The sequence below is a fragment of the Elephas maximus genome, chromosome 13 (genome assembly GCF_024166365.1).
Source record: "Elephas maximus indicus isolate mEleMax1 chromosome 13, mEleMax1 primary haplotype, whole genome shotgun sequence".
In the NCBI taxonomy this organism is placed as follows: domain Eukaryota; kingdom Metazoa; phylum Chordata; class Mammalia; order Proboscidea; family Elephantidae; genus Elephas; species Elephas maximus.
This window is the reverse complement of record NC_064831.1, coordinates 35861733-35933821: the sequence shown is the minus strand read 5'-3', so window position 1 is coordinate 35933821 and position 72089 is coordinate 35861733. Positions and strand designations below refer to the sequence as shown.

The window sequence follows — 72089 nt, the reverse complement described above, 5'->3', positions numbered from 1 at the left end:
ATACCCTTTAAGAGATCCCCAAGTGGCACAAAAGGTTTTGTGTTGCCGTTAGGTGCCCTCGAGTTGTCCGACTCACAGCGACCCTATGCACAACAGAATGAAACACTGCCCGGTCCTGAGCCATCTTTACAATTGTTGTTATGCTTGAGCTCATTGTTGCAGCCACTGTGTTAATCCACCTCATTGAGGGTCTTCCTCTTTTCCACTGACCCTGTACTCTGCCAAGCATGATGTCCTTCTCCAGGGACTGATCCCTCCCCAAAACATGTCCAAAGTATGGAAGATGCAGTCTCTCTATCCTTGCCTCCTAGGAGCATTCTGGTTGTACTTCTTCTAAGACAGATTTGTTCTTTCTTTTGGCAGTCCATGATATATTCAATATTCTTCCCCAACACCACAATTCAAAGGTGTCAACTCTTCTTCGGTCTTCCTTATTCATTGTCCAGCTTTCACATGCATATGATGCGATTGAAAATACCACAGCTTGGGTCAGGCGTACCTTAGTCTTCAAGGTGACATCTTAGCTCTTCAACACTTTAAAGAGATCTTTTGCAGCAGATTCACCCAATGCAATGCTTCTTTTGATTTCTTGACTGCTGCTTCCATGGCTGTTGATTGCGGATCCAAGTAAAATGAAATCCTTGACAACTTCAATCTTTTCTGTTTGTCATGATGTTGCTCATTGGTCTAGTTGTGAGGATTTTTGTTTTCTTTATGTTGAGGTGTAATCAATACTGAAGGCTGTGGTCTTTGATCTTCATTAGTAAGTGCTTCAAGTCCTCTTCACTTTCAGCAAGCAAGGTTGTGTCATCTGCATAATGCAGGTTGTTAATGAGTCTTCCTCCAATCCTGATGCCCCATTCTTCTTCACATAGTCCAGCTTCTCGGATTATTTGCTCAGCATACAGATTAAATAGGTATGGTGAAAGAATACAACCCTGACACACACCTTTCCTGACTTTAAACCAATCAGCATCCCCTTGTTCTGTCCGAATAACTGCCTCTTGATTGATGCAAAGGTTCCTCATGAGCACAATTAAGTGTTCTGGGATTTCTATTCTTTGCAATGTTATCCATAATTTCTTCTGACCCACACAGTCGAATGCCATTGCATAGTCAATAAAACACAGGTAAACATCCTTCTGGTATTCTCTGCTTTCAGCCAGGATCCATCAGACATCAGCAATGATATCCCTGTTTCCACGTGCTCTTCTGAAACTGGCCTGAATTTCTGGCAATTCCCTGTTGATATACTGCTGCAGCCGTTTTTGAATGATCGTCAGCAAAATTTTGATTGCGTGTGATATTAATGATATTGTTCTATAATTTCCAGATTCGGTTTGATCACCTTTCTTAGGAATAGGCATAAATATGGACCTCTTCCAGTCAGTTGGCCAGGAAGCTGTCTTCCATATTTCTTTGCATAGATGAGTGAGCACCTCCAGCGATGCATCTGTTTGTTGAAACATCTCAATTGATATTCCATCAATTCCTGGAGCCTTGGTTTTCGCCAATGCGGTCAGAGCAGCTTGTACTTCTTCCTTCAGTACTATCAGTTCCTGATCATATGCCACCTCTTGAAATGGTTGAAAATCGACTCTATGTGTAATGACTCTGTATTTCTTCCATCTTCTTTTAATGCTTCCTGCATTGTTTATAATATTTTCCCCATAGAATCCTTCACTATCACAACTCGAGGCTTGAATTTTTTCTTCAGTTCTTTCAGCTTGAGAAACACCGAGCGTGTTTTTTTTCTATCTCCTTTTGATTTTCTATCTCCGGCTCTTTGCACATGTCATTATAATACTTTGCCTTTTTGAGCTGCCCTTTGAAATCTTCTGTTCAGTTCTTTAATTCATCAATTCTTCCTTTTGCTTTAGCTGCTTGACGTTCGAGAGCAAGTTTCAGAGTCTCCTCTGACATCCTTCTTGGTCTTTTCTTTCTTTCCTATCTTTTCAGTGAACTCTTGCTTTCTTCATGGATGATGTCCTTCCACAACTCGCCTGGTCTTCAGTCACTAGTGTTGAATGCACCAAGTCTATTCTTCAGATGGTTTCTAAATTCAGGTGGGATATGCTCAAGGTCATGTTTTGGCTCTCATGGAGTTGCTCTGATTTTCTTAAGTTTCAGCTTGAACTTGCATTTGAGCAGTTGATGGTCTGTTCCACAGTCGGCCCCTGGCCTTGTTCTGACTGATGATATTGAGCTTTTCCATCGTCTCTTTCCACAGATCTACTCAATTCGATTTCTGTGTGTTCCATCTGGTGAGGTCCATGTGTATAGTCACTGTTTATGTTGGTGAAAGAAGGTATTTGCAGTGAAGAAGTTGTTGGTCTTGCAAAATTCTATCCTTCAGTCTCCAGCATTGTTTCTATCACCAAGGCCATATTTTCTAACTACTGATCCTTCTTCTTTGTTTCCAACTTTCACATTCCAATCATCAGTAATTATTTATGTGTCTTGATTGCATGTTCATTCAATTTCAGACTGCATTAGCTGATAAAAATCTCCTGTTCATCTTTGGCCGTAGTGGTTGGTGCGTAAAGTTGAATAACAGTCATATTAACTGGTCTTCCTTGTAGGCATATGGATATTATCCTATCACTGATAACGTTGTACTTCAGGATAGATCTTGAAATTTTCTTTTTTGACGATGAATTCAACACCATTCCTCTTCAAGTTGTTATTCCCAACATGGTAGGCTATATGATTGTCAGACTCAAAATGGCCAATACCAGTCCATTTCAGCTCACTAATGCCTAGGATATCGATGTTTATAAGTTCCATTTCATTTCTGACGATTTCCAATTTTTCTAGATTCATACTTCGTACATTCCAGGTTCTGATCATTAATGGATGTTTGCAGCTGTTTCTTCTCATTTTGAGTTGTGCCACATCAGCAAGTGAAGGTCCCGAAAGCTTAACTCCATCCATGTCATTAAGGTCCACTCTCCTTTAAGGAGGCATCTCTCTCCCAGTTATCTTTTGAGTGCCTTCCAACCTGGGGGGCTCATCTTCCAGCAGTATATCAGACAATGTTCCGCTGGTATTCATAAGGTTTTCACTGGCTAATGTTTTTCAGAAGTAGACTGCCGGGTCCTTCTTCCTAGTCTATCTTAGTCTGGAAGCTCAGCTGAAACCTGTCCTCCATACATGACCCTGCTGGTATCTTTATACTTGTGGCATAGCTTCTAGCATCACAGGAACACGCAAGCCCGCACAGTGGGACAAACTGACAGACATGGGGGGAGAAAAGGTTTGAGCTCTATTATTAATCTAAAGGCTGACAGAGCTCACCCAGAGGTGCAAAACAGAAGAAAGGCCTGGCAATCTGCTTCTGTAAAGATTATGGCCAAGAAAATTCTCTAGGGGCAGTTCTACTCTATACCACGTGGGTTGGGGTCTCTATGAGTCGAAAGTGACTTGATGACAACAGGTTTGGTTTTTTGATTTTGGTCCCTTTAAGGAGTGTTAGAGTCAGTCAATTGCAAGGGTGAGATTTTGCCCACAGGATGCTGTGTTTTTGAATTCTTCTCTTTTCACCCTCAGTATCTTTCTCACCCTGGGAAGACTGCCTGGAAAGGAGAGTATTATACAAACCGTAACAGCCTGTATCTCCACAGTTCTGTTTCATAAAGCCAGTTCAAGGTCAGTTTCTAGCTATAACATGCAAGGTCTGACCTCCAAACCAAGATGAAGTACCGAGAAATTCTAATCTTAGTATCTTAAAAGACGCGCTTGTGTGATAACATTTTAAACCTCAGCTAGGTCAATGTGTGTATTCTGTGCCGACTACTTTGCATATTTCTACAATGTAATGGACTTTAGAAACCACTGAATAAATGGAAAGAGATGATAAGGGTCATTTATGTAGAATCTCATATTACATCTCAGAATTCGAAATTAATTTTGGTCAGCAATAGTAGGTGAACCTGGCATATTTGCCCTGTTTTGCCTTATAAAGTTTTAAACATGTAACGAGACTATTAGTTTAAGTAAACTTTCACGCAAATACGGTCATCTAGGACTGCTCAAAGGATTGATGTTTAATTTTTTGGGTTCAGTCTGACTGCCTCCACCATATATTTGCTGCTCCAACTGCACGGGCTGAAGAATGTATAAAATATGCTATGGTTTTGTGTGTGTGTGTGTGTTTTTTTTTTTTTTTGATGGGGAAACCAAGTCATTTCCAAGTCACAGCATGGTTCGAATGATACAGATTCTATAGTTATGAGCTACAAAGCACTTTCTCTGCTGTACCTAGCAATGTGTTCATTTACTACAGAGCTTCCAGGACACTTCTGGCCACGGTACCCAGAAAATTGTCCTATTTACATAGCACTCTGGGATATATGAAAGAAGTTGCTCCAAGTGGTAGGACAAGGGGCTCCATTTTCTGCAGGCCCTTCCCCACAACCCTGAGGGCAAAGAGAATCAGCACCTTGGCACCTCTATAATGTATTCATAGGTATATAGGTTGATTTATTTACAGCCACTTTAATTGCTGTAATGCAACCAGGATGCTCCTTAAAACTGAAGATGGAGAGACTCCGGCTTGCTTACTCTGAACCTTTTAACAGAATGACCAATAGCTAGAAAAGGAAATCATAGTTTGTAAAATAGAGGGTCAGCGAAAATGAAGGAAACTTTCAATGAGATGGATGGAACACAATACCCACAGCGGTGGACTGAAGCATACTGATGGTCATTAAGATGGCGCAGGACATGGCAACGTTTAGTTCTGTCATATACAACATCGCTGTGAGTTGGATATACAACGTTGCTATGAGTCAGAGGTTATCAAGGGCTCTAATACCTTATCTGAGTAGTCCATTAACTGGCCCAAATTCTCATGGCCTACAGTCAATCATCAAGTTTTAGAATTTAAGGGGAACAAAGAAAAACGTCTGGAGTGATCGTTCAATTCACAACCATGGGAAAAAGCAACAGCAGGATAGAGTGGAGAGAGGAGGGACTTTGGAGAGAGAAGTAGGGCGGAAACTTGAGTGTAAGTGTGTAGGCTCAGGCAAAGTTACTTAACCGCTCAATGTCAGTGTCTACAAAACATAGATATTTTACCTACCTCGCAATAGTATTTTAAGATTAGGGCTAACATATAAGAATTGCATCCTTTAGCCCAGTGTGTGACACATACCTAATTGCTGACTCATAGAGCTAGCTGTAGAGCCTGTATTAAAAGTCTGCATCCTAACTTCCGGTTCAGTGCATTGTTCACACATCGTGATGCCTCAGATATTTCAAAATAGTTTGACCCCATACTACTACATACTGGAACCCACCAGTGTTGTTGTAGCTCATCTTTTTAGCAGCTATCAACCTCCACTTTCTCTTAGCAAGTAAGCACGGGTGGGGAGGGGAGGGGAAGGTAGGGAGGAAGAGAGGTCATCTAGTAATAATCCTAAGAGCAACTCATATTTGTAGAGATTTCAGTCCCTGGGTAGCATAAACGGTTAGTGCACTTGGCTGCTAGCTGAAAGGTTGGAGACGTGAGCCCACCCAGAGCTACCTTGGAGGAAAGTCCTGGCGATCTAGTTGTGAAAAATCAGCCATTGAAAACCCTATGGAGCACAGTTCTGCTCTGACACACGTGGGGTTGCCATGAGTCAGAATGGGCTTGATGGCAACTGGGGTTTTTTTTGTTGTTGTTGTTCATTTGTTTAGAATGCACCCATAGACTTGAAGCCTCTGAATAATCTTAAGCAATTACTACAGTTAATGTTTTCACCATTATCAAGTCACAGATGAGACAATGCCGGTCAAAGGAGTTAAGTGTAGCCAAGGCCTATTGTCTCTGAGTGACAGAGCCAGGATTTAAGCAGTGAGTATCTGTCCCCAATCTTTATACTTTTTGATGCTCCAGGTGTCCCCTGTTGGATTTTGTAGCTGACTATAGATGAATACTCTGGCAATTCAGACCCTTAGCTTTACATACTGAATCAAGATGGAAGCAATTAAAGAAGCCATGATAGTGGTGAAGGATGCAGTCAAGATGGAGGCGTGCTGGAAGCAGACAGGGGAAGAAATTGTAGTGCTGGAGCTAGGAAGTGGAGGAGCTGAAGTCTTCTCCAGATGTTTCCAAGACATCCAGGGTAATTTTAATTTGCTCAAAAAAAAAAAAAAAAAATGGTGTGATTTGAGGCCTCTGCAAAGTGGCAGGATGCCATCTAACAGTATCATACCTTGCCTTAGGCACCGACTACATTTTTCTAGGGTTTTGGCAAGGTGAAGGAGTATTTAACCAAGCATTATTTAGCTCTCAATTAAAATCTAAAATCTACATTAAAAAAAAAAAAATGTAACCATCTAGTTCAACCAGTGTACGTAACTCACTCATTGGGAATAATGATTTATCATATAAGGTTTCTAAGTTTATTTACCTTGTTTCAAAGATAGAGAAGCTAAAAATATATAAAAGGTTAAGATTAATATCAATCCATATGTATTGAGTTTCCTGAGACCTACAACAACATATGCTGAACTGTACCAAGATAGATATGCAATTAACGATACAGACTGATTGAGTGACATCTGCCTTCAAAACCTTCAGCTGGAATTGGTACAGACCCCCACTTGCCTGGCGAGCACTAATTTTTGAATCTTCGGCAAATCCCTTGTTCTAGCTAGGCTAATTTTCATCATTTATCATGTGAGAGGTTGCGTCAGTCTTTGGCTTAATTTTTCATTTTAAACTTTAATAAAATGATCTAAGTAAAAAAAAAGTAATAAAAAATAATCTGTATTTATTGGACGTATCATGTATAGTGGAGCCCTAGTGATGCAGTGGTTAAGAGATCGACTGCTAATCAAAAGGTCAGCAGCTGGAATCCACCAACCACTCCTAGAAAACCCTATGGGGCAGTTCTATTCTCTCCTGCAGGGTCGCTATGAGTTGGAATCCACTCAATGGAAATGGATTTTTTTTTTTTAATAATGTATAGCAGATAGTCTTTGTGTGTGTGTGTGTGTATGCATTATTTCTAATTCTCATTTTATGTAGACAAAGTGAATATTATAAGTATTATGAGGGAACTGAGGCTCAGTTAATTTGGTCATCGGCCTAAATTAGAACTCAGCTCTGTCTAACTCTAATGCCTGAGCTCCTTCTTCCAGGTGTAGAGATGTTTAACAGGCAAGAAGCCAGTTTAAATACAAGTCATTTTCCCTCATTCATTTCACAAATATTTATTGAGCTTTGTATGTGTTTCGGGTATTGTGATAAGAGTTGAGTCTAAACTGATGAAAAAAACCCACGGGGAATCTCTACCCTTGTAGAGTTTTACTGTCTTGTGGGAGAGTTTGACAATTAACCATTCTCATATGGAGGAAAACAAAGATACCTGTTTTTGAAAAGTGCTATTTTAAGCCCCTAAATGCTTACTTGAACAAAAGAAAAAATCAGTGTTATGAAAAATAAGAATGAAATGTAGTCATTTTGATTTTTGCACTTTTCCTTTAAAGATTGCCAAGATATTTCTTATGGAAAGACTCTTTCAGTCTGTTTGAAAGACAGAGACAATCATTTCTCCCCAGGTAAGTGCAGATACTGAAGACTCACCATAGGTTGTCTCCCTAGAGATTTAATTACACCTAGAATTAGAAATATTAAGAATATTTCCATCTTTGCAAAGAAGCTACTTAAAAAATGCCAATAGCTCGAGAGGCACAGATCTACGCTCTCCATGGACTGACTTTTTCTGCATAGCATTTCTAACATCGTTATTAGTTAATAGAGGAACTTCGTCTCTGGGTGTTTATTTACTTTGGGAAATGTGAATTAATTAAGAGTAACAATTATGTGCCTAATTAATAATTAAATATGGTACCCCTTCGTGGTGTATGTTTTCTTTCATTTCAAATATAATGTAACAGTCCTTACTATTTATTATTCTAGGGACCAACTAATGAGACTTGTGGTATTTAATTTATTCTTGATCTCATCTCTCTGTCAGCCTCTCTGTCTTACTCCTGCTAAATTTGTTCAGATCTTGAACCTAATAGTACAGTTTCACCCTCCATTCATTACTCACACCAACCTGACTTTGATGCCCCTGTTCTGATTATAGACGAATCTCAAAGTGAGAGATAATCATATTCAATCCCCACCCTTTCTGATTGTGAAAAACTTTTAGTCAAGTGCAGAACTTCACTGCGGAGTTTTCACTTTCCTTTAAACTGGGCTTAGTGTAACTAGACTTGCCCAGATGTGCCTGAGAGTGCCAAAGGAAAAGATCAAAATAAAGGCACTAATGAAACCAAGAATAGTTGCCCGTTGTTCTCGACTCTTAGATCCTTTTTGAAAACGAAATGACTGACTGACAAGAATTCAAGTGTTTGCCTTTCTTGACAATGGCAATGTGTTGACATAATTGTACAAAAGTGCCTCACTGGAGTCCCAAATAAAACAAAGATTTAAGCCCCAGTAAGTGTTGCATTGACAAATACAATTCAGTATCTCTTAATATTTTTCAGCTAATAAAAATTATCCCTAAGAGATTTAATAAAAATTATCCCTAAGAGATTTAGAAATTTAAGTCAGCTGACACAAATCTTGCCTTCACTTGACATTTCCATATTTTAAATTCAACTCTCTTTTGAACATCATCTATTGTGGTATTATCCTTTTTTTATTAATATTTAAAACCACCAGTTACCACTGAGTCGACACTGACTCATGACAACCTCAAGCGCGTCAGAGCAGAACTGTGCCCCATAGGGTTTTCGATGGTTGTATTTTTTGAAATGAGATTGCCAGGCTTTTCTTCCAAGGTGGCTGTGGGTGAACTCAGATCTCCAACCTTTCTGTTAGCAGCCTAGTGTGGTAGTCATTTGCCCCACCCAGGGACTCCTTGTCTATTATTTACTTTATTCTTGTTGACATTTTAATTTCTCTGTTGGCCCTATTTTACTTCAAGTCTGAGGCCCTCAGAAGCAGAAGGAAGTCTCACATTCAGATTTTGCTAAAAGGAAAAGTCATTTAAATAAAACTTCCAAGTGCTGCAGTTCTTGACTTGTAGGTTGGAATTTATTCTGCCAACTTTCTCCAAGTATAAAAAGTGATTTTAGAGTCCAGAGACCATCATCATTATCTGAAAATAGATGAGTCATGCTTTATGTATTTCCGGGGTGGAGAGTTACGTCCTTTGGCATTTCTTCCCATGTAGGAGGGGAGGGGGGTTCATGTTCCCACTCCTCCTCCCACTTCAGAGGAAATGCTTTGTCCTTGTCTCTTCCCGGTTTTGGGATAACTGTGGAATTAAAGAACATAGACAGATAAAGTCTCTTCTCTCTAGAAACTTAATATATACGTGTATATATACATATATATATATATAAAGTTTCCACTCTGAAACACATGGGGTCACCATAAGTCTGAATCGACTCAATGGCAGCTGTTATTATAATTTTTATTTTATTTTTTTGTGCTATTACTAATCACCTGTTCCTCCCCCTGCTGTCCTGTGAAAGCCATAATGATGATCGGGATGTATACGGAGCTCTTCCTATCAGTAAACTGGCAATCTGAAATGATTCCAATTAAACAGAACATGGAAGCAAAGCGACGTATCTGAACTGATTTGGACTCGCCCCTTAGACATCTGGATTAGCACCTACCTTCATGACTCGATGGCCTTGGGTTGTTTTGTTTGGTTTCATGCCTGTGTCCGTGTATGCTGCGTACGCTTGTTTCACCAGAAAGCGTTCAAAGCTACAGTCCCTGAAATAACCAGCACACCAAGCGGGCTCAGTTTTGCTCTGTGTCATTGCCCTTGGCTTTCTTACTTTGTTTTTTTTTAGTCTCAGAGTTCTATTTATTGTTACATTTATTATTTTCCAATTTACTGTCCGTGATCTAAAGTTTTTTTATTTTTTGTTTTTAACAAAACTTTTGCTCACGGTAGTTCCGAACAAAACATGTTGTTATGGTAGTTGCTGTCAAGTTGGCTCCGACTCTTGGCGAGCTGATGTAAAACAGAACAAAACTCTGCCCGGTCCTGCGCCATCTTCAAGACTGTTAGAATTTTTTAGTCCATTGTTGTGTGGCTATTGTGTAGTGCCTTCCAACCTAGGGGACTCATCTTCCAGCACTATGGTGGACAATACTTGTGATCCATAAGGTTTTCATTGGCTAAATTTTGGAAATAGATTACCAAGCCTTTCTTCTTAGTCTGGAAGCTTTGCTGAAACCTGTCCACCATAGGTGACCTTACCCTCAGCTTTTTTTCTTTGGCCAAAGGGGTCCAGTTGTGTATGCTGACACTTCTACGTTTCTATAATTATCCTGCAGGCTACTTTCGTCCATCCCGTCCTTCCCAGATACAACCAAATACCCCTGGTGGCGTAGTGGTTAAGTGCTACGGCTGCTAACCATAAGGGTCGACAGTTGGAATCCACCAGGCGCTCCTTGGAAACTCTATGGGGCGGTTCTACTCTGTCCTATAGGGTAGCTATGAGTCGGAGTCCACTCGACGGCACTGGGTTTGGTTTGGTTTTTTGGTTTAGTTCAGAATGGCCAAGGGCCACTTACCTCTTAGTTTCTCTTATGCAAACATGGCAGCTAGTTAGGTGTGGTGTTTGCATGCTGAAATTCTTTCCATCCTCTGTAGGTTTTTTTTTTTTTTTTTCCGAACCATGATTTTGGGTTCTATACTATAAGGACTAGAGAAAAGTTATTTATATTTGTATAGTTCTACTTTGGATATGTTATCAGGAGGAACCAGTCCCTGGAGAAGGACATTATGCTTGGTAGAATAGCAGGCCAGTGAAAAAGAGGAAGACCCTCGATGAGACGGATTGACACAGTGGCTGCAACAATGGGCTCAAGCATAGCAATGACTGTGAGGATGGCACAGGACTGAGCAGTGTTTGTTCTGTTGTGCATAGGGTTGCTATGACTAGATGGCACCTAACAACAACAACAGTTCTGAACCACCACCTCCAAAATCCAATTGCATATTTATATGACTCGGTTACTATATACCCTAGCCAGTGGCATTCTCTGTTCTAAATATTTTGATATCACTATTTTTGAAAACAGGTAGTTAAAACGCTTCTATATGTAGGTGTGCAGAATAATTTTGCGACATTTTTCCTCGGTACAAATAAGACCAAGATGTGGCATATTAAAAACTTTTTGAGGTCCAATGAAGTAATTTTAAAATTAGCAGAACAGCAGGAGCTAACAAAATTACAGTAGTGTTTTGGCATGTTTTGGTATTCATATATTCACAAATCTTTCTTTTGCTGAAATGGCAAATGGTGACTGTATAGTGTTATATTAACCATATTTATAATTCCTAGAACCGCAAATTCAGCTTCAATTAGGATTGGCTAAGTCTTACATCTCTTTAGGATTAGTAATTTATATATATATAAAAAAAACTTAGGTCAAAATTTTTGCATAATGTTTGAAGACTGAATCTCTATTTCGTCTGATATCAAAACGCAGTAGAAACTTTCAGAAAAATGACATTCCACCCTGATGTTCACAGGTAGAATTTCTGGAATGCTGCTAAATACCTTAAGTATTTCTTACAAACATGCTTAACGTGTAAGCATTTAGAAGAATTTAGCTTAGTTGCAGTATTAAGTATTAGGATGACAAATATTCGTTGCTGTAAAAGATGTACTTTCAGGCATATCTTCCTCTATAAATATTTACATTCTGAAATTTTGGTGTTATTTCATCGACTTAATAACAATTTCAGAAATGTTTTCATACAGACTTATCTTCCAAACTTCATAAAAGTCATCGTTCAGAATGTGATAACTCTCTTTTCTTTTTTTGCACATTTCTCTTCCAAAAGTCGACAGTGAGTATGAATTGTTTTTGTTATGAGGAAATTTATTTAATTGTATTATTTATAAATTCTAAGCAATCTAAGTACCCAATACAAAATCAGTTGATTAAACTATTGTATCTCCATACAATGATTTAATAGCCTGTCATTAAAACTCATATTGTGGAAGAAATTTAACAACGCGAGAAAATACAAATAATGTATTACATGAAAGAAGCTTGTTGCAAAATGGTAAAAATCAAATGTTGGTTGTCTCTGAGTAAAAGCGTGGTTGATTTTGTTCTTTATGCTACATTTTCCAAATTTCTAAACAAAAGTTTGTTATTTCATAAGGAGGAAATTTATGTGTATATATACATAATTTTAAAATGAGAGTATATAGTACCTGTATACACCTTTTAAAATTTGATAGTTAGCAGGCATCACAAAGAGAGTAGAAACAATCTAGCCACAGGGAGCTGAAAAAGCATGTTCACGGGGGTGTAAACCAGGATGCCACATTTGGTGAATCACAAGTAGTTCTATAGGGCAACAGAGACAGAGCCAGTTCATGTAAGAACTCATAAGTTTAAACACTAGGTAGGGTAACCAAACGCACTGGTTTACCTGGGAGAATCCCAGTTTGCTCTTATTGTAGCAGCGTAATTATTATTGTTAGCACCATCGAGTTGACTCTGACTCATGGTAACCTTATGTACAACAGAACAAAATGTTGCTGGCTCCTGCATCATCCTCACAATCGCTGGCATGTACGAGTCCGTCGTTGTGACTTCTGTGCTAGTCCATTTCACCTAGGGTCTCCCACACCCTTGTTGGCCCTCTGCTTCACCAAACATGGTGTCTTCCTCTAGCAATTGATCCCTCCTGATGCAGTGTCCTGAGCAAGTGAATTGAACAATGTTCTGTTGTGACCCGTAAGGTTTTCATCGGCTCATTTTCAGAAGTAGATGGCAGACTTTTCTTCTTAATCTGTATTAGTCTGGAAGCTCCGCTGAAACTTGTCTACCATGTGTGGTCCTACTGGTATTTGAAATACAGGTGGCATAGCTTCCAGCATCATAGCAACATGCAAGCGACCACAAACTGACAGACGAGTGGTGAGCAGTTATCATTAGCACTCTCTTTTATTATCAAGATTATCTGAGTTTAGATGATAAATTATGTGGTCACCCTATAACCCCATGGGAAACCATTGAAGGGTTATTAGCAGGAGGTTAACACAAATGGATTTACATTTTGGAAAGAGACCATTGAGAAAAATGAGTTTGGAGGGTGCAGGGAGATTGGTTAGGATACCATTGCAAAATTTGTGGGAACTAATACAGTAGCAGTAGGGTTATGCGGAACAGACAGGTAAGAATTGGGCAGCTCCGGGACGTGATGGTTGAGTGAAGTGTATGGGTAGGGAGATTCTGGCTTATGTTACCGGGTAAAGATAGTGTCATTCCCTTATAGAAAATTTGTATGGAAGAGCAGATCTAGACATTCATATAAGTGATGTTTCAGACATTTTAAGGCAGAGGTGAAGTAATTGGATGCCTTCTGTAGAAAGTTCTAGAGCAGCACTGTTCAATAAAACTTGCTACGTTGATGGAAATGTGCAATATTTATGCTGCCCAATCTGTTAATGACTAACCACAAGCACTTGAAATTGAGTTTTAAATTATATATTTAAGTTTTAATTAAATTAATTTTGTTTAAATAATGACATGTGTCTAATGGCCTATGTGTTGAAGAGCACAGCTCTAGAAGTTTTTATCTGTAAAATATGAGAGACACGTGTGGGCTGGAATGTAGGTTTGTGAGGGATCGGCTAGGTGCTGATTGAATAGATGCAGTTAGCCAGCAGAGCTTGTATATTGAGAAGAGAGGAGGGTGCCATATTTAAGAGACGGCATAAGAAGAGGAGCCTGCAAAGCCGACTAAGCATTAGTTAAAGGCTGGGAGGAGACCCAGGAGAAGGAGCTGATTTGTCAGTCAAAGAAATTGAGAGTGTCGAGAAGGGAGTGATTAAACAGTGTCATATGCTGTAGGACATTCAGGTAAGATGAAGACATTTTGAAGGATTGAAATGAGGTGATTATACAGGTAGTGAGATATTTGGAGGTCATTGGAAGAATCCAGTTCTCAAAGAAGTGATTAGCATCTGAATTACTATAATGTTGTTAAGAATGAAAGAAAGGGTAGTGATTAGGGAGAAAGTTCAGAAATAAAAGCAATGAGACTTGACACTTGATTCAATGTTCGGGAAGTCAAAGTGAACAGGATTCAGAGTTGACTCGGAGGGAATGTTGTTTGTGAAATGATAAAGTTATGTTCTTCCCCTGAGAATGAATTTATACAATCTCTGTAAAATCGAAACATGCAAACTGAGCCTCATTCTGCCCTCTACCACTATGCCCAAATCCTTGAGGAATTATAGAGCAAACTTCTTGATGCGTGAGAATTGATGGTTTGCACCAGCCAGGAGGGAGACCTGTTTCACAATATCAGACAAGAATCAGGAGGTTTGTTTTTTCACTTCAGCAGGGCAACTACAGCAAAAGCTCAAAGATGAAAGAAAGGTGAAACCCAAGATTGGAAAACAGAACCAAAACATCCCTGCCCTTTCCATCCCCCAAATAAAAAGAAAGATTATTGGATCAAAACTCTGAGATGGAAGTTTATTTTAGGAACATTAGGACTGGAAAGACACAAAAAGCTGTGTGATCATCTGTACTCCTTGTTTTGGGGAGGCAGCATGATGCTGTGGAACAAATAATTGAACTGGGGATCCACCCAGGAGGCCTGGATTCTAGTGCTGGTTGTATTGTTAATTACCTAGATAACCTTGTAAAACTAGATTAGCGTTTGAGTTTATGTTTTTCGACTTTAAAATTCTATTAGTGTAAAGGTCAGGTTAAAAGTAGGTCTAATGTGCTAAAATGAATCCAGATGCATGAAACCATCCTGAATTTTGTCAACCTGCATCACAAAATTTCACTCACTATTTTAATGGATACATTTTAAATGACTTTAATGGCTGATTTGGTCATTTATACACAGAAAACAAATGTTAAAATAGCACAGAGATAAACCAAATTTTGCTAAGTTCTAAAAAAATGTAAGATACATAGGAATTATTTTCAAATTATAAAAAAACAGATAAGATTTTGTCTAGGCTGAGAACTTATAAGTTCCAGTCCAAAGAAACTGCTAAAAACTTCTTAATGGTGCCTAGACGGTATGTTGAGAAAGAGTACGCAATATTTTTAATCTTTGGTTCCAATTCTTTTATAATTATTATTATTTTATGTATTTTGTTGTTGTTGAGAATATATACAACAAAACATACACCAATTCAACAGTTTCTACATGTACAATTCAGTGACTTTGATTACATTCTCTGAGTTGTGCAACCCTTCTCACCCTCCTTTTCTGAATTGTTCCTCCCCCATTAACATAAATTCACCGCTCCCTAAGGTTCCTATCTAATCTCTGGAGTTGCTGTTGTCACTTTGATCTCATATACTGTGTTTTTATGCAAATAATGCCTTCTACATGTTTGCCAACTGGTCCCTACCCCCAATAGGTATTTTCATAAGTGCCACTATGCCAATTTTTTTTCACATGTTGCTGTAAAAAATTAGAGTAGCATGCTATAAAAATATCTCTGGGGGGGGAGAGAAGAAAAAATTGGCAAACAAATGTATAAGGCATGCATTAATTTGTGTAAAATTGTGGTAGATATTTCTAAACAGAGCATAATTCTCAAGGCAGACATTTTTTACTAGTTAAGCTAAACTATTGTTTGGTTTTAAGAAGATTTCAGGGTATATTTTCTGGTTTAAGGTTTAAAGATTATTTCAGGGCAATCATTTCAGGGGTTCATCCAGCCTTCATGGCTCCAAAAAGTCTGAAGTGCATGAGAATTTGAAATTCTGTTCTGCATTTTCCTCCTTTTGATCAGAATTCCTCTAAAGGAACATTGATCAAAATTTTCAGTAATGGTAGCTGGGCATAATCCCATTCTTCTGGTCTCATGGCAAAGGTGGCAGTTGTTCCTGGAGGCAATTAGGCATACATTCCATACCTTCCTTCTACTCCTGACTCTCCTCCCTCTGTTGCTCCAGGCAAATAGAGACCAATTGTGGCTTGAATGGCTACTTGCAAAATTTAGGACCACAGGCACTATGCAACAGACTAGGAGATAAAACAGAAGCACTAAAAATGTTATTAGGCCAAATAACTGGGATGTCCCATGAAACCATGGCCCTAAATCTCCAAAACAAAGAACCAAATCCCATGAGGTTTTTGATTGTATATAATCAGTCTCACGGTCTCCATTTTTATTCAATCAAGAAAAGTCTGATATGGCAGAATATTTTCAGTCCTTAATTGGCAGTAATTGGGTGACTTTGAGCATGTCATTACACATCCTTGGGCCCTTAATTCCTCATCAATAAAACTAAAGGAATACAGAGAGTCACTATACCGAAAAGAGTTGATTGACGTTCAACCATTTCAGGAGGTAACATATGATTAGGAACTGATGGTACTGAAGGAAGAAGTCCAAGCTGCACTGAAGGCATTAGCGAAAAACAAGGCTCTAGGAATCGAAGGAATACCAATTGAGATGTTTCAGCAGACAGATACAGTGCTGAAAGTGCTCATTCGTCTATGCCAAGAAATTTGGAAGCTTCCTGGCCAACTGTTTGGAAGAGACCCATATTTATGCCTATTCCCAAGAAAGATGATCCAATCGAATGTGGAAATTATCAAACAATGTGACTGATATCACACACAAGCAAAGTTTTGCTGAAGATCATTCAAAAGCAGCTGCAGCAGTATATCTACAGGGAACTGCCAGAAATTCCGGCCTGTTTCAGAAGAGGATGTGGAACCAGGAATATCACTGCTGATGTCAGATGGATCCTGGCTGAAAGCAGAGAATGCCGGAAGGATGTTTACCTGTGTTTTATTGACTATGCTAAGGCATTCGACTGTATGACTCATAACAAATTATGGATAACATTGCAGAGAATGGGGATTCCAGAACACTCAATTGTGCTCATAAAGAACCTGTACAAGGATCAAGAGGCAGTCGTTCGAACAGAATAAGGGAATACTGCATGGTTTAAAGTCAGGAAAGGCATGGGTCAGGGTTGTATCCTTTCACCATACCTATTCAATCTATATGCTGAGCAAATAATGTGAGACGCTGGACTATATGAAGAAGAACGTGGCAGCAGATTTGGAAGAAGACTCATTAACAACCTGTGTTATGCAGATGACACAACCTTGCTTGCTGAAAGAAGACTTGAAGCACTTACTGATGAAGATCAAAGGCCACAGCTTTCAGTATGGCTTACGCCACGACATAAAGAAAACAAAAATCCTCACAACTGGACCAACGAGCAACATCATAATAAACGGAGAAGAGATTGAGGTCGTCAAGGGTTTCATATTACTTGGATCCACAATCAATACCCACGGAAGCAGCAGTCAAGAAATCAAAAGACACATTGCATTGGGCAAATCAGCTGCAAGAGATGTCTTTAAAAGTGTTAAAAAGCACAGATGTCACCTTGAAGGCTAAGATGCACCTGACCCAAGCCATGGTGTTTTCAATGTCCTCGTATGCACTTTAAAGCTGGACTGAAGAAGAATTGATACCTTTAAAAATTACATATACCATGGACTGCTGAAAGACGGAACAAATCTGTCTTGGAGGAAAGGCAATGAGAGTGGTCCTTGGGAGCAAGTATGGTGAGACTGTGTCTCACATATTTTAGACATGGAGGAGGACATCATGCTTGGTAAAGTAGAGGATCAGTGAGAAAGAAAAAGACCCTCAATGAGATGGACTGACACAGTGGTTACAACAATGGGCTCAAGCAGAGCAACAATTGTGAGGATGGTGCAGGGCCAGGCATTGTTTCATTCTGTTGTACGTAGGGTCACTATGAATTGGAACTGACTGGATGGCACCTAACAATAACAACAACAAAATAAGGGGTTTCGGCCAATACCTTTTAGAAGTTCTTTCCAGTTCTGCAATGTTACAGTGTTGGCCTGATAACTCATACGGCCCAGGGCAATTGGTTTGTATTGTTTAGAAAATAGTCATAGTATTTGGGAAATGTCACCCATTCATGATTTCATTTTAACCACGGATACAATCAGTTGAGGGGAAACTGTTTTCAGCTAGATGGAAGGGATCAAAAAAGTAGTCTTACCAGTTTACCCTCCACTACTCTGGCTCATTGCAAAACAAAGGTTAGTGGTTTGAGTCTATCCAGAAGTGCCTTAAAAGAAAGGCCTGGTAATCTACCTTCCAAAAATCGGCCACTGAAAACCCTATGGAGCACAGTTCTACTCTGATTCATATGGGGTCACCATGAGTCTGAATCAAGTCGATGGTAACCGGTATTCCAACTTAGATGGAGGGAGGCCCCTAGAATCGCTGAATCTGCCCAGGGCAGAGTCCTGATCATTCACCTCTTCCATTCCCTCTGCCACCCCTTCCCTAACTGTATCAGTCCTAGAAGACAACCTAGAGAGAAGGTGGGGAAAAGCTAAACAATACCCTGAAACACTGGACTAGTTGGAATTCATATTTTTGTGCAATTAGCAAGGGTTTGAGAAAGATCTATGGTAAATAATTAGCCCTTTAGCACTTAGGTATTTTGGTCACTCCTCTGAAGCAATGACGTGGGGAATGCTTTTGTTGAAGAGATGGCTTTTCATGTGCCAAGCGATGGCTTCTTCATTATACCAATATGGCAGAATTTTCTTTAAGCATGTTACAAGCTTCCAAGAAATAGAAATTTTCCCTGAAAGCAAGGAGTCTTTTTAAAAAATCTTTTTTTTTTTTTTTTTTTTGGCGGGAGTGGACAACAATTTCACTGTTGGAACCTTTAGATTTATCAAAGTCCCGCCCGAGGTTCTGGAATTAGAATAGCCCTGCATTCTTCACATTTCCAGAAATCACTTAAGTTTAGATTGTCCTTAAACATAGAGTAAGGGTAGCAGGAGTTCACTCTGCTCGGTTTCCCAGGGTGCACATTACATCTTTGCTTCATGTAAACGTAGCTAAAATGATAGACTGTGATGATTCCTCTGAGAATTGTTGTATTTTTTGCCCCTTTTATTATAGAGGTTGGTAAAACACTTTAAGTGATACAAGGGGCCAGAGGAAGAGCAGTGTTTTTGTTTAATATAAAGCTCTGTGGGACTGTAAATACCAGGTTTAAGGAAGAAGGGGCTGTTGTTTGAGCTGTAATGTCCTTGACCTTTGGGTGTTAGACCTGGCTCACTTGTAACTGTTTAAATTGTTTATCCTCCTTGTATCTTGATTGCTAAGATTACAATATAGAGCTTTCCCTCTTTTTTTACACAGGAGAGTTTCAAAATCTCTTAACTACTCGGCACCACAGCTATTCAGGATGGATATTTCTTTGAAACCAGTGAAACAATTTATTGCCAACATTTTCTAACTACTTTTTTCCTCACTAACATCTATTACTTTACAGAAACCACTCTCGTAAATGTCACCATTGATGTTTTCTCCAAAACCAATGTTTCTAATCAGTCCTCCTTCTCCAAGACCACTATTCAAAATTGAGCTTGGCTGACCAACTCTTCCCTCTGGAAACTGTTCTCCTTTGGCATATCCAACACCATCACTCTGGCTCTTTCCCTGTCTTTTCACCCTTCCTATCTCACTTTGGCTGCACATTTCATTGCTCTTTCCTCCCTTTTCAAAGTTTGCACTTTTCTCTGTATACTTTTTTTCCCCCAAAAAATGCAAGCCCTTTCTTATGGCTTCATCTACCACTTCATCTAAATTTCTTGCTCTCATTTGATTTCAAAGTGCCCTCTTTAGTCTCCAGTTGCTTCCTATGTATTTAACTTTCATAATTAGTGCCAGGTGAGGTGGAGGCTAATTTTGTTTCAGTGAGTGAATTGTATTGAAAAGTTACTAGTAGTATATAGTTACGGAGGCAGAGATTCATTTAGGAGCAGACCTTTGCTTTCTTAAGTTGTGCAAATATAAGGCTGATGTTTGTTCTTGGGTTGGTTCCGAATGATAGTGAAGTTATCTATTCCAGAATTGTCATGTGTTCTGTTTAAGGAGTTAAAACTATCGTCTTGCATCAGTATGCCATAAAATCTTATGACAATAAATTAAAAAACCGGATGAAATAAACAAGTAGCTTTAAAACCCACAACTTATTAAAACTGATTCTCTTAGTTATCTAGTGCTGCTATAACAGAAATACCACAAGTGCATGGCTTTAACAAAGAGAAGTTTATTTTCTCACAGTAAAGTAGGCTAAAAGTCCAAATTCAGGGCGTCAGCTCCAGGGGAAGACTTTCTCTGTGAGCCTGCTTATCACTCTTCTCCCAGACTAGGAGCTTCTCTGCTCAGGGACCCCAGGTCCAAAGGATGCGTTCTGCTCCCAGCACGGTTTTCTTGGTGGTATGAATTCCCCCTGTCTCTCTGCTCGTTTCTCTCTTCTGTATCTCCAAGAGATTGGCTCAAGACACAATCCAATCTCCCAAAAGCCCAACCTCCCTCTTTAACATGATAGAAGCATGATTTACAACATACAGGAAAATGACACAATACTGAGAATCATGGCCCAGCCAAATTGTTAACACACATTTTTTGGGGGGACATAATTCAATCCATGACACTGATGCAAGAAAAGAAAATTTGAATACTTCTATTGAAGAAACAGAATCTCTAATTAAAAACCTTAGAAAGAAATATCCAAGCCCAAGGAATGATGGCAAACCATTCAGAAAGAAATATTACTAATGGCTAGTCACTATACCATTACAGAAAAGATCAACAGGCTAATATCGCTCATGAACATAAAACTAAAAACCCTAAACACAATATTAGCCACAAGGATCACAGAATATATTAAAAGAACAACATTTCAGCAGTGTAGCAGATGTGGCCTTTATCTTTCAGTATCTTCATCTCTTGCCTGAGAGCTATCCCTGATCAAAGACCACTCTGCATTCATGCATGGAGGCTAGAGTTACCAGACAATTAACATCTTCCAGGAATAACCCTCAATAAATGATTGATGAAGGTGGGGGTTGATTTATACATATCCCAGTTCCCTCATCTCTCAGGTGGAATTACCCCAAGACATGTGCCTACACTATTTCCCAGAGTTTCCTGGTATGATTAAGTCACCCACCATGTCCACTGACTCGATAATTCACCCTCTGTTGGCTTTCTTCCCTTCCCCATCTCATGTTTTCACTTCCCTATCAGAGTTTTCTTTAACTCACTTGTAGACTTCTCACAAACAAATCCTTGCCATAGGGCCTGTTATAAGGTGAACTCAACCCAGGACAATAACCATATCATATTATTCCAAGAATGGAAAGTTGTTTTAGCTTTCAAAAATTAATCAGTTTAATTCATGACATTTACAATGTTAAGGAGAAAAAAAAATATGATGATCTCAATAGATGTAGTAAAAATATTTTCTAAAATCCAATACTTGTTTATGGTAAAAATTCCTCCCTCTAACAAATAGTATATACAGGAAAACTGTATAGAAAACATCATGCTTAGTGGTGAAATATTGGAATTTATTGCCATAAGATAGGAAATAAGAATGATTGTATCACCATTTCTATTTATCATTATACTAGCCAGTGCAATAAGGCAAGAAAAAATTGTAAAGATTGGAAAGAAACAAAACTGTAGTTATTCACAGATAAAATTGTTGTGTAATAGAAAATTGAAAAGAATTTGCACATAAAATGTTAGAATTAATAACTGCATTTAGCAAAATCACTGGAAATAAAATTTACATAAAAATCAATTTTATCTCTATATGCTGTTGTTGTTTTCAGCACTGTGGTTGGGTTGTTGTTTTTAGGTGCCATTGAGATGGTTCCAACTCATGGTGACCCTATGTACAACAGAATAAAACACTGCCTGGTCCTGTGCCATCGTCACATTCGTTGCTATGTTTGAGCACATTGTTGCAGACACTGTGTTAATCCATCTCATCGAGGGTCTTCCTCTTTTTCATTGACCCTCTGCCTGGCGTGATATCCTTCTCCAGGGGCTAGTCCCTCCTGATAACATGTTCAAAGTATGTAAGATAAAGTCTTGCCATCCTCACTTCTAAGGACCATTGTGGCTGTACTCCTTCCAAGACAGATTTGCTCCTTCTTCTGACAGTCCATGGTGTATTCAGTATTCTTCACCAATACCATAATTCAAAGGCATCAATTCTTCAGTCTTCCTTATTCATTGTCCAGCTTTTGTATGTGTATGAGATGATTGAAAAATACCATGGCTTGGGACAGGTGCACCTTAGTCCTCAAAGTGACACTTTTGCTTTTTAACACTTTAAAGAGGTCCTTTGCAGCAGATTTGCCCAATGCAATACGTCGCTTGATTTCTTGACTGCTGCTTCCATGGGAGTTGATTGTGGATCCAAGTAAAATGAAACCCTTGACAACTTCAATATGCTAACTTTAAATATGTTCTGTAACAAATAATTAGAAAATCAAATTTAAAAAAATATCATGAACAATATCATTAAAAGCATCAAATACTTAGGAATAAAAATAATTAAAGTTGTGAAAATCTTTACACAGAAAACTATAAAACAAGACTGAGAAGAAGACTAACTCAATAAACGGTGAGATTTTTCTGTATCTGTGAATTGGAAAACTCAATATTTTAAAGGCATCAATTCTTCCTAAAGTTTTCTGTAGATATAATGCAATTTCAATAAAAATAGAAAAAAATAACAAAAATAAACAGAAAGTTTGGGGGTGTGTGTATATGTGGTTTGTTTGTTTGGCCTGGGAAATTTGAAAAGTTAGTTTCTATTTACGTGGAAATGCAAAGGGCCAAGAATAGCCAAAATATTCTGAAAAGAAGAACAAAGATTTAGACTTATATGATTAGATGTTAAGACTTACTATAAAACCACAGTAATTAAAATAGTGAGACATTGGTACAAGGGTAAATAAATGAGAATAAATAGTCCAAAAACTGACCCACAAATATAAGGTCACTTGATTTATAATGAAGCTGCTCCTTTGGCATGGGGAAGAACATCTTTTTAAGAAATGTTACAGGATTGACTGGATATCCATACTGAAAAAAATGTAAACCTTGAGTCTTCATCTACACCATACAAAAAATAAATTCCAAATGGATTATCTGGAACCTGATAAAGCTTCCAGAAAATAACACTTGAGGCTACCTTTAGCACTAAGCTATTCTTAAATAGGCAAAGATTTCTTAAAATAAGACCTAAAAAGTTCTACCCATAAAAGAAAATATTGATAAGTTGGGTTCCACTAAAATTAAGTCTTCTATGCATTAAAACAAGACACTATGAGAGTGAAAAGTTACTGTTGTTAAATTATAGGCTACAACATACAAAAGCTGTAAAGAATGATATAAAAACATTTGTGTTCCCATGACTCAGTTTAATAATACATCTTTATATGACATATATTACGTATATAGTTGCTGCTTCATATGTCTCCTGTGTTTCCTAATTACTTTCCTTCCTGCCCCACCTCCAGAGTTAACCACTCTCCTGAGTCTTGGGTTCATTTTTCCCCTGTATGTATTTATACTCTTAAGCACACATACTCCCAAGTAATATATCATACTTTATTAGTCAGGGTTCCAGCAGGAAAATGATAGTACACCCAGTTTGGTAAATTAAATGGAGTTTAGTAAAAGGAATATTTGCTGACATATGGCAGAGCACAGGAAACCCCAAAAGATAAGGTAGTACTCTGGGACTAGTAGCTTTGATGTTGCCTTACCATTCCTCATTTTGACAATTTAAGTGAAGGTACACAGAGAGAATGTGGTGTGAATAAGGCTGTTTGACAGAAAGGTTTGTGGTCAAGGTGGGCTTTAGTCCACAAAACCTTACAGAGAGGGACCTAAGGGAATAGACTTCTTTGATCTCAGATCTTCCCTCAATGATGCTCCTTACTGGAAGAACAAACCCAGCAGAAATGCAGAAACAAGGCAAGCCCAGTGATGCAGAGGACAGTTCAGCCTCCCAGGGTACAGAGCAGTGCAGAGGAGGCAGGAGCAAATATCAAATATCCAGCACTAAAGCTGTTGGTTTTCCATATTAGGCCAAATATATTAAAATTATCATTATATACACACACACATAAATATCATGATATAGATATATATGAAGAAATGATGAAGTAAAAGAGCTGAACAGAAGGTTTCAAAGAGCAGCTTGAGACACAAAGCACAGCACTATAATGAAATGTGAAGTTGTCAGGGGTTTCATTTTACGTGGATCCACAATCAACGCCCACAGAAGCAGCAGTCAAGAAATCAAATGTCATGTATTGGGAAAATCTGCTGCAAAAGACCTCTTTAAAGTATTAAAAAACAAAGATGTCACTTTGAGGACTAAGGTGCGCCTGATCCATGACATGGTATTTTCAATCAGCTCGTTTGCATGGGAAAGCTGGACACTGAGTAAGGAAGACTGAAGAAGAACTGATGTCTTTGAATTACAGTGTTGGTGAAGAACATTGAATATATCATGGATTGCCAAAAGAAGGAACAAACCTCTCTTGGAAGAAGTACAGACAGAATGATCCTTAGATGTGAGGATGGTGAGACTTTGTCTCACATACTTTGGACATGTTATCAGCAGAGACCTGTCCCTGGAGAAGGACATGAAGCTTGGTAAAGTAGAGGGTCAGAAAAAAAAGAGGAAGACCCTCAAGGAGATGAATTGACGCAGTGGCTTCGACAATGGGCTCAAACTCAGCAATGATTTTGAGGATGATGCAGGACTGGGCAGTGTTTCCTCCTGTTGCATATGGTGTCCCTATGAGTTGGAACAGACTCAACAGCACCTAACAACCTAACAACCAGAACAGCTATACATGTATATAATGATGAGTGTATGTGCGTGTGTGCATATGTATGTGTGTGTATATATATCCTTTTGCTACTTACATTTCCCCCTAGTTTTCCAGAGCTTGTTCTGAGCTTAATATTTTTACTAATACACATTTTTCTTTCTTGTTCATGGACAAATACTATATATTCTGCTCTAGTCAGTCTGGTCTTTGTTATGGTTGTAGTGGGAAATAACAGAGTCCACTTTTACTATTTTTAGTGGAATAAGGGATTTATTAAAGGATAGTGGGCATCTCATAAAATCTCTGAGGTGGCTGGAGAATCAAGCTTAGTGGACTTGCAGCCAGGAACAATTTCCAAATTTCAGTGTTGTGCTGTTCCACTGATCAACTTACTGGTGGGCATAAGTGCTCATGTTTGCAGGGGATGCCTGTGCTAGGACCATTGTCACTCTGGCCTCTGAAGGCTGCCTCTCTTTGTTGGCCTTGCCAGCATCAATTCAACAGCACACCCTTTCATTACTCCATTCTCTTCCAAACTCATGTCTTGCATGGGGTGCATTGAAGGGGCTCAAGTTATGTGCCCACACCCTAGCTTTGTGGGAGGCTGGAAAAGCAAATTTCTAGTTTCTACTTTGGGGAGGTATATGTTATTCTGCACAAATTCCCCAATATAAGATGGATGTTCAAATGCTGCTGGACAGTTAAGGAAGTGTGACAGATGTCCACCCCACCTCCCACAGGCCACCACTTCCATGCTCATTTCTGCCTCACTGCCTCATATTGTTACACCCAGCCACTGGCCCCAAGCCCCTGATGCAATTCTGTAAATTTGATCCCTCTTCTGACAGTACTTGCTCTTGAGTGAAGCTCCTGGACTACTCAATACCCAATTGTCTCTGAACTCCTTTAGTACTAATTGGTGGTTCCATTCAATCACCCCTTGATTTTGCCTTCTTAATGTTATTTGTGATTTTGCTAAAAATAGTATGAAATACCATCTTGTTGGCCGTGCATTTTATTATTTGGTCTTATCTCTATTACAATTTTAGGGATCCTTTGTGGGGAGGAATAATATTTTTCTATTCACTTTTGTTGTTACTTGTCGTCAAGCCTGGTCCTGCGCCATTCCCATGATTGGTTATGAATTGAAATATTGTGAACCACAGGGTTTTCACTGGCTGATTTTTGGAAGTAGATTTCCAGGCCTTTCTTCCTGGTCCATCGTAATCTGGACGCTCCCCTGAAACCTGTTCAGCGTCATAGCAACTGCAAGCCTCCCCTGACAGACAGGTGGTGTCTGTGCATGAGGTACTTTGGCCGGGAATTGAACCTGGTCTCCTGCATGGATGGTGAGAATTCTACCGCTGAACAACCACTGCCCTCTTTCTCTTCATCAGAACTAGCATATTGATATTAACACAGGAGGTACAGAATCGATGCTTGCTTTTTGATTATTCTATTTTTTTTTTATGGTTTGAGCCTTGAGCAATAGAGATCACGGTCAGGTATTTTTAACGAATGTAATTACATACAAGCTGCTGTTTCGTCCATTTTACAATGTAATTCACACAATCCCAATTCTTGGTTTTCCAGGAGAATATTTGTTAAGAGATTTTAGAGTTTCCTTTCCCACCGTACCCCCAACTCTGTCTTAGATTGGACAGATGGTAAATCTTGGTAAATATCTGGTATTTATAAAAATCTAAAAGGAAATGAAATTTGGGTAATAAAATGGCTAACCTACTTGAACCCAAATTTAGGAATATAACTTACAAGATGGTGTTAGGAGAATTTACATTGAGTAGGAAGTATGGAGTTCAGTAGGTAGAATTTGACAAAGAACTTTTGTAGTAGCAATGTAGCAGTAACTCTTTAGGATTCCTAAACTATAATCTTTGGAATAAATGCCCAAATGATCATCAAACCTCTAAGCTATTATAGCCAGTAGGTCCCGGAAAGTAGGTAAATGAATGTTTGTGTTTTTGTTTACTACTTAATATTTCTGTGTCTTGCTTCCAGTTGATGTGGGTGTACAAATGAATACTAGTGTAGAAAAGCACACATGGAGAGAAGGGGAGGCAGGGTGTCAAGCCCCATACAAGCCCCCTAAAATCCATGCTGTGAAACAGTGCTTGTATACCTAGAATACATTTGGGGCACTCAAGATAAGTATGAAAAACTTGGGAGAATAAATAGGACAATAGGTCTGAAGTAAGTCTGGAAAGAACAAAGACATGTCCCAGTTTGCAGAAAGAAAACAAAGTAGACAGTTGATTATTATAATGGGCAAAGTTGTTGTGTGCCATCCAGTTGATTCTGACTCATATTGACCCTACAGGACAGAGTAGAACTGTCCCATGGGGTTTCCTAGGCTGCCATATGTCATCTTTACAAACGGAGGCCAGGAGATGCAGTGGTTACTCGGCTGCTAACTGAAAGATCAGTGTTTTGAAACCACTAAGTGGATCTGCGGGAGAAAAAAATCTGGTAATCCGCTCATGTAAATATTATAGCCTAGGAAACCGTATGGGGCAAATCTACTCTGTTCTATAGGGTCACTATGAGTCGTAATCAACTGGATAGCACATAACAACAACAATCTTTGAGGAAGCAGACCACCAGGTCTTTTCTCCCACACACTGGCTGGTGGGTTTGAACTGCCAAACTTTTGATTAGTAGGCAGGCGCTTAACCGTTGCTCCACCAGGTTGGTCCTTTTAATTGGCAATAGAGAGCTAGTTGCCATCATGATTTTTGTTACTTAGGTAGTACGGAGACACAGGTAAGTAGGAGTGGACAATGAAATCGATCAGGAATACAGTGTTCTTCAGGGTTCACTGGCATCTCTCTCTCTCTCTATCATCTATCTATCTATCTATCTATCTATCTATCTATCTATCTATCTATCTATCTATCTATCTATCTATCTATCTATCTATCTATCTATCTATCTATCTATCTATCTATCTATCTATCTATCTATCTATCTAATCATACTCCATCATATACTGGGGTTTTCTAGAATGCTGGCCTATCTTCTACTGGCATTAATTAAGCGTCTATTAGGTAAACAACCACCACCCATCTGTTATTTGTTGTCCTGTGGGGGCTGATGTATTGCTACGGTGGTGGAAGCTATGCTACCAATATTTCAAATAACAGCAGGGTCACCCATGGTGGACAGGTTTCAGCAGTGCTTCCAGATGAAGACAGCAGAAGGAAAGACCTCGTGATCTACGTCTGAAAATGAGCCGATGAAAACCCTATGAGTCACAACAGAATATTGTTTGATATAGTGCTGGAAGATGAGCCGCCTAGGTTGGAACTAAAACCCATTGCTATCAAGTCAATTCTGACTCATAGTGACCGTATAGGACAGAGCAGAACTGCCCCATAGAGTTTCCAAGGAGCACCTGGTGGATTTGAACTGCCAATCTTTTGGTTAGCAACCATAGCTCTCAACCACTAAGCCACAAGTCTCCCCTAGTAACTCAAAATACACAGTGGCTGCAAGTAACTCAGAATACATAGTGGCTGCAATGGACTCAAGCATACGAAGGATCGTGAGGATGGTGCAGGACTGGACAGCATTTATTTCCAGTGCACAGGGGTTGCCATGAGTCAGAGCCACTGGACAACAACAAACAGCAACAAAGGTGCACAATTGTGGTCTAAGAGATACTAAAGAAGAGATGCTACCTCTGCTCTGAAGTAGGAAGAGAATGTGTTTCACCACAATAATAGCTCCATTGTGGCAGGGACTCTTTATTGCTTAATCTCCAGTGCCTAGAACAGTGCCTGGTGCTTCAATAAACAAGCGACAAGTGAATGAATAAATAAATGATTTCTTGAGTAGTTTCATTAGTTCCCCAGTGAGTGATATTTAACTTTAAATAGGCAAGTCAGCCAGTGAGGACGAAGCTTAGCTAAACCAATAACCAATTGCCTTGGAGTTGATTCCAATTCATGACAACCCAATGAGTGTCAGAGTAGAGCTGTGTTCCATAGAGTTTTCAGTGGCTGATTTTTTGGAAGTAAGCACCAGGCCTTCCTTCCAAGGCACCTCTGAGTGGACTTGAATCTCTAACTTTTTGGTTAGATACTCGAGCGTGTTAACCATTGGCACACATAGTATGTTTATTCTCCCTGAAGCATGAGGTTCTGAGACTGGACAGGTGTGAAGAATGTATGACAATAGGAGACTCACATAGATGCTGTTTGCTAAGCTGAAGGATGGTAAGCAAAAACACAGTGAGCAGAAGAAACTCTATAAAGCTCCCACAAAGGAAAGCCTCAGACGATTCAGTGTAATTCTGGAATTCCATGTAATAATAGGCAGAACGTCTTTACTTGCTTTTATCAGAAAAAACATAGCTATTTATGAATAATGGTAATGGGCAGAGCCTGAGTCTAAATGGTGGAGTCACAAATAGCTCTGGGCTTTGCAAATAGGGCCACAGCTGCCTACCACAGAATAGCCTTTATATGTGTACAGTATGGAAAGAACAGTTGTCAGGCAAAGGTTTTTTCAGCCACACCTGTTCACTCAGCTAGGAATCGCCACCAGTAGTGTTATCTTAAATACAAAGATAAATATACGCCTTATATATCTATGTCTGTAACTACACACACAACTTGTAATTAGAAGGAATTTAGATTGCCTGATTTTGTTCTTTTGAAAGAAGAATACAATCCATTGTAGATACTGGGTAGAAACAGGCTTGTCTAACTTGTAGACAGGGATTTTAGTTGAGATAATTCTTTCAGAGTCATTAGCATGGTTTCATTTATGAGTACAAAACTGGTAGAACCTTGTCACGAAATGACTTATTAATTATATGGATTCACTTATATCATGGGTCAGATCACATCTCCTGAAGTATAACAACCACATATAGTAAAGCCTGAGACAATGCAATTGGCCCATTAATCATTCACTCACTCAATAATTCATTCACTCACTCATTCAACTAATAGATGTCAAATGCCTCCTAAGCCAGAGGGATTATGGGTGATACAAAGATGAATAATTTATAAACTTCGTCTATCATTATTCTAATAAAACTAGTTTATCTTGTGAGATTGGTATTTTAAAAGAATCCTATTGAATTGGGGGGGGGGTCAATATTAATGTCTCGTATGAAATAATTTCATCCTAAATTTTTGGAGACATTTCCATGGCATCCTTCCCAATATAGTTTTCTAAAACATTTGTTGGACTTTAAACAAAAATAAAATAAAAGGTCAGTAATAAGTATCAGTGTGCTCTTTGGATAAGAAATGTAATTATGTGGCTTCACTGTAATTATGAAGTTCAGAAATGTGTAATTACAGGCTGAACATGTGTCAGAGCTTCTTGTCTTTCGGCTCAAGGTTAATCCAGGCTATTAATTGCAATTAAAATTCAAGATTCTTAATTGTCATGATTAAATCTACCTGTATATACTCTAAGCATGCTGGCTTTTCTGTTAAAGTTATAACCAACTGACCCATTGCCGTTGAGTCGATTCTGACTCTCAGTGACTCTAAAGGACAGAGCAGAACTGCCCCATAGATTTTCCAAGGAACACCTGGTAGATTTGAACCGCCAACATTTTTGGTTAGCAGTCGTAGCTCTTAACCACTACACCACCAGGGTTTCCATTAAAGTTATAGAGGAGGTACATAGTTTTCTGCTGTGAGGTTCTCTTCATATATCAAAAATTAAAATTTAGAAACAATTTAAAACACGTTAAATGATTTCAACCCTGTTGTTAGCTGCCATTCAGTTGGCCCTGGCTCATGGTGACCTCAAATACAACAGAACGAAGTGTTGCCCTGCCCTACACCATCTTCACAATCTTTGGTATACTCGAATCCATTGTTGCGGCCAATATTTCTTTTGCGTGCCTTCCAACCTGAGGGGCTTATCTTCCAGCACTATATCAGACAATATTCTGTTGTAATCCATAGGGTTTTCACTGGCTAATTTTTGGAAATAGATCACTAGACCTTTCTTCCTTGTTGAATGCTAGAAAGTAGAATAACATTGGTGAGTAACAAACACTCCTAACACTTTAATACTCAAAATAACATTTTATTTGCTTATAGTTTTCTGGGTCATTTGGGTGGCTTTTCTGTTCTCAGTCAATTTGGTTCGTCTCTACAATCAGTTGGCTGCTTGACTAAGGTTGGAGAATCTAGGATGATTTCATTCGCATGTCTGTCAGGTGGAAGGTTGGTTGGTCTAGGGCCCTCCAGCTGGGATGGCTCATTTCTACCCTAGATGATCCCATTCTCCAGTAGTCTAGCCTGGTGTTATGGATTGAATTGTGTCCCCACAAAATGTGTGTCAACTGGGCTAGGCCATGATTGCCTGTATTGTGTTATTGTCCACCATTTTGCCATCTGATGTGATTTTCTTAGGTGTAGTAAATCCTACCTGTATGATGCTAATGAGGCAGGACTCAATCTACAAGATTAGATTGTATCTTGAGTCAGACTCTTTTAAGATATGAAAGAGAGAAGCAATCAGAGAGACAGAGGAACCTCCTACCACCCGGAATGAAGGACTAGGAGGAAAGCACATTATTGGATCTGGGGTCCTTCCACTGAGAAGCTCCTAGATAAGGGGAAGATTGATGACAAGGTCCTTCCCCCAGAGCTGACAGAGAGATAAAGTCTTCCCCTGGAGCTGGTGCCCTGAATTCGGACTTCTAGCCTACTAGACTGTGAGAGAGTAAGTTTCTGTTTGCTAAAGCCATCTATTTGTGGTATTTCTGTTATAGCAGCACTAGCTAACTAAGACAACTGGACTTCTTTATGTGGTGATGGAAGGTTTCCCAGAAGCAAGAAAGCCCCAGTGTTAAAGTGCTTTTCAAGTCTCTATTTTTTCATCGTATTTGCCAATGTCCTTTTCACTAAATCAATAAAAGCCAACACTAGAATCAAAAAAAAAAACCCAAACCTATTGCCGTTGAGTCAATTTTGACTCATAGCAACCCTATAGGAGAGAGTAGAAGTGCCCCATAGGGTTTCCAAGAAGCAGCTGATAGATTCAAACTGCCAACCTTTTGGTTAGCAGCCATAGCTCATCACAGCTCTTAACCATTGCACTACCAGGGCTCCAGAATCAAAGGGGGAAGAAAATAATTTTCTCTATTGTTGGGAGAAACAGAAAAGTGACATTGCATAGGAGTATGCTTACAAAAATGGGAGGAATCGGTAGCCATGTATTCTACAATATTAAATTTTACTCTCCTCTGTCAATGAAGCCAATGAATTTAATATCATGTAAATATTATGTGATCTATAGATTGATTCAGGTTCTTGAAGTAAAAAAAGGTAAGCAAATGTTATCAACCTACTTCCTTTAATTTAGGAGATATTTTTAAAAGGTAGGATTTAATTATAATTAGAGATTAAGAAACATAATTCATCAAGGAAAATATAATAAAAAATTAAAAAAATATTTTGAGTGCAATAACTAGGGTGAATTGATCAAGACACAAAAAGACTGAACTCTACCTTAACTTTAACCCCTTTCGCCCCACTGAGTAGAAACTATCTTTTAATTGGTAGAAAGCGTTCAAGGTATCTTTTTTTTATATATAATTTTATTTTTTTCTGCTTATTCCTCATAGTTTTATTTCTGGGGACTGTGCCTTCATCCACAACCATCTATATTATGATGATTCCCAGTCTCTATTTCCAGCTTTGACTTGTCTTCTGAGAAACAGACCTGTTTCATTATGTCCGCCAGAATATTCCCACAGGCATTCAAAACTCAGTAAGTCCAAATCTGAACTCATTGCTTTCTGCCCAAAAGTTTTTCTTCTCCATTCTCTAACTTAGCGAGTGGTAATGCCAATAGTCATTTCCTATCCAAATCGGAAACTCGTGGTTAGGCTCTTCCTTCTCTCCTATCATTGCTTCCTTCTAATCACCAAGCCTATGATTGTGTCCTTTTAGTATTTCTTGATTTCAGCCCCTCCATTTCTAATGCATCTCTCTCAGTCAAACTTCTCAGCTCTTCCCCCTGCTTCAAGTCTTCCCAAACCCCTTCCAATCCATCTAGAGCATATGTTCCCAAACATAAATCTTGTTATCCCAAAACTTCCATTAATTAATAAATCCCATTAAACTTTAGGATATGACCTCCTTCCTTAGCTTGGCATACAAGTCTCTGCAGGATCTAACCTCTGTGTGCCAGTCAGAGGAAATTACTTTCCTGAAAGCATCATGCTATCTCTCACCTCTTTGTCGAAAAAGATCCCCTGTCTTTAATTATATTCTCGATCCCCCTTCTTCTCCACCATGTTCTTACTCATTTTTTAAAGAATTAATTCAAAGAGCATCCTCTTTGAGAAGTATTCATAGGTCACACCAGACTGAGATGGGTAAACTCGTTGCCATCAGGGTGGTTCCAACTAACGGAGACCCTATATGTTATAGAGTAGAATTGCTCCATAGGGTTTTCTTGACTGTAATCTTTTGGAAGAAAATTGCCAGGACTTATTTTCATGGCAGTGCTAGCAGGATTCAAACTGCCAACCTTTAGGCTAGTAGCCCACTGCAAACCATTTGTGCCTCCCAGAGTCCTTACAGCCACCTTCCTTTATAGTAAACAATTATCATAAATCATGTCCCATAGTTTTTAATTTGTGATTTACTCAGGTTATCTCTGTTGTTCACCTGTGTGATTGCTGTAGTCAGCCCAGCCCCTGACAGTAAGCTTTCAGTACTTGAATTATTACTGAGATTGAATGAATTGATGGAATGAAAGAGTGGATGGAAGATGTGAAGGGAATGTAATTAGATTACAGCTGGCCACCAATCCTGGATATTTTTCCAATTGATGCACACCCGTGGTGGAACTATTTATTGTTGTTGTGTTGTTAGGTGCTGTCAATTGGTTTCAGCTCATAGCTCCTTAAGTACAACAGAACGAAACACCGCCTGGTCCTGCAACATCCTCTTAATGGTTGTTATGCTTGAGCCCATTGTTGCAGCTATTATGTCAATCCATCTCTCTGAGGGTCTTCTTCTTTTTCACTGACCCTCTATGAAGCATGATGTCCTTCTTCAGGGACTGGCCCTTCCTGATAATGTATCCAAAATACATGAGATGAAGTCTTGCCATCTTTGCTTCTAGGGAGCATTCTGGCTGTACTTCTTCCAAGATAGATTTGTTCATCCTTCTGGCAGTCCGTGGTATATTTAATATTCTTTGCCAACACTGTAATTTAAAGGCATCAATTCTTCTTTGGTCTTCCTTATTCATTTTCCAGCTTTTGATGTATATGAGGCAATTGAAAACACCATGGCATTTTAGTCCTTAAAATAACATTTTTCTTTTTCACACTTTAAAGAGGTCTTTCGCAGCAGATTTGTCCAGTGCAGTGAGTTGTTTTGATTTCTTGACTGCTGCTTCCATGGGTGTTGATTGTGAATCCAAGTAAAATGAAATCCTCGACAGCTTCAATATTTTCTGTTTATTACTAAGCAGTAATTTAGGTAAACCTCCATGTTGGAAGGGACACACTTGGTGTTTAGGTCAAGATTCAGCTCATGTAAGAATGGGATCAGCTTGAGCATGGGAATAGGTCTGGCTCTGAAAATTTAGGAAATTTTCAGAATTCTGGCTTGGAAATTATAATCATTTACTTGTCAATTACTTTATAATTATAAAGAATTCTGTTAGAAATTTTGTTCAGTACAATTGAGGGGATTCATTTCTTCATGATCTGTTTCTGCTAATCTTGGTTTGAATTCTTTCTAAACTCTAATCATCTTCAAACCCCATATCACTGAATATTTTTCCAGAGAATTCACATAGTTGTAATATTTGGCTAAGTGAGGCAAATTAAAAATGTAAATTTAATGTAAATAATTACTTTTTTAAAAACCTAATTTAAATCATTTTGGAATATCTGCTCTTTTAGATTATTCAGATCAATGCTTCCAGCGTCTGACCATGGATAATAGAATTGTAGATGATTAATAAATTGAACCTGATTCTCCACATTTATAACAAGCAGTTGGGTGGCAACAACTTATTTTCCTGGACTCTCATTCTGGAGTATTCTGCTTTGAAGGAGGGATTCTTCTTCTGTAGATGGATTTCTTTTAATTTGAATCTTTATGATACATCTAAAGTTATGTTAATGTTCTACATCCTAGTTTGGTGAGCAGTGTCTGGGGTCTTAAAATCTTTCCAGTGGCCATCTAAGATACAACTATTGGTCTCTATTCATATGGAGCAAAAGAGAATGAAGGAAATCAAAGGCTCAAAGAAGAAACTAGTTCACAGAACTAATGCTGTCATTGTTAAGTGCGGTTGAGTTGGTTCCAACTCATAGCAACCCTATGTACAACAGAAGGACACACTGCCTGATCCTCTGCCATCCTCACATTGTTGTGCCTCAAGCCCATTGTTGCAGCCACTGTGTCAATCCATCTCATTGAGGGTCTTCCTCTTTTTTGCTGACCCTCTACATTACCAAGCATGATGTCCTTCTCCAGGGGTGCTCCCTCCTGATAATATGTCCAAAGTATGTGAGACAAAGCCTTGCCTCCTTGCTTCCAAGGAGACTTCTGGCTATATTTCTTCTGTGACAGATTTGTTCCATCTTCTGGCAGTCCATAGTATATTCAGTACTCTTTGCCAACACCATAATTCAAAGGCATCAGTTCTTCTTCAGTCTTCTTTATTCATTGTCCGGCTTTCACACAGTACTAATAGCTCACACAAACCACAGCCTCTTCTAACACAAGACCAGAAGAACTAGATGTGCCTACCAACCACTACTGACTGTTCTGACCAGAGACACAATAGAAGGTCTCAGACAGAATGGGAGAAAACATAGAACAAAATTCAAATTCCTAAAAAAGGCTAGACCTACTGCACCGATAGAGAATAGAGGAACCTCAAAGACTATCATCTAAGATACCATTTGAACTTGAAAGTGAAGCTATTTCTGGAGGTCACTTTTCAGCTAAATAATAGATTGGCTCATAAAATAAACAATATCACCGGTGAGTAATGTGCTCCCTTAAACAATCAATGCTATGAGGCCAAAGGGTCCACATTTACCCAGAAGCAAAGATGTGAAAGCAGGGAGGGAAGGGAAGCTAGGTCAATGGAAACAAAACAAATAAATGGAAATAATGAGAATGCTGACACATTGTGGAAATTGTAACCAATGCATGGAGAAATTTGTATAAAAATTATTAAACAGGAACTTAATTTGCTGTGTAAACTTTCACCAAAAACACAATAAAATATTATTTAAAAAAATGGAAAAAAAATGATGTTAAGAAGATATTCCTATTTTTTAGAGTCTATTTTTTTATGTATGTATAACCTCCATTGCCTTCGAGTCAATTCCAGCTCATAATGACCCTATAAGACAGAGTAGAACTGCCACGCAGGGTTTCCAAGGCTGCAATCTTTCCAGGAGCAGGCTGACACATCTTTCTCTGGCAGAGCAGCTGGTGTGTTCAAACCACCGACTTTTGGTTAGCTGCTGAGCACTTAATCACTGCACCAACAGGGCTTCCACTATGTGTGTATATAAGTGGTCTTATGTTACTCTAAGAATACCTACTCAGTGAAAAGAAGAGCTATGTCACTAACTTTTTGTCCTAGTGTTCTTTTTTCCTAACCACAATCGTTTCCTAGTCAACTTCGCCATTCTGCCCAGCAGCCATTTCTTTACCATTCACCTTGAACCTCTGACTGCTCCATTTTTAATCCACATGCTCAGTCAATTATTTCTCCCCCTATTGCATAAGAAAGTGAAGCCATTAGGCCAAACACCTTCAACTTCCTGCCACAAAACCGCTAAGCTTGCCAGCAGCTACAGCTTCTCTTGTCTCCTTTCTTCCTCTCTCAAAGCAGGAGTTGTCCATCCTTTCTGAGACCAAACCCGGCACCTTTCTCTGGAACCCGCATCTCCCTTTCTGCAGACCCCAGTACTTCATGTCGGCATCTAAACACACTCGAGACTTTTCCATTTTAAAAACTCTTTTAACCTCACATTCCAGCCCAGTCTTTGTACTACTTCTCCTTCATTCCAGAGCCGAATTTCTTAAAAGGGTTTTGTACATTTTATGCTTCCATTCCCTCCCTCGCCTTCCTATTTAGTCTACAACTCATTGCAGTCTGGATTCTTACCCATTTCTCTACTTGAACTTGTCAAATTTATTCGGGATCCTTGTCTCTAAAACCAATGGGCCTTTTGCAGTTTGTATGTTATTGTCTTCTTGGTAACATTCAATACTGCTAACCATCCCCTCCCAGGAAAACAAGATTATCCAACAGGTAATCAAGCACTAAGCGTGTGCTTGAGCCTCTTTCAAAACCAGAAACAAAAAAAATTGAAGGTATTTAAGTTCAATGAATTTACTTAAAGTCTTTAATAAGAAAAATTTAGAAAGCAGCCATTTTGACATGTGCTAAATTTGGCTTTGTGGATGGGCATTGTATATATTTATTTATTTATAAAACAAACAAACAAAAAACCACTCCAGTTGAGTCCAGTCAATTCCAACTCATAGCGATCCTATAGCCAGGACAGAGTAGAACTGCTCCAAAGGGTTTCTAAGGCTGTAATCTTTACAGAAGCAGACTGCCACATCTTTCTCCCACAGAGTGGCTAGTGGGTTTGACCTACTGACCTTTTTCTTAGCAGCCGAGCACTTTAACCACTGTGCCACCAGGGCTCCTTATATTTATTTATGAATATATATAATTTAAATTTTAAACAATTTTAATGTACTTTAATTTTAGTCTGCATATATAAAACATGTTTTTAAATTTCAATTCCCTATTGAGCAAGAATTCCAGAATCTTTTTTTTAATATCATAGAATCTTTATTATTTTTCCTCTAAATTCTTAGAAACTTACATAACGCCCATGCTCTAGTTATAGACATTTAAAATGCATCTTCATTTATAAATGTCTTTACCGTTGGTCCATAGAACAGATCATTTTGCTAAATAATACTGTAATTTTTAAAACAGGCTCTGTATATAGTTTGAATATGTATATATTACATATTTTTTTTATATAGAGATAAATTTACTTGGTGTTCTGAGAATAAGTCCTTATTGCAAAAAAAAAAAAAAGAAAAAAAAGCATATGTGATAATACAATATCTTTCCCCTGCCCAGGGCAATACTAAAAAAAGTTACACATGTTCACAGTTCTCACAGTAATTGTACGACACTTAGTATTGTGCTATAGAAGGTCAGTTTGGGTCGAAATCTATTCGGAGATTTCTTGCCAAACATCTCACTTAGAATTGCTTACAAACATGAAATACACTGCATTTGTCTTAGAACAACATGGTCTCAGTTTCACGTTGAAGAACAAAGAGAAAGAAGATTGCTTGCCCTTATTCTAAAGGAATTCACACGTGGGGTGGGAGGCAGACCATGGGACACAGTGAAAGTCTTCTTTTCGTTCTAACCCCTATGATTTCACAAGATTTCTGTATTTTATCATGGATCCACCAGTTGGCATTGGGGGTATCTTAGCAATGAGACTATCTTACAGATGACCTCAGGAAAAGGTTTAGGTTTCCCACACGATATCAAAGAAGACCCCAGGTGCCACGCGTTGAAAATAAATGTGCACGTGTGTGCATTTCTATATGTGTGCATGTACAGTGTTTTTTTTTTTTCTTCTCTACAATAATGTGCTTAATATTCTGAGGGTAATACTTTATTGCAAGAACTGGTATGCTGGTCACTTTTGGATCAGAATGACAAGAGATTAAAAAATCCATAGTCACAGTTAATTACCATAGTTATTAAGGATTAGTCATAAAACACAGTTTGTGAGCTAACTAGCTAGGAGCTACAGGGCACAACATATGATTTGCTACATGGGAACCCATTCTCCTGGCAAATGAGAAATGCTGAGTTCCTGGAGATTGCAAACAACTGTCTTCACTTGATTTGTCGCCACCACTACCACCGCGGAGCCCAGTTCTGGAAAGGAACAAATACTGTTCCTCAATGAAGCAGTTTTAATCTTGGAAGCACTTTGGGAAGGGGGGCTCTGGATTAACACTAGCTACTCAGTTTTTTTTTTTTTTTTTTTTTTAGTGGGCTGGGTTGATGTGAGTGACAGTGAGGAGATTTCTGCTGAGCAATTTCAGGGGAGGTTTTTTTTTTTTTTTTTGTGGAGACAGCGGCTTGGAATGGGGTAGCAGTGAGGGGAGAGTTAAAGAGGGAAACCAAAATATAATTAGCTCCCTCTGAACTTTCTGATAGACCCTTCAACTTGGTTACCTCTGCAGCTGTTTTGTGCTCTGTAAAACTGGCCAGCTTAAGATAAAGTGGAGGCCCTGATTAGGGAGTCTCCCAGTCCCCGAAAATGGCAATAAAAACATCAATTGTGCTTGTGGCTGTTTTCCAACATGCAAGGCCCCTCAGGAATGATTGCTGTTGGGCCGGTTACAGTTAGTATAGCCTGGGGAGGAGCCTGCAGGGAAGCTTAGCTGCAATGATGCCCGCTTAGCTGGGTGGGGGGTGGGGGATGCGAAGCTGTGTAGATTGCCTGGGAAGCAGATCTGGGAATAGGGCTGAGGTCTTTGGGGGTGTTTTGTTGAGCTGCCTTGGAAATGAGAAAACCCAAAGATAAAAGTAAAACCTACGCTGACTCCCTGTCAATTAGCGTGAGCTCTCCCTGGAAATTCCCGTTGTACGAAATGCCCTTGTCATGGGTACGAAGCAGCAACATTCCAATGGGACCCTACTCCTGCAAAGTCCAAGATAACAGTCATGGGTTTTGGCAGTAAGAGAACAGTCAGGAATAAAAAAAAATATATAGGACTGAAAAATCAGGAGTGCAGCCCGCATCGCAGCAGACTCACTGGTGGAATGGAAATGACCTACCATGGCACTTACACACTTAGATTTCCAGGTGCTTCTGGGGCCCGGATTAAAAAGGTTACCAGCCAGCAGGCTGCTGAAGTCACCGGAATCTTTGCCCACAGTGGGGCCTACCCAGGGAATTAACTGTCCCCCACCTCCCCTCTCTGCCTGGTAATAGTGTCTGGATTCGCCAGTTGAGGTAGGTTGAGATAGGTGGTATCTTCAGACATCAAGTGGTGGTCCTGCTCAGCCAGATAGGGGGGTGTGAGTGTCGGGTCTGCGTGGCCCCACACCCTTAGATGTAGGCCTCTTTGCTGCCTGAGCTACTGGTCTGGGGCTGCTCCAGACCATTCTCAGGGCGCACGATGTCTTCACTGGGCTGGATCATGACCTGGATGCGCTGTGGGCATACGGGAGGGAAATTCCGGCTGGGGTGGTGGGAACTGGCAGCTCCGTTCTTTAAGGACAACCTGTCTGCTCTGCCTTCACACTATACCTAGACTCTGACTACGTCTCTGCATCCTCCATGGTCCTTCCCAGTCCACACCATATCTCCTCTAAGATTACTGCAGTAACTCCTAACTGCCCGACCCTTGCTTCTATTCTTGCCCTTTACCCCCTTCGTTCTATTCTCAATGCAATAGCCCTAACGGTTCTGTTAAAGTCCACATCAGATAGCATCTTTCTACTCCTCAGGACCCAACAACGGCTCCCATTTTCACCAGGAGTAAATGCCAGGGTCCTGTAAGAGAATGCCAGAATCTTTTAAAGTCTCTGAAAGTCTTAATCCAACTCCTGCTTCCTGAAACTCTCTTCTATTTGGTGATGCCATCAACTCCTAGTTTCCCATGAAAACACCTCTGATGGCTGTCACTTCCTCAGCAGGCACTTTTAATGTTGAGGTTCTAGGGGCTTCTGTCCTAATAATCCCTCTTCTCTTCTGAATGAGCTCACCCACTTCTGAGCCTCTGTTTCCTTCTCTGGGTTGATGGCTCCCAAATCTATGTCAGGAGTCAGACTTCTTTCCTGAGTTCCCCATTAGTAACTGAAGTCACCGTTCAGGGAACTTGGAGAATCCTGAAGCTCAGTTTGCCAAAAAATGACCTCCTTGTCTATTCCCACAACTCTCTCCTCCCTCCCCAGCACTGTTTTAGTGAATGGCACTGCAATTTGAACCAGAATCCTGGGCTTCTGACTCGACTTCTCCCACTCCTTCATGGTCACATCCAATCGGTCACCAAATCTAGGGTTCTGCTTCCTTGTTATGTCTCGGATATGACCACTTCTCTCCATACCCACTACCACACTCTTCCAGACCATCCTTATTGCCCTTCTCAATTATCGCAATAATCTTCTAATTAGTCTCCCTCCAGCCTATTCTCCAGTTTAGAACCAGAGTGACTTTTTTTTTTTTTTTTTGAACAGTGTGATCAAATTTCTTCTCTGTTTAAAATCATTGCTTTGAAGATGACTTGCAAATCTACCATGGTCTGGTTTCTCTGTACTTCTTTAAAGCCATCTTTCTCTTTGCTGTGCTTTTTCATATGAAACTTCTCTGTTTCCTTGAATTAATCATGATCCTATTCACTTCTGAGCTTTTACCCATTTCTTCCTTCTGCCAAGAATTTCCTGACTCTTCCTCTTCACTTGCTAGCTTTTATTCATCTTCTATCATTTGTTGCATTTCATTGTTATTGCCTTTTCACTTGATTGTCTTCTTTGTCAGACTTTAAGCTCTTAGTCCATCTTGCTCACTGTGGTCTCTGCAGTACAGTTTACAGTGTTGGGCATGTATAAAGCACTGAATAAATAAATGGATTTATACAGGGTATGAAACAGTTTCTGCCATTCTTACCTAGACCTTTCATGGTTTTGTTTTCACCTGCTCTGAGCTCTTCGTAAGAAAGCTCCATATATCTAAACAAAATAAATAATTAATTGCAGGCCAGAGTTGCCAGATTCAACAACAAAAATACACGACACCCAGATAAATAGGAATTTCAGACAAACGAGTTTTTTCTTCCTCTTCTCGTTCTTTTTTTTTTTTTAGTGTTAACATGTCCTTTGCAATATTTGGGACATACTTACGCTGCAAAAGATCCATTGCTTGTCTGAAATTTATATCTAACTGGGCATTCTGCATTTTATCTGACAACCCTACTCAGGCTCCAAAAACTGTTTTCTGGCGACTAGAATCATTTGTTTAAACACAGATAATAGAATTATATAACTGCCTCCATCCTGAGTCCTCTTAAGTAAATTTCTGCTATGAATCCCCTTTTCTCTTGCAAATATTTGTTGTTCAGTGTTTGCAGTAGAGCATTTCCCTCTGTTACCATGGAGAAAGTTTTTTCCATTTACTGGGAGGAAGAAGTTTTGCCTTTAAACTATCGCCTTTCTCTTTAAATGGCATTGTAGACATGTAAGTCACTTATACAATTCACCCACTTAAAGTGCTAAAATTCAATAATTTTTTAGTATAATCATGAAGTTGTGTGATTGTCACCACAATCTAATTTTGGAAACTTTTCACCACCCAAAAAAGAAATCCCGTACTCAACCAGTAGTCACTTCCCATCCACCAGCCATCCCCAACCTTGTTGTTGTCCTTAGTTTTCCTTGAGTTGATTCTGACTCATGAAGACTTACCGTATAACAGAGCAAAATGTTGCCTGGTCCTGCCATCTTCATGATCATTGGTATATCTGAGTCCATTCCTGTTACTTTTGTGTCAATCCATCTCATTGAGGCCTTCCCTCATTTTTGCTGACCCTCTACATTATCAAACATGATGTCCTTTTTTAGTAATTGGTCTTTCTTGATGAACATGTCCAAAGTAAGCAAGGTAAGACTCACTATTCTCACTTCTAAAAAGCATTCTGAATGTATTTCTTCTAAGACTGATTTGTTCATTCTTTTGGCAGTCCATGTTATATTCAATTTTCTTCACCAACATATTGTTTTTTTTCTGTCTTCCTTTTTCACTATCTAGCTTTCTCATGCATATGAAGCTTTCTCATGCATATGAAGCAATTGAAAAGATGGCGTCTTGGGTCAGGTGCACCTTAGTCATTCAAGTAACATCTTTGTTTTTAAAAATTTTGAAGGGATCCTTTGCCGCAGATTTTCCCAATCCAATATGTCATTTGACGTCTTGACTGCTGCTTCCATGGATGTTGATTGTTAATCCAAGTAATTTCATTGACGACTTCAATTTCTTCTTCATTTATTTTGATGTTGATTATCAGTCCAGTTGTGAAGATTTTCATTTTCTTCATGTTCAGATGTAATCCATACTAAAGTTTTGGTCTTTCACATTCATCAGTATGTGCTTCAAGTTTTTACTTTCAGTAAGCAAGGTTGTGTCATCTGCATATCACAGATTGTTAATGAGCCTAGGCAACCACTAATCTACTTCCTGTTCTATGGGTTTGCATATGATGGACATTTCATATAAATGGGATCATACAGTATGGGGCTTTTGTGACTAAATTCTTTCCTTAGTATAATGTTTTTAAGGTTCATCCATGTTGTAGCATGTACCTGTACTTCATTCCTTTTTATTGTGGGATGATATTCCATTGTATATACACTGCATTTTATTTATCTATTCACTAGTTCATGGGCATTTGGGTTATTTCCGTTGCTTTTTGTAAGATTAACGTTCTAAAACTGATTTTTGTAAGTTTTATCTTTGTCGTCTATGGTCAAACTTTAGGGAAAATGAAGAGACAGTGCTTTGCCTAATAGTTGTAAGATTTTGTTTTGCTTTTGAAATTTCTGTGGACCCATTGATATGTCCCTGTATTTGTCTATGTCTTTTCTTGCACATGGGAATTGTTCAAGTACTCACAGGAAATATATTGGATGCTGTGATAAAGAGCTACAGATTTTAGCAGGTTGTACCGTTATGAGATGCCTCAGAAACACTAACTTTGAGAATCTGTGGTGCAACAGGTCTGACCAATACAATATTTTCCACAACTTCAGGGAATGTTATAGGCGTGAGGCATCTGGAATTGATTATAGTCTTTGACTAGCACAGATGTGTGAAACTCTGGCAGAAGGCTGGAGTTTTTATGTTATATATTGTTTTTGTTATATATTCTCATCCAGTCTGTGGATGAGTGCACTCAAAGTACTAAATCAAAAATACAAAACCAAAACATATCAAGGCAATAAGGATGTTGAGTCTTCACAGACACTGGAATATCATGTCAAAAACAAACAGTCTCTTAGAGAAGGTGAGTAAATGAAAGTCAACACTGATCATTGTGCTATACAGGAACATGAATTATTCCATGGGGAGTCACATGGCTATGTCTGCATTAATCCTATGTAACGGAAGATTTGTCCAATGAAATGTGAATTTGCTGGGCTGATGTTATCAATGCATGGGCTCCTTTTTTTTTTTTTTTTTTTAAATCACTTGGGTAGATTGAACAGTTTGGATACTGCTTAAAGGAGTCATAAAACTAAGTTTTTATATAAACATTGATGACTACGTGGTAATAACTTTCAAACTCAGATATTGTGATGGCCTAGGGAATATATAATTCTTTCAAGAGGTGTGAGAAAATATCAAAATAAGCGAATATATATTCACTTTAATTAAAAAAAAAATCCATGTCTTAATGGTTGATTAAAAATGTCAAAATATGAAACAAATACTTCTAGGATGTCAACTCTTCTTAAAGTTTGAATGGTTTCTTAATTGATTGGCATATACTTAAAAGTTGTGCACTAAGCAGTCTTGAAGTATATGCCTTTTTACACATGAATTTTGTTCATATCTATATTTTATTTAATATTCTTAAAGTTAATGTTCAGAGACTAAACATCCAAGAAGCAAAATAGGTCACGCTGATCCACTAAAGTGTCTGTTGACTGACTTCCAAACAGGACTTGCTGAATTCATCGTCTGGAGTTATCTATCACATTTCAGCGAGGCTAAGATTCAAACAATTATGGACCACCAAGAAAGAAGAAAGAGGTTAATTAATTGTTAAGATGTATCCTGAATTCAGAGCTGTAAAAATGAGGAAAAATGTACATTTTAGAACTGGTGAAAAGTGGTAGCACTATTGGAAGTACCCAAATATACTCAGAGGTCAACAGCACAGTAAAATAAATGATAGTGACCCATTTCATTTAATTAAAAATTCACTAATCACTTAATATATGCTTAGTTCTGGGCTAAACCTGGTCCCATAATTGAATTGGAATCATTTGATTATCTAACAGCTTTTGTATCTTAATCACTTTCTACATTCACATTATACTAGGTGGAGTTGGTAGAGTAGGCAGCTGCCCATGAGGTGTGGGTTGTGGTCCTTTGGGAAAGTCTTTGTCCTCATTATACTCAGACTGATGCTTGGAAGTCTTCTGTGAGTATTTTCTTCCTTTGGCTTTATGTCCTTTGAAAACGTGAATATTTCTGGAAGGACTCAGTGAGTATTTTAATTATTAACTTTCCAGTGTGAATTCACTGATAACATTTTTCCAATGTGATAGCGAGTGAGGCTTTTTATAAAAGCATATTATCATAACGGGTAGGAAATAGAACTTCAGAGAGGTCACATAACTTGCCCAGGATTACACAGCAGGTAGCTGGTTGAACTGGACTTTCAACTCTGTGCCATGTAGGTCATACTGTCTTCATGACTGCCTCTAATACACAGAAATTAAGTATCTAAAGTAGGTGAGCTTTTGAAAGATGGGAGGATAAAGAGACAAGTCAAAAGTTTGGGGTATTGCTTGAGAGAGTCGGCATTACGTAGGGACAGGATGGGGGGTGGTTTGGGAAAGAGAGAAAAGTTTCTGAAAGGTGAAGTACAATAATGCCAGAAATAAACTTGGTTCGCAATTTTTCCTCTTGCTTGCATCAAAATGACTGATTCCTAGAAACCATCTCGTCTACATTTCACCATTGTTAGGTTTGCATCAGCTCAATATTTTACTGTGATTCTTCAAGAAGATTCACTTAGGAATGCTGATGAAATTTTTATCTTGGATCTAGAGCTGAAGTTGCATTTTGAACTCTATATTAAATCCAAATGTTTTTTCTGACCAGAATTTAACAATTTGCAAGTTCTTTTCCACTACTTTTTCTGTGATTGAGACAGGGAGATAGTGGAGAAACCGCACTAAATACTGGTGTACAAGCACCTGAATGAACACATGCACATCTGTATAGCTGAGTTGTTATGGCAGTTTATAAAGTTTAAAAAAAGGCAAGAAATATATCACTTTCTTCTTAAATGGATAGTATTCATTGTCTTTTTGTTTCTTAATACCATTGAAGAGTAAGCCATAGCTTTTGATATGAGCACGAGGATGACATGTACTATTGTTTGTACAGTAGATCCTTGGCATGCATAAATGATACTACTGCAAACCCTCAAGTTTAATCCTTAGATTAAACTAACCAGAGTTCCTGGTTGAAAGCTGTAAGTGGAAAATAACAGAGCTGTGTTGAAATTTATTCATTCATTCCACAAATATTTATAGAGCTCTCCTGTACACCACTGTGTATGTCCTTTTGTAGGAGCTGGATATATAGCAGTGCATTAGTTAGAGAAATTATATGCCCTTGTTCTAGTAGGGGATAGACAAGAAACAAATAAATGTATAAGATGATGATAAGGAGCTCTAGCATTAGGGTTAAATGCTAGGTTGCTAACAGAAATGTTGGTGGTTGGAATCCACCCAGCGGTTGTGCTGGAGAAAGACCTGCTGATCTGTTTTCATAAAGATTACAGCCAATAAAACCTTGTGGGGCAGTTCTGCTCTGTCACATGGGGTTGCTATGAGTCAAAATCCGCTTGATGGCACCTAACAACAACAGTATGATAAGTACAATGAAAACAATTAAGTCTTTGCGGTCTATTGTAGATACAGTAGTCTTCACATATGCTATTCATTTTGCTTAGAAAACTCCTGACTCAGGCTTTTATATGGACTAATTCCTTCTCAACTTGTAGATCTCCTTGGAAGGCCTTCCCTGATCCCAGAAGTTCAATATACTTTCCATTCCCATGTACTGTCATGAAACTTTATATTATTCAATTTTTATCTCTTAGGCTTCACTGGATTTGTTTCTTAGTATGTTTTCTCCACCGAATTGTAAACTCTGAGCTGTAAAAACCATAACTTTTTTGTTTGTCTTACACCCTTAGCACATTCCACTGCACCTGGAACAAAAGGAGATCAGTACTTCTTTTCTCAGTAAATTAACGATTTCATGAAATGTCACTTACAAAGTATGTTTCAAATTCACGCTTCATCAATATTACAGATTCTTCAATGGAATAAGCTCTTGGGTTGATTTTAGAAGAGTAAAACCAGAGAAGTGAGATCCCGGATTACCAAGAGCCTACTGCATTAGTCATTATTTCAGTGTGGTAGAAAGCCTGGCAAGATTTTAAAACCCTCTTGCCTGACATGTGTTTGTGTGTGTGTGTTTGAGGATATTATCTTTGATTTTCCATATCTTGATACATAAAACTCCAAAGTGTACTTCATGTCTCAACCCCCTCAAACATGCAGTATCAGAGCACTGAGCAGTGATGTAGCATAAAAATCAATATATGGGAAGATACGTGGTGGCCACCATTCTGATAATAGTAAAAGAGACAGCAGCATACACTTACTGAGTCTTACTATGTGCCAGGAAATACTGTAAGCACATCATGTATATTTACCCATTTAAATATCATCACAACTCTGTGAGGAGACTGAGGCCCAGGGAGTTTAGGTAGCTTGAATACATAGTGAGTGGATGATGGAAAGAGGATATGAACTCCTCAACTTAGCTCTAGAGTTTATGCTCTCAATTTCCACACTGTACAACTCCGACTTGAAAAAAGAAAAAATAAACTTAGTTAAATGAGTATGAGTACTACTTGAACTGGACCAAGGCATTCACTTGGTCCATTTGCTATGATATTAAAAACTGGAATCCTGAAAGACTGTCACTGATGCCTCTCTCTTTTTTTTTTTTTTTTGTTAAGGGAATGAATCACTTATTAGACAGATGGAAGAGTTCAGTCGAGGGGGGAAAGCACTAAAGTATGCGGCCTATGTGAGAGAAAGGGCAAGCTTGGAGAACAGTGATATGCCAAAAATACTTGCAAGGATATGTCAGAAAGATAGTAGGCAGGTGACTGGCATCCCAAAGTCCACGTAACTGAAGGCAATATGGGAAAGGAAGGGAAAGCAAGGAAAAGAAAAATGACAGGGGAACAAAAACCCTTTATCTTTTAAAAGAAGTCTAGTGCAATGAATTAGAAGAGATGAGTCATAGTGCTATAATTAGATAGGGGGAACATTGTAAATCACAGATTATTGGTAGCATAAAAAACTTTAATGACTTAACCAATTAAAAACAAATAATATTTTTTTGCAAAAAATAAGTTTTGATGGCTACCTTCATGAAGGAGCCCTGTTGGCACAATGGTTAAGAGCTTGGTAGTTCAAATCCACCAGCTGCTCCTTGGAAACCCTATGGGGCAGTTCTACTCTGTGCTATAGGGTCGCTATGAGCTGGAATTGACTTGACAACAATAGGTTTTACCTTCATGTAGATTTATTAATAAACTAACTATTTTGGAGGTTTTCTACAATTCAGGGCTAAATCAGGTTGTGGGGAAAAACAGATTTTTAAAAACCTTGAGAAGATCTTAGAAACAAATATGTATGATGAATTAAAACTTGAGCATAGGCAATATAGTTTTTAATGTAAGGATGAAACATTTTATTGAGAAATTTCCCCCAAACAGAATACAAGCATTTTCTCCCCCTGCTGTGGTGTGATTTTTATGGGGGGAGGAGGGAAGAAAATTCATGTTCTGTAAAATCATCCCTAAAAAATAACAAAACTTAATTAAAAAAAAAATAGAATTGAGGCAGGTAACACCAAACCTGTGCAACTTTATAACCAGGGCATAATAAAAAATAGCAACCCTAATTAAAATACTAATTCAGTACAAAAATTAACTTACAGTAAATTTTGGATTTACTTAAAAAAAGGTGAATGTAGCTTAATGAAAGCATATTAAAAAACGTTGATGCTTCTAAGTTATGAAGTCATAGGCTCTGCACAAAATGCATGAAAGGAGGAAAATATTCCACCCAGCTCTTCTAAGACTGCATGCTTCACTGGGTATAGTATGGTGCCCACTTGTCACTTTTTGCAGTGAGCTGTATTATTGTATATTGTGTTTAGCTATTATTACTTGGTGGTGCAAAACATTAAGGACCTACAAAAATTCATGTATGAGCCGAGGTGACTTTTGTGTATGAGCAGCTACATCGTAATTGTAGAAATTGTAATGATCATGATTTTCTCTATCTTTATCTATCACCTATCTATCTCTGTTCATCCATCCACCCATCCACCCATCCACCCACCCCCCCACGCACCTGTCCGTCCATCCATCCATCCATCCATCCATCCATCCATCCATCCATCCATCCATCCATCCATCCATCCATCCATCCATCCATCCATCCATCCATCCATCCATCCATCCATCCATCCACCTACCATTCACCTACCTACTTACTTATTTATCTATCTATCTGTCTATCTTATTAGCATGAGGGGCTGAGGAAGTTCTTAGAGTTAGTTTCTCCCTCCAAGTGCCCAGAAAAATATGAATCCCTCTTCACACTGTAGCTCCTTGGAAAACTCGCATTTCTGTCTTTTCCTACTTGAAGCTGTTCTTCATGTCTCTGATTTTTTGCCTCTGTTGTTGACTTTGGAGATCAGAAATCATATCAATATTATTGGTCGCTGTGGATGTTTTTGACGCAAAAATGAGAAAATCTCCAAATACTATTGGTTACAATAAAATTAATCTCTAAAATTCCCCCCCAAAATTTAAGAATATACAATATTTGAAATGTATATTTATACTATGAAATTAAAGTAAACAGCAAATTTTTCCTTTGTAATGAACTAAATTGCTGTTAATGCCTTTTCAGTTCTATTTTTGTACTGAATGACTAGGTTACAGAAATTTTTATTGCATGCTGCTTCTTTCGCGTTGGTAAAAATCATTTTGAGTAAAGAATTACTTCTCTCAGTTATAGGTTAATTATTTCTGAGGAGTTGGCAGATAAAAAAATGATAGGAATATTATTACTTGTGTTTAGCTTTTAAACATTTAAAACATGTAGCTGAGATAATTAGAATTAAAAGAGTGTTCTTTTTATTTAATGAGTTAATGGAATGGGCGTCCAGAAGTTGCACCACAGAAGTTCAGTCGAAGGTATTTAGCCTCTCCTCCATAAACCAACTGAGTTGGTTCAGTAATTTCATAGCCAATAAGATGATAATGTCTTCCTTTGCCTTGCTTTTATCTTCTGCATCTAAGTTACATGTGCAAACATGTTTGATATACAACTTTACTGTTTAAGATTTTATGAAAGAGTCAACATACTTTTATTCTAAATAAGCACTTGACAACACGGATTCAAATTTGATCCACTGAAGTGCAACTTTGCGTGTGATATCTGAAACCAGAAATTGTCAAGTGGTATATCAAAAAGGTAAATTAGCATTTGCTCAGTGCAACCTGAAATGACAGATGGATAGGAGGAGGGCTGTTATCCCCAAGAAGAGACTAAATGTATTAAAATTTGGATGTATACATAAACTGGATAAAGATTTTCATAGAGGAATTTTTAATGTGAAATCTATTTTCCAAATTCATAATAGTTAAGCCCCCCATCACTCACTTCTTTCTATGTTTCTATGAATAGCTTTGCAAATCATCCATACATGAACATTATGTGCTCACTTCGGCAGCACATGTACTAAAATTGAAACAACATAGAAAAGATTAGCATGGCTCCTGCACAATTATAGGCAATATGATATGCATATACTGAGTACACACTAATTTCAAGACACTGCAGTAGGCTCTGTAAAACATGTCAGTAGATCACTTTCATTATAATAACATTAGTAGTAGTAATAATTGGGATACTCATATGAATGATAGCTAGTAGTTATTGAGTACTCACTATCTGCCAGGGACAATTTTGAGTGCTTACATGTATTCTGACTTTCTATTTGTCACACACACATATACACACGAACGCACATAAACATACCACACATACACAAACTGATAATAAATGACAAGTAAGTGAATGGACAATATCTCTTTTTGAAGATCAGAAGAGGCTTACCACATGAAGGACCACATGGAGAAGGTGGAATTGAGCAGGGACTTGAAATAAGCCTGGTTTGGATGACAACATGGAGAGCAGAAGGCATTCTGGGATGGCTTGGGAGAAGCTATGCAAGCAATAGTTCACAGGTACAAAACTGCAGTCTGGATGGAGAAATAGAATTTGTATTAGGAAGGAAGAAATGATAGAGAAGGTGGAATTAATTGCCAAGTCGTGGGCTTTGGTTTTGGTACTCTGTAGGTAATGTTGATCCAGGGAAGGTTTTGGGAAAGAGGACTGGTTTCAAAATAATAATTTTGGAAGATTTACATGACAAAAGTGCTAGTGGGAGCGAAGAGAGGAAAAGTAGAGTTAGAGAGACTAAGCAGAACTAGAAGACTCCCTTCATCTGTCTGGAAACTCAGCTAAAGTTGATGGTAGGAAGAAAATGGAGGATTTGATTTCTTCATTTGTTATCAGAAGCAAAGAAGGATGACCCTTATTTCCCTGGTCTAGGTGACCAACAAATTGAGGTTCTGTTTACGGAAGGTAGGTGATGAGTTGGGCTCTAGAAATGATAGATGGAGGTAGCAGTGAGCTGTCTCTAATACAAGGTTATAGATCATGATTTGAAATTTATAGGTGAGGCTAGATATCGAGAGTCCTCAGCCCTGAGGTGAAAGCTAAATTGGAGGGGATGGACAAATTCTGCTTCCAAAAGTTGTAGAATGAGAAGCACAGAAGACTAAGGAGAAAACATGAGTAACAGTGGAGGCAGAAACAAAGGAGCAAGATAAGTAATAGGGAGGGGGGATTGTAACAAAGATAGCATAGGCTATGGGGAAGCAGGGGAGGAGAGAGGCTTGAGAAGTCGGTTGTCTTCAGTAATATCTGATGTTGCAGAGAATGTAAAGAGAAAAGGGGCTGAGCAAAGATGATTGAATTGCAATTATGAAGTCACTTGACATCTGAAATTACAGCTTTAGTGAACCACTGGGGATTAAGACTTTATCGTAGCCTGTATATTTTTATTGGCCACATCATGTTACTTGATGTTATCAGTTGCCTGCATTCTGATAGTTTATAAGTAGGTTAGATTGTTTAGGGAAAAAATCATTAATGTTTTCAGACTTTAAACAATGACATAGGTGATAAAGGAGCAGGACATGGCACTATTGGGGTCTCTTTATATTACTACTTAAAGAAACAGTGTAATGTTAGAGGCCTAGATTTATTTAGAAAACTACTTAAAACTGTTCTTCATAAGGAAGCCAGAGAGTCTCCATCCAGACTGCAGTTTTGTACCTGTGAACTGTTGCTTGCATAGCTTCTCCCAAGCCATCCCAGAATGCCTTCTGCTCCCCATGTTATCATCCAAACCAGGCTTATTTCAAGTCCCCGTTCAATTCCACCTTCTCCATGTGGCCCTTCATGTGGTAAGCCTCTTCTGATCTTCAGAAAGAGATATTGCCCATTCACTCACTTGTCATTTATTATCAGTTTGTGTATGTGTGGTGTGTTTATGGTGATGAACTATACATTCAGTTTTTGAGGAATGCCTTCCTATTCAAGAGGCCTTTTTTGTTTGTTTGCTTAAGTTCTTAAAACTTTTTGAAGGCTATATCTTGTTGATAGTTCCTGGCATGTTATAGCCAAGAAAGTGGTTCTATATACTAATGATTGCACTCAAAAAGATTCAAATTCAAGTACCAGAGTTTCCTAGAAAAATCCTAACCTGTCAATCCCAACGAAAAAATAAAACTAAGTAAGCCAACAAAAAAGAGTCTTCTTAGGAAATACAAGTTTACTTTCTGTGATAGTCGATAATGAAAGCACAAGCCTGAGGTGTCCAATACAGAAGACAGGAGTCAAATATGGAAATTTAAATTTAGATTAATTAAAATCAGATAAATAAAAAGTTCAGTTCCACTGGTACACTGACCACATTCCACGTCTCAATGGCCAGTGCAGATAGAACATTTCCATCATCACAGAAAGTTCTATTAGACAGCACTGGTATAAGCTATAAAACCATCTATACCACAACGTAGTATCATGACCAGTCGTGGAGACCCGTATATAGATAGTAATTTCATTTTAAAGAATACAAGAATATTTCAAGATTGCTTTTGTGTTTGTTAAATTTTGTTACAACGAGGCTTATTCCTGACACAGTCAAGGGTTAAACTTTCTTTTATAGTAAAAGTAGTTTTTGCAAATAGATACAAGCTGTTTTCCAAATAACTATGAATGAAAAGGGGTGGGGTAGACGAAACAGCGAAAGAGAATATTTTGAGACTCTCGAAGCATTCGTGCCTTGGGATGGGGCAGGTATTGTGATGTCTATGTTTATCCCTTCGACTATTTCTGCTTGAGTGCGCCGTGTTTCTATTTTGTCTTGATAGTCAAAGCTTCCTGTGGGCGCTGAAGGTGAGTCTGTCTGCAGGAGCCCATTGGCTTGTTCCAGCTCACTTTGTAGAGTAGCTGAGTTGAATGGGGAGGGACTAGGCATGTAATAGGACACAGCAGAGATTGGCAACGTGAAAACAGGGGTACCCCATAGGGATTTTCTGTTGGGCAGCAACGAGGGGCGGAGCTCAGAGTGGAACATGATTGTGACACAAAGCCACAGGCAGCGAATTAGTGTCTGTAGTTGTGAATTCTTCACTCCAAGACTGCAAGAGATTGTCGAGTAATGGAAAAACATAGAGACAGGTGCTTAACAAGTTATAAATCACAGCGTATAGAGTTGTTACTGAAGAGGAGCATGTAGGGTTGGGGACATGAGGAAGGACATATCATTAAGTCATTGCATCAAAGTTTAAAACGGTTCTTCCTGGTAATAGCTATTGTCTTGATTTGTGTTCTTCTTAAAGCAGAACCTGAAATTTGGACTTGGGATCGGTAGTTTATTTGAGGGGTGATCTCAGGAACCTCGGGAGAGTGAGAAAGAGTCTGAGATTGGGAACAGGAAGACAATATTAGGGTACATTTTTATGGTCACAGCTGTGAGCAACAGGCTTCTATTCTGCTGCAACCACCACAATTCTCCTTAGGACAAGAAGCTAGTTGCTCTCCAACATTTGTTGAGGGCTGCCTGTCAGGGGTCTTAACCCCCCTACATTTCTGGGCTGCACTTTCAGCTTGTGCCAGGACATTGGAGAAGGTCCAGCACGTTTCAGAAACACATGCTTGAGATAGGATGCTGTCAGTGAGAGGGTGAGTCTGAGACCCATGAAAATGTTGACCCCATCTGTGGCTGAAATCGGAGTTGTGCCAACGGATGTGACACAGGGCACCAGAGGCATTTGCAACAGCTACCATTTACTGCATGTACTCATGTGTCAAACACTGTACTAAGACAAAACACATACATTTTCTCATTTACCACGCAGCCACCCAATAAGTTGGCAGTTATATATCTGCGGTTCATAGAAGATACAGAAGCTTAGAGGTTAAGTAACTTGCCCAAGGATCCAAATATAGTTAATGTCTAAGGTCACAATTGGCTGACATAGGATTTGTGCCCTAGCCTGTATTGTCACATAGTCATCCAACTATTCTGTACCTTTGCTCGATGACTCTAAACTTCGCCTTCTGTTTTCCTTCTATGTTCGTTAACATTTCTTTCTGATTTATTCTTTGCAATGCAAAATTCTACAAGTTTTGACAAACATATACAGCCATTTAATCACCACCACCACAACAACCAATATATATGACAGTCTTATCACCCTCAGGTTCCCCCATGACCCTTTGCAGTCAACTCCTCCCTGTATTCTCAGCCTCTCTCAACCACTGATTTGTTTTCTTTCCCTATGCTTTTGCCCTTGGAAGAATGTCATATAAATGGGATCATACCATGTATACTTTTTCCAGTCTGGGTTTTATTGCTTAATGTAATGCACCTGAGAGTCATCAAGTTGTTAGGTGTATGGATAGTTCATTCTCCGTAATTGATGAGTAGTAGTCAGAATCGACTTGACGGCACTGGGTAGTCTATTGTATGGCTGCACCATAGTTTGTTTATCCATTCCCTAGTTGAGGGACAGTTAGGTTGCTTCCAGTTTTTGATGATTAAGAAAAAATTACTGAAAGTATTTGCATAGTGATTTTACTGCAAAAGTGGGTTTTCATTTCACTTAAGTAAATATGTAGGAGTGGGGTCATTGACTCTTACAGTAAGTATATGTTTAACATTTTAAACTTCCCAAAGTGGAGTTACCGTTTTGCTTTCTCATCACCAACGTATGAGAATTCTATCTGCTCCGCGTCCTTACCAGCCTTTTTTTGTTGTTGTTTGTTTAATTTTAATCGTTCTAATTTTTTTAATAGTGTTTAGTGGTATCTCATTGTGATTTTAGTTTGCAATTCCCAATGACTAATGAAGTTGAGGAGCCCTGGTGGCATAGTGTTTAAGACCTCAGCTGCTAATCAAAAGTTTGGTAGTTCAAGTCCACCAGCCACTCCTTGAAAACCCTATGGGGCAGTTCTACTCTGTCCTATAGAGCTGCTAGGAGTTGGAGCCAACGTGACAGCATGTAACAACAATGATGTTGAACATCCTTTCAAGTACTTACTTGCCATTTGTGTGTCTTCTTTGGTGAAATGTCTATTCAAATCTTTTGTCTTTTTGTTTTGTTGGGTTGTTTGCTTTCTTTTTATTTAATTTTGAGAAATATTTTAATATTATGTATAAGTTTTTTTTATCAGATATGTGTATTGCAGAAACCCTGGTGGCATACTACGGCTGCTAACCAAAAGGTCAGTAGTTTGAATCCACCAGGCTCTCCTTGGAAACTTTATGGGGCAGTTCTACTCTGTCCTATAGGGTTGCTATGAGTCGGAATCGACTTGCTGGGGATTTTTTTTTTTAATGTGTATTACAAATATTTTCTTCCAGAGTAGTGGCTAGTCTTTTCATTCTTTTATAATGTCTTTTGAAGAACAGTTCATAATTTTGATGGATTCGATTTTTTTTTTCTTTTATGGTTTGTGGTTTTGGTGTCATGTCTAAGAAATTTTTAGCTGACCCAAAATCACAAAGATTTTCCCCTAAAACATTTATGGTTTTATGTTTTACATGTAGATGTATAATCCATTTTGAGTTGATTTTTATAGGGAGTACAGGGTATGGATCGAAATTCTCTTTTTTAAAATATGAACATCTAGTTGTTCCTGCACCATTTTTTGAAAAGAATATCCTTTTTTCATCGAATTGCTTTTGCACTTTTATTGAAAATCAATTGACCCTATATGTGTGGGTCTCTGGTTAAGAGCTTGGCTGCTAACCAAAAGGTTAGTGGTTTGAATCAACCAGCCTCTCCTCGGAAGCCCTATGGGAAGGTTCTGCTGTGTCCTATAGGGTTGCTATGAGTAAGGATCGACTTGACGGCAATGGATTTTTTCTTTCTGAACTAGGTGCCCTGGCGGCACAATGGCTAAGAGCTCAGCTGCTAACCAAAATGTTGGCAGTTCAAGTCCACCATCCACTCCTTGAAAACCCTATGGGGAGTTCTACTCTGTCCTATAGGGTCGCTATAAATTGAAATCGTCTAGACAGCAACAGTTTTGGTTTGGTATTTCTGAATTGTCTATTCAGTTCCATTAATCTATATGTCTGTTGTTTCTCCAATACTATGCTGTATTAGTAGGTATGATAATTAGGAAGTGTTATTTCTTCAATATTGTTCTTTTTTTTTTGCAAAATTGTTTTGCTATGTTAATATGTTAATATCTCTGCCTTTCCACATACATTTTAGAATCAGCTTGATGATTAAAAAAAAAAAAATCCTGCTGGATTTTGACTGGAATTCTGTTGAATCTCTAGATCAATTTGGGGAGAACTGGCATCTTAACAATATTCTCCTTACTTTATTATTAACGGTAGTTAAATAGAAGGACTGAAAATAAGCTGTATAATAAAAGAAAGATGTTTATTAAAATGTGTCTTCTAAATGATCAGGAAATTGTGAACACTGTCTTTTCCAAGTTTTCATAGAATATAAATATAATCAAAATACTACTACTTTGTGTTGTTGGCTAGGAGAGGAGATTTCTCTGTGCTGATCTGGAAAGAACAGCGATATTTGATTCTTTTTTTGCAGCCTCCTCTTACTTTGCTGGTTTCCCCTCCAGTGTGAGGGAAGTATCTATATATACCAAGTATAATTTACATATCATTTGTAGGTCTTTAAGAATTTCAGTAAGTAGTTAAAAATCATCACTTCTTGGAAGATGTTGAAAAGGTGGAATATTTCAAACTCCTAAAATTGAAAATTGGAGCTCCTATAGGAAACAAATCTATTTTATTGTTATTTTTTAAAGACATACAATAGGAAATAAAGAGGGATCTCTAAAGCAATTCTATAGCATTGAATATTTTAGTATTCCTTGAATCTTCGTGTTTTTCAGTGGCGATTATAACTAGTTATTGAAATGTTCTGAATGTTTACACATAGCTTTTAGTCGCTAACTGACAGAAGCATAAGAAATCTTTCTGATTGGGAGGGAGTGGCTTCCCTCACCACTGCTAATTTAGAGTTTTGCCACCTTTACTTCTGAGCTTCAGTCCTCCTTTCTGCTCCAGTTCCAACTTTTCAGAACTCTGCTGCTTGCCAGCTCAGTTTTTTAACCTTCCATGGCCTATTACCGGCTTCTTGGCAGAAAGTCAGACCTGTCCAGGCAGGACGTCAGACCAGTCCAGATTAAGCTAGCTTGATGTAAGAAATAAGCCAGTGCAAAACAGCAAGACCCTCGTTAATTTTAATTAACAGTTCCAAACAGAGTTGCACAACAAGGTCATTTTCCCTAAATGAATTATTAGAGCTACTGTAAGGAATAGACTTCTCCAAGCAGCAATTTTAAACCCCAGGACTTGGCAAAGTTGTCCCAGAGAATCTCTGTCTTTCCAAGTCAGTCCACTCTCAAAAGGTGAGGTGAATATCCCCAGGAATATTGAAGTCATGGCCTATAACTGTTACCCTATAACTGTTATTCTTTTTCCTTAAAATTCAAATTTCGTGGTTCAAAGTCTTTCACAGAATGATATGCAGTGATATTTTATCGTCTGGCAAAAACCAAACCAAACCAATACAAACAAACAAAATTAAAGCCAAATAATGTTTAGAAAAATCTGAACAGATCTGAAAAACAATTTTTCCTTATAAATTGAGAGTATCCAACATCTTCCAGATAACTATAAACAGTGTCCTCTGTAGTGAACACTTGCTTATCACTTTATTGACTCTTCTGTTTATTAACAATAAACTGGGCACATTTGTTGTAAACAAATTAGGGTCTTTGGTTTTATCATTTATTTTGTCTTTTGTTTACTTGTGTGTTAGATATTTTTCTCCCTAAAAGTCAAACAGTAATGTTTCTATGAAAAGGCTTTAGTTTATGATGAAGTATACAGAGAATAGTCTTTTTCTATGCATTTGGGATCCCAGTTTTATTGAAATATTATCCACACATCCAAATAATATTATTAATTTAAAAAATGCTAAAAATTTAACCTGGACATAAATATCATATAAGATTGACAGTTTCTCAAACTTTTTTATAAGCTGCTGGACAGTATTTATAACTCCTGATCATATAGCTGAATAAATATAAATATGTGTGAACATTGTTGACTTCTCTGGCTGTTTGGTAGCCAAGTGAAGAGATAAAATGACTTAGCTTAGAAGTTTATCTAAGAAACTCATTTAGATTTGGAGTTACTGTAACAATTCTTGTGAAAAACCAAAACACTGCCAAAAGCAGCCAAGGCCGCTGACCTAGCAGCCTGAGTCTGCAAGAGCTGTATACTGAGAGCCGTAGGGGCTGAACTAAACATATGGTATTGGATTACCATTAATCTAGAGAAACAGACCATCGGCAAAATGAGAAAAGAATCCCTTGTTGCAATGATTCGTCAAGGCTTTGAACTTTCATCCGCAGTCTTCCTTTTTTGTTTTGATTTCTAGTATTTGCCTTACTGCCATGTAGACATAATGATTTTGCACACTGTGTAAATCCCCATGCAAATATTTATACACAGGTTCCCACCAATAAACTGTCAAATTTCAAATAAACGCATACATTACAACGTGTATATATATTAAATGTATTGTTGTTGTTGCTGTTACATGCCATTGAGTCAGTTCTGACTCATCAGTGACCCTATGTAAAACAGAACAGAACAGAACCCTGCCCGGTCCTGCACCATCCTCACAATTGTTGCTATATTTGAGCCCATTTTGTCAATCCATCTTGTTGAGGGTCTTCCAGTTTTTTGCTGACACTCTACATTACCAAGCATGATGTCCTTCATCAGGGACTGGTCCCTCCTGATAACATGTCCAAAGTATGTGAGACAAAGTCTCACTATCTTCACTTCCAAGAAGCGTTCTGGCTGAACTTCTTCTAAGACAGGTTTGTTCGTTCTTCTGGCAGTCCAATATTCAATATTCTTTGCCAACATCATAATTCAAAGGCATCACTTCTTCTTCAGTCTTCTTATTCATTGTCCAGCTTTCACATGCATATGAAGCATGGCTTGGGTCAGGCCCTCAAGGTTTATCCATTTACCCTTTTTAAATTCTTTACCCTTTTAAAATTCATGTTCAATTTATTAAATAATTAGCTCAAGGTGAATTATGATAATCTATACAAGCTATCGGAAACCCTGCTGGCATAGTGGTTAAGTGCTACAGCTGCTAACCAAAAGGTCGGCAGTTCAAATCTGCCAGACACTCCTTGGAAACTCTTCGGGGCAGTTCTACTCTGTCCTATAGGGTCGCTATGAGTCAGAATCTACTCCACGGCACTGGGTTTGTTTTGGATACAAGCTATAGGGATTCCCTGGGTGGTGGAAATGGTTAATGCATTCCGCTGCTAAACAAAGGTTGGAGAATAGAGTCTGCCCAAAAATGTCTCAGAAAAAAGCCCTGGTGATCTACTTCCAAAAAATCAGACATCAAAAACTCTGTGGAGCACAGCTCTACTCTGACACACATGGAGTCACCATGAGTCAGAATCTCCTCCATGGCAACTGACTTGCAAGCTGTAAGGAGATGGGGGATAGTCTTATATACAGTTTTCTCATCCTGCTTGTCTTGCTGTGTAAGTTGCTTTTCCAGTGCATGGGTAGAACAAGCTGGTTGTTTTGCCTCTGATCTGATTTCACTGGGTGCAACTGTTTGGGTGGGCTTTTGAGGCAGATAGAAAGAATCAGTCAACATGTAAGGAGAAAACTTTGTTAGCTTGATTTTAGCATAAGATGATTTAGAGAGGAGAAAACGAAACTAAATTGTGTTAAGAACAAAATAACCCGATAGTAGGTTAATAAGGTAAGGAAAAACAAAGCAAGCTCATACGTTTATTCCAACACATTCAAAGATCAAATCAATCAAAGTGGATTCAACTAGTAGTTCTACAGAAATAGTTCCATTTGCATGTGGTGTATTACCACCTGATAAGGATATGTGCCCATTCTCTAAACTGTCATAGTATCCGATATTAGCATATCATATCCCTTACCATTCTTTTTTTGTGTTCGTATTTCTTATTAGGCTCATCAGAGGAAGGAAGCCTGTGCCCTTTGTGTCTCTAGAGATGAGTGCATTACAAGAAGATTGTGCTTGATTGGCTTGTGAGCAGGTTGGCAAGTAGAATGAGCAGTGAATTGGTGGAAGTGGCTGAGATAGGACAGGTTTTTGACAGCAGCAGCTAGCTGCAACCCTTGTGGGATTCCGGTAATGCCAAGGCCTAATGTGCAGCAGGGCTTCTATACAAATACTGAAATGAAGTTGTTTGCTGTAATTGTCTGTATGGCTCTAACGCCCTCCCTAACTCCCTGTAGACTTATGATCTCAGAACTTATAATGTGAATTTACTGTGAGTGTAATTCCCCCTATTTTTTCTTCTGCCTTAACCTTTGGTCTTTAAAATGTGAAAGGTTTTGGTAGGGACACATGTAAATTCTAACAGTCTTTTATATGATGATAAGTCACTACTAGGCAAGCATAGATAGCCCTCTGTAGGATGGGCAAGCAAAAAAATTGCCAGACTTAAGATAAATTTTTTGAAGTCTAGAAAGAGAATGAGAATGAAGAAGCCATAATGTTAAAAGAATACTGTAAACAGCTTATCATCTGGAAGTACTGCATGCATACAGAAAACTAAATTGTTTAATCGATAGCTAAAATGGATGAATTAAGTAGCAGATGACCATCTGCTAAACACTGAATCAGTGCAGTAAAAGATAAATTAAACATGTTCTCCCAGAATTCAGAGATTGAGGAGAAAAAATGAGAGACATAGAAGACACATTCAAGAGATCAACCTGTATAAATTATGAATCCTTTAAACAGAAAATAGAAAGGATTCATCAAGAGCAATGGTCAAAATAAGAAGGAACATATCATCCTGGCAAAAGGATGATCTCAGCCTCAAAAGTCGGAATGCACATTGAAGTACAGGTCAAGCTGATGAAAACAGAACCATACCTAGACACATTGTTATGTAATTCCTAAAAATCAGAATAGTATAAACATCAAGAAAAACAAACAAAAATATTAACATAGGTCCCCCAAGTTCCCTACAAAGTTCACTGACTGGCTTTTAAATTTTTTGCTGTTAAATGCTAGAATCGAGGGGAACAGAGGTTACTGGTCAAGGTCATGGGGAGACTGGAGCAAGACTGCCTGTTTTCAAAACCTGGCTCCACTGGGTATTAGCTACATAAGCTTGGGCAAAGTGCTTCATTTTCAGCAAGATTACAATGCAGGTAACGAATGTACTTTCACAGGGTTGTTAGGATTAAATGCATTAATGTATTTAAAGTCTTTACAAGAGTGCCTGGAACATAGGAAGCATAAGTTCTTCTAATATTTCCATGAGAGGAGGTAGAATTTAAGGCAAAAACATTAAATGCTATTAATGAGAAGATGATGCAATTATTAACAAAGATAAATTGAAAAATCCTGATGTACAAAATAATATAGCATCACTAATACAGAAAGTGAAGCCTTTTGGAAATAGAAGACATTTCAGGAAAATTTTCCTATGGTGGGAGATTTTTAGCCACGATGATAGATCAGAAAACTAAATTATTAAGAACGTAAATAGTTTCAACATCATTAGAAATTCAAGAAAATAAAATTAAAGTGAGGTACTTTTTCTATCCATCAAGTAAGCAAAATAACTTTGAAAATATAATAACCAGTGTTAACAAGCACATACTGCAAGGGACTTTTTCATGGCTGATGGATGTGTACTTATATGCGGTATTTTCACCTCCTGGAGACAGAGATTGGACAAAACTTTATATTTGAGCATGTTGATTGTGGGATTCTTTGAATAGAAAAACACTGAAATGATATACCTGTTAGTAGAGAAATGATTAAATAAAAATTTATTATACATGATTTAATATATGGCATAGTCCTACTTAAAAAGGAATATGGCTAAAATGTTGTTAGGCGTGGCCAAGTCAATTCCTACTCATAGCGACCTTACGTACAACAGAATAAAGCACTGCCCAGTCCTGTGCCAACCTCACAATTGTTGCTATGTTTGAGCCAATTGATGCAGCCACTGTGTCAATCCATCTTATTGAGGTCTTCCTCTTTTTTGCTGACCCTTTATGTAAAATCGGAACTGACTCAATGGCATCTAACAACAACAACTACTTTACCAAGCATGATGTCCTTCTCCAAAGACTGGTCCCTCTGATAACATGTCCAAAGTAAGTGGGACAGAATCTTGTCATTCTCTCTTTTAAGAAGCATTCTGGCTCTACTTCTTCCAAGACCTATTTGTTCTTCTGGCAGTCCATGGTATATTAATATTCTTCTCTAACACCATAATTCAAAGGCATTAATTCTTCGGTCTTCCTTATTCATTGTCTAGCTTTTGCATGCATGTGAGGCAATGCATATAACTGTTAAGAGTGTTATGTCTTGGTGGTGTTACAAATAATTTTTCATGCCCTTTTCTGTTTATTTTCTAATTTACTCATTAAGGATGTGTCGTCACTCATAATAAAAAACAAAAGAAATCTTTAGAAAAGAAAGGGCAAAGAGAGAACTGCCAAGCAGATGTTCAGAAGAGAAATGTTTGAAAAGTATAGTTTTTGAAATGTACTTTTGTGTTTTTGTTATGAAAGAAATAATATTTATAAATAAGCATACAACTTTATTGTGTTCTTTCCACAACAAGATCTATCAATACTGAGTGTGACTGAAAATTTGGAATAGCAGCCAAATAATGACAAGTTTCTCTATCGTATTAATGAGTATTAGTATTTTACAGAACCCTATAGAGTAAAAAAACAGTTTCACAACCATTACCTCATTTAATTTTCACAACAATTCTCTGAAGATGTTACCACTATACCCAGATAAGGAAACTAAGACTTAGAAAAAATAAACATACTTGCCTGAAGACAAACAGATTCCTGAGCTCTTTCTAGCACTCCCCATGTACTGTTTACACAGACTGGTATTTGAAACAGCCTGGTGCTCTTACTTGTTAGTTTCTTCCCTTAAGTTTTTATTAAGATTCTTATGTAAAATGGTCCCTAAGATAGACGAAAAAACATTTTATTTCCAGGAGTAACTATCTTTATATTATAACATGTTTTATACAATATATAATTGTGTTGATTAAGGTTGTGTGTCAACTTGGCTGGGCCATGATTTTCAGTGGTTTTGTAGTTACGATGTAGTTTGACAGTTATGTAACGATGAAAACACTTCCATGATGATATCTGATATAATGTAATATACGAGGAGATCTGCTATGAGCAGCCAATCAGTTGACAGGGAGTTTCCTTGTGGGTAGGGCCTGCATCCAATATATTTGGACTTTTTGGAAAAACTCACTGGTTTTGCTCAAAGATGGATCCCGAATTTGGCTGATCATCATCTGAACTCTGGCTCTTGGAACTTGAGCCAGGAGCCTGCCATCTGACCTGCCGATCTTGGGTTCATCAGCCCCTGTAGCTATGCAAGTCAGGAGAAGCCTCCACCCTGACTTGGGACTTTCCAGGCTCTACAACAGCCTGAGCTATTTCCTTGATATAAATCTCTCTGTCTCTCTCTCTATATGCTTCACTGGTTTTGCTTCGTTAGAGAACCCAGCCTAAGATATTTGGTACCAAGAGTGGTTGTAAAGAAACAAAATTATAAGGATGAGTTTTCTAAATTGGTTCCCAAGTCTAGTTAGTCTTAAAGATGTTCATGACTTTGTTTCCAGTAGTAAAGAGGGCACTACTAATCCATGGCATGAGATGACAATAGAAATACTCAAAATGTCACCACAAATAGATCAAGTATTGGTGAAAGGGGAGGCTCTGGGTGATCACATGTTTGATACTTTTCTACAATTTGGTCAGAATGAGGAGTATAAGGAAGCTGATTGGTTGGTCCTACTTTTGCTAGACAAAGTGGTGAAAGAAAGAGATGAGCTCAGGGCTTCAGAGTCAAAGCTCAAGCACCACATAAGCAACCTCAAAGTTGCCACTTGTGCCCTGAAAGAAAATCTTATTGCTTGTAGTAACAGAGCTGATATTATCAAAAACTTTAAACACAGAGTTTTATTGTAAGAGTGGCTGAATTACAACGCCAATTGAATTCCAACCTCAAATGGTTTCTGAAGTTAAAGTGAGGGCATTGATTGGGAAAAAATGGGATCCGAAATTTGGGATGGGGACATATGGGCAGATAATCAGGAAGCTGGGGACATTGAGCGCCTAAATTCTGTTGAATCGCTTCTACCAATAAAACCATTAGCCCCTCTACCCCCATTTGATTACATTAACCCAGCTCTGTCTCAAGAGGTTTTTTCTGAGATATTGCTTGGGTCAGCACCTGAGTCATCGCCTGGGACATTGCTTAAGGCAGATGACTTACAAGACATTACTGAATGTTCTCAAAACACATCCCTGCCACCACTTTTTCTTCAAGACCTATGACCAGACTTAAGTCCCAGCGAACCTCAAAATGTGAAGTAAAAAGTGTGACCCCCCCCCCCGCCAAACAAAGTGTGACCCAGGAGGAGATAGGCTATACTCCAAGATTCTATTATGTACAAACAGAAACTTGGGGAATATATGTGGGAATGGCTATTAAGGGTGTGCAATAATGGTGTAAGGAACATAAAATTGGACCAGTCTGAGTTTATTGATATGGGCCAGCCAAGCATAGATTCTTCAGTGTTTCAGCTCAAGAATTTAGGAAAGGATCTAATAGTTTATTTGGTTGGTTCACTGAAGCATGGATTATGTAGTGGCCTACCCTAAATAAAGTTGAAGTACCAGCCCTGCCTTTGTATACTTTACAAGAAGGTATTTAAAGGCTTAGAGAAATTGGCATGTTGGAGCGGGTTTATCAGATTAGACCCACAGATCCACACATGAAGTGCACAAAGGGTGCACCTTTACCACAAATGAGAGGAACAAATTTGTGAAGGAAGCCTTAGCATCCTTGAAAAAAAAAAAAAAAATGAAGTCTGCTGTAATTGCTATTTTATGTAAGTCAGATTTGACAGTGGGAGTTGCCCTAACTGAATTAAGACTCCTAACTACAATGGGGTGGATCGGACCCCATGGTGGTAGGGGCCAAGTGGTGGCACTCAATTTACAAAGACAGGGTGAGTGTGGTTACTGTAATGGACAGTGGAGTCAAAGCAGTCAACAGAATATTCTGACTCATACAGACTTATGGTGTTGGCTGCTTAGACATGGTATCCCTAGGAGTGAAATAGATAGGAGATCTACTAAATGTTTGCTTTATCTGTACAAGCAGAAAAATTGTAGTTCAAGTGAATGACAGTCTAACTCAAATCAGCAGAATAGAGAGTCATGGTGAGTTTACAGATCCACACCCCCTTGAATGGAGGGGAGGCCAGGTCTCCTTGAGGAAAGACCCCACTACACTGCCAAAAATTTATACTGTTAGTATTTCTCTCAGCTTTCCCCAAAGGGATCTATGGCCTTTTACAAGAATGACTGTTCCTTGGGCAAAAGGAAATAATCAGACTTTTCTGGGATTACTGGATACTGGCTCTGAACTGACACTAATACAAGAAAACCCAAAACATCAGTGTGGCCCACCAATCGGAGTGGGGGCATATGGAGGTCAGATGATTAATGGAGTGTTAGCTCATGTCCATCTCACGGTCAGTCCAGTGGGTCCTCAAACCTATCCTGTAGGGATTTCCCCAGTTTCAGAATGCATAATTGGAATAGACATACTCAGCAACTGGCAGAACCCACACGTATGATCCCTGGCGTATGGAGTAAGGGCTCTTATGGTAGCAAAGGCTAAGTGGAAACCATTAGAGCTGCTCCTACCTATGAAAATATTAAACCAAAATCAATACCGTATTCCTGGAGGGATTGCAGAGTTTACTGCCACCATCAAGAACTTCAGGGAGGCAGGAGTGGTGATTCTCACCACATCCCCATTCAAATTGCCTATTTGGCCTATGCAAAAAACAGATGGATCTTGGAGAATGACAGTGGATTATTAAAAACTTAACCAGGCAATGCCTGTAATTGCAGCTGCTGTTCCAGATGTGGTTTCATTGCTTGAGCAAATTAATATATCTCCTGGTACCTGGTGTGCAGCTATTGATCTGTCTAATGCCTTTTTCTCCAAACCTGTTTCAAAGGACCACCAGAAGCAGTTTGCCTTCAGCTGGCAAGGCCAGCAATACACCTCACTGTCCTGCCTCAGGCATATATCAACTCTCCAGCCCTATGTCATAATTTAGTCTGCAGGTATCTTGATCACCTTTCTCTTCCACAAGACATCACACTGATCAATTACATGGATGATGTTATGCTGATTGGACCTAGTAAGGAAGAAGTGTCAATGACTCTGGACTTACTGGTAGACACTTATGTGCTAGAGGATGGGTAATTAGTGTGACAAAAATTCAGGTGCCTTCTGCCCCAGTGAAATTTCTAGGGGTCCAGTGGTGTGGGGCATGTTGAGATATTCCCTCTGAAAGTGAAGGATAAGTTACTGCATCTGGACCCTCCCACAATTAAAAAGGAGGCACTATGCCTGGTGGGCCTCTTTGGATTTTGGAAGCAACCTATCCTTCATTTGCATGTGCTACTCTGGCCTATTTATCAAGTGACTTGAAAAGCTGCTAGTTTTGAGTAGGGCCTAGAACATAGTAAGTTCTGAAATAGGTTCAGGCTGCCATGCAAGCCACTCTGCCACTTAGGCCATATGATCCAGCTGATCCAATGGCACTTGAAGTGTCAGTGGCAGATAGAGATGCTGTTTGGAGTCTTCAGCAGGCCCCTATTGGTGAATCACAGTGCAGACCCTTAGGATTCTGGAGCAAAGCCCTGCCTTACTCTGTAAAACTACTCTCCCTTTGAGAAACAACTTTTGGCTTGTTGCCGGGCCTTAGTAGAGACTGAACACTTAACCACGGGCCACCAAGTAATCATGCAGCCTGAACTGCCCGTCGTGAACTGAGTGTTGTCTGACCCACAGAGCCATAAAGTTGGATGTGCACAGCAGCACTCCCTCATTGAATGGAAATGGTATACATGAGATCAGGTCCAAGCAGGACCTGAAGGCACAAGCAAGTTGCATGAGGAAGTTGCCCAAATGCTCATGGTCTCCACTCCTGTTACATTACCTTCCATCTCCCAGTCTGCACCTATGGCCTTACGGGGAGTTCCTTGTCGCCAGTTGACTAAGAGAAGAGTCGTGCCTGGTTTAAAGATGGTTCTGTGCAATATGCAGGCACCACTTGAAAGTGGACAGTGGCAGCACTGCAGCCCCTTTCTGTGGCCTCCCTGAAGGACAGTGGTGAAAGGAAATCCTCCCAACAGGCAGAACTTGGAGCAGTGCACCTGGTTGTTCACTTTGGTTGGAAGGAGAAGTGGCCAGCTATGCGATTGTATACCGATTCATGGACTGTGGCCAGCGGTTTGGCTGGGTGGTCAGGGACTTGGAAGGAACATAATTGAAAAATTGGAGACAAGGAGGTCTGGGGAAGAAGTAAGTAGATAGACCTCTCTGAATGGGTCAAAGAAATGAAGATACTTGTGTCTCATGTGAATGCTCACTAAAGGGTGACCTAGGCAGAGGAGGATTTTAACAATGAAGTGAATAGGATGACACATTCTGTGGAAACCAGTCATCCTCTTTCCCCAGTCACTCCCGTCATTGTCCAGTGGGCTCATGAACAAAGCAGCCATGGTGGCAGGGATGGAAGTTATGCATGGGGTTAGCAACATGGACTTCCACTCGCCAAGGCCGATTTGGATACAGCCACTGCTGAATGCCCAATATGCCGGCAGCAGAGACCAACACTGAGTTCCTGATATGGCACCATTCCTCAAGGTGATCAGCCAGCCACCTGGTGGCAGGTTGATTACAGTGGACCACTTCCATTGTGGAAAGGGCAGCATTTTTTTCTTACTGGAATAGAAATTTGCCTTCCCTGTATGCAATGCTTCTGACAAAATTACCATCTGTGGACTTATAACATGCCTTATCCACTGTCATGGTATCCCACATAGCATTGCCTTGGATCAAGGGACTCACTTCACAGCTAAGGAAATGTAGCAATGGGCCTATGCTCATGACGTTCACTGGTTTTACAATGTTCCCCATCATTCTGAAGCAGCTGGCTTGATAGAACATTTAATGGCCTTTTAAAGGCACAATTATGGTGCCAGCTAGGTGGCAATACCTTGCAGAGTTGGGGTGATGTTCTCAAGTAGGCCATATATGCTCTAATCCAGCGTCCAATATATGGTGCTGTTTCTCCCACAGCCAGGATTCACAGGTCCAGGAATCAAGAGGTGGAAATGGGAGTGGCACCACTTCTATTACCCTTAGTGACCCACTTGCAAAATTTTTGCTTCCTGTCCTCACAGCCTTATGCTCTGCGGGTCTAGAGGTCTTGATTCCAAAGGGAGGAATGCTCCCACCAGGACACACAATGCTGATTCCACTGAACTGGAAGTCAAGAATGCCACCCAGCCACTTTGAGCTCCTTATGCCTCTGAATTAAGAGGAAAAGAAGGTAGTTATCATATTGGATGGTGTGATTGATCCTGATTTCCAAGAGGCAATAGGATTTACATAATGGAGGTAAAGAATAGTGTGTCTGGAAAGCAGGAGATCCCTTAAGGCCTGTAATTAAAGTCAATGGAAAACTACAGCAACCCAATTCTGACATGACTACTAATGGCCCAGACCCTCGAGAAATGAAGGTTTGGGTCACTCCTCCAGGCGAAGAATCACAACCAGCTGATGTGCTTGGTAAGGGTAAAGGGAATACGGAATGAGTGGTGGAAGAAGGTAAATCTAAATACCAGCTATGACCATGTGACCAGTAGCTGAAATGAGGATTGTAATTTTTATGAGTATTTCTTCCTTGTATGTGTGCATCAAATATTTTTGTTTCCTTCACTTATAAAAAATAAAATGTAAACAGGGCTAGTGCATTTTTGATTGTATGCATATTAACTGTATCATGTTAGGTATAAGTATGACTTTATAATTGTCTTTATTTAGAGATTATGTATGGTTTAAGGTACAGGTGCTAAGTTGACAAGGGTTGGACTGTGATGGTTAAGACTGTATTTCAACTTGACTGGGCCATGATTCCCAGTGACTTGGTAGTTACGATGTAGTTTGGCAGTTATTTAATGATGTAACCCCCTCCATGATGAGATCTGATGTAATCTCATCCACAATGAGATTATGAGCAGCCAGTCAGTTAAAGGGCAGTTTCCTTGGGAGTATGGCCTGCACCCAATACATATGGACTTTTTGGCAAAACTCACTGGCTTTTGATCTGCTCTAGATCCTGCATTCGGCTTGTCATTATCTGAACTCTGGGTGTTGAGACTTGAGCCAACAGCCTGCCATCTGACCTGCTGACCTTGGGTTCATCAGCCCATGCAGCTATTTGAGTCTAGAGAAGCCTCTAGCCCCTGCAGCTACATGAGTCAAGAGAAGCCTCCGGGTCCTATAGCTACGTGAGCCAAGAGAAGTCTCTAGCCCTGAAGCTACGTGAATCAGGAGAAGCCTCCAGCTTGACTTGGAACTTTCTAGCCTCTACAACCATGTGAGCCATTTCCTTGATATAAATCTCTCTCTTTCTCTCTGTGTATATACATACTTAACTGATTTTGCTTCTCTTGAGAGCCCAACCTAAGACAATAATATATCATGATACATAATATGATAAGTTAATATTATTAATATATAGGTAAAAAAAAAAAGAAAAGCATTTTTCCCTAGGAATAATTATTGATGTATTAATTTATTATGTGATACAATGTAATATATAGTAACATAATATATTAATATAATAGACTGTAATCTATATTAATAGACTATAATGCAATAAATATTAATAGAATATAATATAAAGTATGTTAATACATTTGTTATATGTATAATGTTATTGATATATTATTCTTAGGAATAAATGTTTCTCCATCTATCTTAGGAACCATTTGATATGATTCCCAAGAAAAACTCAAGGGGGGAGGTGAATGAGGAAGTAAGGCACCAAACCAAAAAAAGAAACCAAACCCACTGCCGTCAAGTCAATTCCGACTCAGTGACCCTATAGGTCTGAGTAGAACTGCCCCATAGAATTTCCAAGGAGCGCCTGATGGATTTGAACTGCTGACCTCTTAATTAGCAGCCGTAGCACTTAACCACTATGCCACCAGGGTTTCCAGTAAGAGCACCATGCTGTTTCAGATATCAATAGGGCATAGTGCTGGAAAGAGCTCAGTTATCTGTGTTTATAATATGTTATTATGTATTATATAATATAATTAATAATATACTAATGTATTATTCCTATAAACAATATTCTAGAAATATTATCTTAAATATAGTTTTAACTTAAAAACTAAATTAATGAGGAAAATTGTGTTTACCAAGAAAAAAAATCACATTCATTTTGTTTTACTTATCATCGGGCTACCAATTTTGAGACACATGGAGGAAACCTAGAATGACAAATTTACATCTATTACCTTGATGTCTCTCTATATGCTGCAAGTCACATTGGATGGCTTGAACTCTTGGCACTGAATCTAACCATTGAATTTATGTGGGACTTTGATCTACATGTAAAATCTACCTGGGCATTACTGGAAGAACCACTGGGTATTGAAACTGAGTATATTCAGCAATTTGTCTGGTCTAAAGTCAGTCAGAATGCAATCATTCATTAAGACTCCTGCAAGCAATAGCCACCGTGCTGTGCCAACATTCATCAAGCTAAGAGCCAGGAAATGTGAGTGCCAGGGGCAGATCTCACAAAGGGAACACAAAAGTCAGCTCATCTCAATTACAGCCTGGTAATGGCCTTCTTCCTCAGAGCTACACTCTTGAATGGGTGTCTGAGAGGCAATTCAGAGCTTTTGCACTGGGTTCCCAACAGAAATACCCTGTAAGAAAAAAACTAGGATACTTATTTCCTTGTTTTTTTTTTTTTAATTTTCATAAGAATGGTTAGAATATAGTGTCTATGCCTTGCTGAAGAAATCAAAGAGGTAAGGATTAAGAGAAGTGTACCATGATTACATGGTGTCATGTGGGCAAATATTGGAATGGGAAAGCTCAGAAGCTTTTTAGGAAGACAATTAAAATCTTAGTTCTACCTCTTGCTAACTACGCAACCCTAGACAACTTCTATAATTTTTCTGATTCTCAGTATCCTTATCTGTATAAAATACAGTAAAATATCTAGAAAATGAACACAGTAAGTAGTAGCTATTATGATGAATGAAAATATCACCGAGATTAGAATATTCCTTTTCGTTTGAATGTGGATAGCTATGTTTTCAATAGATAAAGAGTTCAGAAGCCATGGTAGTTATCAAGAACATAAAATAAGCCCGAAGACCTAAGAACTCCTTAGAGAATCTTCATCTCCTGTGGGTCTTGTTATGAAATAAGAATGATATACGCTTCTCGCATAAGCCTACGAAGATGTTTGAAGCTCACCTGTCAGCATGGCGACACCCAGAATCACTACTACAAACAAACATGTTTTACAAGTCTGAGATGTTCTGACAGTGGAGAAGATGACTAGAAGCAGACTTGATTTTTCGTAACAGTCTTCCATCTTTATTGTTTCCTTTCGTGTGTGCGTGTGTGCGCGCACGCGTGCGTCTGTGTGTGTGTGGAGAGAAAGCTGAGTCATAAAAACAGCCATTTATTTAATTTTCTGCAGATTAAATGTGATGTAGTTTCTTATACATTAAAATTACATGAATATAATGACCAAGTGAATGTTCTTGTCAACATGTTAACATAATTTGTATCT

The 72089-nt window shown here is 38.8% G+C and overlaps 1 pseudogene; it reads left to right on the top strand.

The window, feature by feature from the left end:
- The first annotated feature begins 50378 nt into the window (after window positions 1–50378).
- On the top strand, window positions 50379–50476 carry LOC126057605 (uncharacterized; annotated as a pseudogene).
- Window positions 50477–72089: the final 21613 nt, after the last annotated feature.